The 72,089-nt window shown below is 39.1% G+C and overlaps 3 protein-coding genes and 1 long non-coding RNA gene across 6 annotated transcripts; 3 read left to right on the top strand and 1 right to left on the bottom strand.

Annotated features, from left to right (window-relative positions):
- Nucleotides 1-15,404: 15,404 nt before the first annotated feature.
- Nucleotides 15,405-40,632, bottom strand: LOC122644262 (DNA-directed RNA polymerase I subunit 1-like). The gene is made up of 2 exons (XM_043837903.1): nucleotides 39,776-40,632; nucleotides 15,405-16,186 (listed from the first exon to the last, which is right to left on the bottom strand). The coding sequence occupies exons 1-2, from the start codon at nucleotides 39,899-39,901 to the stop codon at nucleotides 15,653-15,655; spliced, it is 660 nt and encodes a 219-aa protein (XP_043693838.1). The 5' UTR covers nucleotides 39,902-40,632; the 3' UTR covers nucleotides 15,405-15,652.
- On the top strand, nucleotides 28,743-52,060 carry LOC122644263. Of its 2 annotated transcripts, none has more exons than XR_006330263.1 (3): nucleotides 28,743-28,755; nucleotides 43,112-43,119; nucleotides 51,740-52,060. It is a non-coding gene; the product is annotated as an uncharacterized LOC122644263 (long non-coding RNA). The 2 variants fall into 2 exon arrangements; XR_006330262.1 differs by lacking the exon at nucleotides 43,112-43,119 and adding an exon at nucleotides 30,344-30,349 and having other exon boundaries at nucleotides 28,745-28,755.
- A 3,439-nt stretch (nucleotides 52,061-55,499) lies between these two features.
- On the top strand, nucleotides 55,500-65,064 carry LOC122644229 (peroxisomal (S)-2-hydroxy-acid oxidase GLO4-like). 2 transcript variants are annotated; one of them, XM_043837850.1, is made up of 12 exons: nucleotides 55,500-55,597; nucleotides 56,389-56,536; nucleotides 56,616-56,740; nucleotides 56,819-56,865; nucleotides 56,947-57,024; nucleotides 57,171-57,295; nucleotides 57,456-57,513; nucleotides 57,660-57,722; nucleotides 58,764-58,833; nucleotides 59,680-59,780; nucleotides 61,215-61,319; nucleotides 64,816-65,064. In XM_043837850.1, the coding sequence occupies exons 2-12, from the start codon at nucleotides 56,394-56,396 to the stop codon at nucleotides 64,993-64,995; spliced, it is 1,095 nt and encodes a 364-aa protein (XP_043693785.1). In that variant the 5' UTR covers nucleotides 55,500-55,597; nucleotides 56,389-56,393; the 3' UTR covers nucleotides 64,996-65,064. The 2 variants fall into 2 exon arrangements, with proteins under 2 accessions (XP_043693785.1, XP_043693786.1); XM_043837851.1 differs by having other exon boundaries at nucleotides 61,215-61,322; nucleotides 64,819-65,064.
- Nucleotides 65,065-67,801: 2,737 nt separating this feature from the next.
- LOC122643560 (DEAD-box ATP-dependent RNA helicase 17-like) lies at nucleotides 67,802-69,749 on the top strand. The gene is made up of 5 exons (XM_043837175.1): nucleotides 67,802-67,886; nucleotides 68,074-68,154; nucleotides 68,359-68,431; nucleotides 68,576-68,685; nucleotides 69,520-69,749. Exons 1-5 carry the CDS (start codon nucleotides 67,802-67,804, stop codon nucleotides 69,747-69,749), a joined length of 579 nt encoding a protein of 192 aa, XP_043693110.1.
- Nucleotides 69,750-72,089: the final 2,340 nt, after the last annotated feature.

Here is a 72,089-nt window from a genome sequence, read left to right as displayed (position 1 = left end):
CACCTTGCAACTGGTCAAACAGGTCATCTATCCTTGGCAGCGGATACCGATTCTTGATGGTTAGCTTATTAAGCTCTCGGTAGTCTATACACATCCTCATGCTGCTGTCCTTCTTCTTAACAAAAAGGACCGGTGCACCCCAAGGGGACACGCTGGGTCGGATAAAACCCTTCTTTAAAAAGTCCTGCAACTGGGTTTGAGGCTCCTTCAACTCCGTAGGGGCCATCCTGTATGGAGCCCTAGACACTGGTGCTGCCCCCGGGGTTAGATCTATCATGAACTTTGTTTCTCGATCGGGAGGTAGCTCTGTCAGATCCTCTGGGAACACATCTAGATACTCCCTTACCACCGCAATTTCGGTCAAAGGCCTGATCTTTGCTTCTGTATCCAATATTGAGGCAAGGTAGCCCTGACAGCCCAAATTCATCAATTTCCATGCTTGGAGAGTGGAAATTATTGTTTTCTTATGCCTCCCTTGGTGCCCGACAAATGTGAATTTCTTCTCTCCTTTGGGTTTGAAAACTATATGCTTCTTGGCACATACCACATTTGCTTGGTACTCCGCCAACCAATCCATACCGAGGATAACATCAAAGTCGGTCATGTCAAGTTCGATGAGACATGCCATTATTTTTCGACCACATACTTCCATCGTACAGGGCTCGTAAACTATGTCTAGTTGCACAACACTGCCTGTAGGTGTACTGACTGCTAGCCCCTGAGTTAAGTTCTTTGGGGAGACGTGCATCTCTTTTGCAAAAGCAGGGGATACGAACGAGTGGGATGCCCCCGAATCAACCAACACATGTGCCGGTGAATTAGAAATTGTTAAAGTACCTGACACATGATACGATTTACTTCATGGCATGCATGCATGGTTAGAGAAAAGACAAGTAAAAGCTATTATTGACGAGATAGCTGTCATACCTATCACTACTCCTGGTGCGATTTCCTCATCTTCCTTGGTGACAACATACACCTGTCCGGGCAACCTATTGCCAGTGTAAGGCTAAATTACACGGCTGACATGACGGGGCATAGGTGGTCGAGCTGGAGGACGTGATAACTTTGATTTCTTGCCCGGACAAGACTTAGAGAAATGACCATACTGGTTGCAGTTGTAACAACGAGCACCAGGTATAGATGACTAGGCCCTTGAGTGCTCTGCGAAGATGCAGACTGCTTTCCGATACTGGACTGCGGGTGAGAAGTTTCAATCTGTCGATCCTCGATGGACTTCGCCATTTGAACCACTGCGGCGTACCGCTGGAGGTTATGACTCAACACTATGGCCCCAATAGTGTTTCTCAGGCCTCTCTCAAATCTGCTTGCCTTCCCTTGGTCATCTCTAAGGTAAGGAGGAGCAAAGTGGTGTAATTCCTCATATTTCTATCGGTACTCTTGTACTGACTTCGACCCCTGAACAAGTGACATAAACTTAGATTCTTTCTTTTCTTGGAAGTTCCTAGGGAAGTAGTTCTCGTAAAAGGCGGTCTTGAATTGGTCCCAAGTGAGGTTGGGATGAAGAGCCATCAGATTGGGTCGAGTGCTTTTCCACCAAGCCTCGACGTCTCCCTCAAGTTAAAAGTTGCACAAGCTATTCTTTGCTCGTCCGTGTAGCCCAGGAAATTAAAGATCTTTTCCATTTGTTGAACCCACTTAGAGGGAAGGAACAAATCATCGTTGAGTCTAGAGAAGGTGCGAGGTTTGAGCTTTTGGAATCACTCAATTATTGGAATCGTCGAATTCACAAAAGGTAGAGCCTGCTGCCCAAGGGGAGGTGGGTGACATACTAAGGGCGGTGGTATAGCGACCCCTGCGTGAACCAAAGGTGATGGAGGAGCAGCTCGGACTTGAGGTGTTTGATCGGTAGCGGCAGTCTAAAATTGGGTCCCAATTCAGGCCAAGAGACGCTCTTGACACTGCTCTGATTGCGTCATCATGGCCTCCATATATTGCCTTTGTTCCTCCCGAAAGTCTCTACGAATGTCACCCACAAGTGTGGTGACCTCGTGAACCGAGACTCCTGGCCATGGAGGAGGAGGAATGGAAGTGCCTGAAGTTCCAATAGCAGCATGACTGACAGCTAGAGGCGGAGGAGGGGGTGGGTCACTCAAGTTGGGGGTCACGACAATCTCATTGCCCGACGCAGCGGGATCCCCGGGTTGTTGTTGTCGAGTTTGAACCATCTCGAATCCCTAAGCATAGTCATAATTTTTTTCAAACTATTAGAATAATACATAAATCAATTAAAACCATCGTATTACACGCATAAATCACACATGATTAAAATACAAGGCATACATTCATGTCATGGTATGGCGGTGGGTCCCACAAGGGTATAACTAACAAAACAAGGCCAAATAAAAGTAATAAATAAAATAAAATAAAATAAGAACAACAATTAAACTAATAATAAAATAAAATGAAACTTTTTTTTTTTTACATTTGCTTTATTTTACTTTATGTTATTACTATTATTATTTTATAAGTACATATTTATTTTATTTATTTATTTACTATTTATTATATTATATTTTATTTGACATCATCTTATCTCATACGTATTTTTTTTTTCCTGACTGGCAGATGGGTCATGGCCATGATCGGCAGAAGGTGTGTGTTGCTGTCGGTCACAGGTGTCGGTCAGTCTCGGGATTCTCCACCCGGCATGAATAGGTTCTCAGGGACAGGCACTTGCATGTGCCAGTCCTGTTGAGCCTGTTCCTGCCAGTCCCACCTTTTAAATTAATACCCATACAGGTCTTTATTCTTCCCACTTCAAAACTCAAACATCTTCGAGAGGGCAACTCCCCAAGCACCAAGAGATGATTTCCTGCCAATCCCAAGTTCTCTAGGGTCTTGGCACTACAAATCTACCTCCCACATTCATCTTGAGGTAAGTTCCCTTCAAAATTTTCGAACCTCTTGGTTGTTCTTGCTTAGGTTGAACAAAATTCTGGGTTTTCTTTCTTTCTTTTGAGTGAGATATTTTGAATCTACCTAATCCTTCTCCTTTGGTGTTTTCATACTGTTTTATGGGCTCTAATCAAGATTCACACACCAACACAACCAATGCAAACACCAAAACCTGAAATCCCCAATTTCAGTTTAGTGTCCTTGAGTTCTACGATCTCTATTCTTCATCCTCTCCTTCTATGGTTTAATCATACCTAAAGTACATACCCCTTCATTCCCATCTAGCCACTATGCATAGTAATTGCATCTTTACATCACACATACTCGCATCAGACTTTTGGATATTCTCAATAGCCACTTCGATTTCATCTTGATAGGCTTTGGGATTTGGGATTTTTTTGGATTGTGTGATGAGCATACTCTACCATTGCTTGCTGTTTTGTTTGTTTCCATCATAAACTTACATTAGATAGACAATATATTTATTTTATTTCTCTATATTTCTAGGTCTTAGAAAATTGGGTTTTTTTTTTTTTTTGAAATGTGAAGGATGGGCTTAGTGGTTGTTTGGTGTCTTGTGAAATTTTCTCATAGATTTATATTCATCACTTCCAACGATTCCTAAGCAAAGTGGGTACATTCAACACCACACCCAGGAATTACATTTGAAATCCTCCCTATGCCCCCATCGATTTGTTCATTATGGGGTTTAGAATTTGGGGGTTTTTGTGCTAAGTGATGCACATGCTCCATCCATGCTTGCTGTTTTGTATGATTCTTTCATATACTTACAATAGGTAGACCATATATTTTGATTCGTGTTGATTATCATACACCCAAAACCTCACCTATTTGATTTTGAACACAATAGCCCTAAATTATGCATGTAAGGTGTGTGTAAAAATTTCTTAAATGAGGCCTTCTTATAATGGAAGTCTTTATAATGCACATTGAATATGCCCTCTAAATGATTGTTTGTTTATAAGTTATATATGGATTTTCATTGTTTAATCCTAGTGCATTGTGTTCTCATGTTTTTTTTTTTTTGGGCATGTACTTTGTTCTCTTTATTTCAATCAATTTATGTTCTATGGAAACTCTCCATCTCTTTTGTACACGCCATCGACGTTTCAACACTATTAACTAAGTTCTGCCTTTTCATTTGGTTTCTTACATCTTATGTGCTGATAAGGTTTTTATTACACAATCCTAATAAAGAGTAAATCAGGTCGTGTGAATCTCAGTTAGTCCCATGGTAGAGCATCACGCTCTGATACCAAGCTGTTACACCCTCATTCCTGAACCACGGGGATGCAACCAGAGCATACTAATACGCTCCAAAACCGCCAAGATCACAGATGCAGTATACAGGATTAACTCATACACACGACCACAGAAGATCAAAATAGGTTAAAATAGTAATATCAGAGTTTACAGAATCTATGTGATAACTTATACACTGTTTGTTTAAGTTTACCCTCCCATTACAGATCATTCCAATCAGGACTTATGTATTACCTACTATATAAATAATACATCTATCATGAAAGGAATCAAAAGAATACACCTGTAAATAAAAATAGAATAAATCAAGTGTATCAAAAGATGACCACCGACCATAAATCACTGTCCCACCAAGGAACACACACCACAGCAACACTCCGGACCATGCTCCACAATCTCCGGAGTCCACCAATTAACATAACTAGCATCAGGAGTCTCGTACTCCACGTCACCCTGCTCGAATGTACCTGCATTATCTAAAAATATGTTTCCTCGAGGAGTGAGCTCCACTGAGCCCAATGAGTAGCTAAACCACACAAGCATACACAGATAGTAGTAAATGGGGTTCACTGCAAACTGTACATGATGGATGGATACCAAGATGTCCCATACCACCAAGGTAGTCCATACATCACATACAATTTACAATCATGCTGCATGAATTAATGGTAATGCACAATTTATTGTTATCCACCTAACAACACAACTAAGTCAGATATAGTACTATAGCAACACCTTAGGCAGCATCTCCAACATTGGTACCATAAACGGATGGTATACCGGCGATGACAAACCCGAGTTGTGCTGGAAACCTACCGTACCAGTCTCCACCAAGAAATATACATAAAGCCCCAAGTCAAATCCTGTCCTGGCATTCGGCCCGAAATACGATCGGTGCCCAAACTTCCCGGGTGGGTATACCCGAATAACGGTCGGAACTCACGGATTTGACAGACACCTAACGCCCTGTCGGTAAGGGTCATAGTACCGGGTAAACATTTATCCTAGCCAGCATTCATCTATTGTCTGAGTGAGGTACGTATGTGCATAGGCCAGAGGCCGAGTCCATAGATACCAAAATATGGTTGGCCGGCTATCCTCTCGCCCCTCTAACCTATATGTACACATACAAGTACGAGATGTGAATACCGAAGGCAGTCGACCAGTCACCATCCCGTTTCTACCTAATGTAATGGACAACTCTAATGCAACTACAAGTACGACAATCCCAAGCTCAGCACCCACTGGCACTTAGATCCCGCTTTCGAAGCCCTAAATCTACATGCCAGCACCAACCAGCACCCGAGTCCCATAATAAATCCGATACCATTTGCACCATAGTGCAATAGAATAAATAATATCGCAAGACAAGAATGTAAAGTTCTATCAACATCTAAACATGTATATCGTCCTACATCTTAACGATAATTATACAACATAGCACACATGCATGAATGGCATTCGTAAGACACGACACACAAACATTCCATGAATTAAGACGTTTGCTTAATTCACTCACCTTGATCCTCGGTCAGTCATCAATACCGAGTTCTTCAAATCGGCGATCGATGCCAAGCACACCGTCCCACGTACTAATACGCCCCCGAGCCGAGTGAGTCAACCTAAAGAGGGTGTACAATGTGGGGCGAGGTAGTGTCTTAGGGCCAGAAGAGTTGGGCCCCATAAGTTATCAGACAAGGCTGAAAATAGGGGATCAACACATACAGCAAGGCCAGGATCGGTAGATGTCATCTGCCTATCCCTCTCGAGACTTTCCACCCGCAGAAATAGTTTCTCAGGGACCGACACTTGCATGTGCCTGTCCCCTGGCAGTAGCCACGACAACATTTCAGGGACCGACACATACAGCATGTGCCTGTCCATGTGCCAGTCTTACTATTCATGCCATTCCGAGAATGGTTTTGCAGTCCCAAAGTCTTGGGCTAAAATGGGGTATCCTTAGGGTTGTTTAGGGCTTCTTGCTATGGTGTACATTTCATTAAAGGGTTAAGATCCCAACCCTATAATGGGTTGTGATTCAAGGGTGCTTCTAGGGTTTTGGCATCAAGACTTGGAGGGTCCAAAGGGGAGGGTCATTAGATTTGTGGAAACAAACATAAGGCTCTCCATGAGCCTCAATCCAAGTTCTATGTACATCACCCCCTTCTAGCTAGGTAGATCCTCAAACCATTGCTCTCAAATTTAGGGTTTACACATAGAAGTTGGGGTTTCAAGCAAGGAGGAGTAGAGTGAAGTTTTAGGGGTTTATATAATCTCCACTTGCTGTCATAAATTTCCTTCTTTTAATGGTTCCACCCTAAGGTTGGTGAGACCATTAATGGTAGGAGATTCATAATCAAACCCCCCATTAATGAGTGAACAAGGGAAGGAAGTAATAGGGTTTAGAGAGAGAGAGAGTATGCTCACCAAGGATGTAGGTTGGCTTCACCTCCCCCTTCCTTCTCCTTCCTTCTTCTTCTTCTTTCTTTCTTTCTTTCTCTCTACTCCTCTCCACGATTTGAGTTGTATTGTGAGGTGAATAGTGATTTAGGTTTTCTAATAACCCATCTAGGCATTAGGTTTTGTTTGGTTGGTCTTAGGTCTTTAGGTCCAATTTTGCTAGGACATGTTTGGGGTAGAGGTTATCCTTAGGTCAAGTCTTAAGTTATTGGGCCCATTATACTACTAGGCCTAGGGCTGCAACAGGGTCGGGTTGGGTCGGGCTTTTTGAAACCCCAGCCCAACCCTGAGTCCCCTTATCTAGGCCCAAACCCGCTCTGACCCTGACTCAGGGTCTTAAAACCCTGACCCTAACCCTGACCCTGATAGGGCCAAGCCCAACCCAAACCTGCCCTGATTAGCCCTGATTGGGCAGGGTCGGGCCGGGTTGGCCCTTACCCTGACCCTGACCTTGACCTCTATATTATCATATAAAAACAAATAATAAAGAGATTTTTATATGATAGTCAAGAAGAGGGAGAAAAAATGAATAAAAAATTCTGATTCACAGACTACGTTCCCCATCTAAGCTGTCACAACTCACAAGCAACACAAGAGCTGAAAAGAGAAGATATACAAGGGGGTTTCGGCTATTCCTTCCAATCGAGAGAACCAAGCCTGTTAGGCTATTAGAGTAGTAGCAGGCTAGCAGCAGATCTACACTGCAAAAAAAAAATAATAATAAAGAGATTTTTATATGAAAGTCAAGAAGAGGGAGAAAAACGAATAAAAAATTCTGATTCACAGACCACATTCCCCATCTTAGAGAACCAAATATAAATTAAATGCACAATTTGAATGAAATGAAAGAGATTCTTACAGGAATGTAATTCCTGCAAGAGAAAGTTGGCAAGGGAGGGATCCTTAAGGAAACTGCCACTGCAATTGAACAGAAATGGAGAAGAAGAAGAGGAACCGAGTCATTGCTGCTGCAACCGAACGGAGATGGAGAAGAAGAGGAGGAACCGAGTCGTCACCGTCGCCGTCACCGTTGAGGAGTTGAGGCTTTGAGTCTTATAAGAAGATTCGCCGGCGATCATAGATCGGAGATGGAGAAGAATAAGAAGATGATTGGGGTTTGGGGGAGGCTGCGGCTGCTACTCTGCTAGGGTTCAAATAAAATGGGAAAAGAAGAGGTTAAGAGAATGAGATTTGTTTTAACTTTTAACTTTTAAGATTTCTTTGTTTTTTGTTAGAATTTTAACTTTTAAGACTTTTCACTTGCTTAGTTGCTTAAGCCCAAAAAAAAAAAAAAAAAAAAAAAAAAAGATTTCACTTGCTTTGGGGTTTTTTAAATAAACTATTATTAACTTTGAGTTTTGGACTGGTTTCTAAAAAAAGAGAGTTTTTGATCAGTCTGGTCATTTTAAAATTTGACATTTAAATCATACATGGACAATTGAACCAGGTTTTGACTCGATCAAGACGAGTCACCTAAGTTGATTAAAAAATTATAAAATCTGATCAAGTGTCATGGACTCATGGACATTCGTCAGTTGTCAATCTTAGAAAATGACCAGACCCGGTGTTGGTCAGTTTAATTTTCCCTTGAATAGGTGATTTTGTTCTAATCCAAAAAATAAATAAAATTACTGAGTTAGGTCATTTATGATTAGTTCTCTCTTACTCTTGCTCTTTGCTTGTGTGACATACTAACATCAGTAAGTACTACGTAGTAACATCTATGTCTTACTTTCCTCGATTTCCCCTGATGCTATGGAGGTTGATGCCTTGATGGGTATAGACTATAGAGTATAGAGTATAGACGTATAGTACTATAGTAAAGCACTAAAGATCTAGAGCTAAACCAAATATGGTTCTGAATCGACCTAAGTCGCAATTTTATTAATTCAATTCTCTATTGACATGGTTTGATTTTAGTATTTTACTGTGGATAAGTTCTGATTCTTCACCGACGACATTGTTGTCTAGGCTGTAGATCAAGGTTCTCGACTTCTCACCTTTCTTATGTGTTTTCTTCTTTTTTTTTTTATTTTTATAAATATAGTAGGAAAATCATGTCTTATTTGACATGACTCGTCTTTCAAGGAAAAAAAAAAACCTAGTGAGTCAGCCTTGTAAAACTCGGTCAAGATGAGTCACATTTTTTTATTTTTTAATGTTATAAATATGACTATATATGATTATATTTATAGCATTATATGACTTGAACAATTTATGACCCTCGTTGGCTCGTTGTTGTTGGTAGTTTATCGAGTTTATGACTTAGGTAAAATACCGAGTCTTATTTAACTCGACTTGGGTGACTCGCCCCAAGTCAAAACCCGATTTTCCAGCCATGCTTTAAATTTAAAGTTTAAATAATTACTATTTTTTTATAAGGTTTATGTCCATTTGATGAAGTGTAGCCGTACAGATTTTTTGTGTGTGAGATTCATGGGATCATCCACTATTCCACTTTCCATTCTTTAATTGAAAAAAAAAAATCTTGAAACAAAAAAGGGCAACAAAATACAAAGGCTGGATAGCCCTAATTGCAGCCTTGAGGGAAGGTTTTTGGACAAAATATTTTGCATCGGAATAATTGTCTCCATCTAAGAATTAATTAATTTGGTTTTTCTTTTGCATTGTGATGTACTGATGTTGCTTTGCATTTGCATGTTGGAATAATTGTCTCCATATAATATATATATTATATTATTTATATAATATATATATGTAATGTACTTAAAAGTCTAATTTATGAACCCTTATTAGTTGTTATTTGTTACATTAATAATTTCTTATATAATAGAATATCATATTATCATTATACATAATCAGGGTCAAAATCAAGGTCTAGATCAGGGCCAAGTTCAGGGCCAAGATCAGGGTCAAAATCAGGGTCAAAATCAGGGCCAAAATCAGGGTCAAAATCAGGGCCAAAATCAGGGTCGGGCGGACCCTAGGCCTCAACCCTGACCCGACCCGACCCTGACTCAGGGTCAGGAATTTTTTACCCTAACCCGCCCTCAGGGCCAGAAATCTTAGCCCAGGCCCTGTTCGGGCTCAGGGAGGGCCAGGGCGGGTTCGGGCCGACAGGGCCAAACTTGCACCCCTAACTAGGCCCATAATATTATTAGAAGAATTATGAAGTCTTAAGCCCATTCTAGTATTTATACTTATGAGCTATTAGAATACTGACTCACTCCCAATCATCTATAAGTAGGAACGGGTACACCGGGGCGCGGGCCGCATGGATCCTCGGAATGAGAAAATTCTAGGAATGCACCCTCGAAGATAAATTTTCCCCTATCTCTGTCGATGTACCTATCCTTGACGATTTTTCCCGAGTCACGATCGACAATCTTGTGGGATGGCTTGAGTATTATGGCCCACAGTTCACGAGCGTACTCCGCTCCCGGTTCTACACAAAAGGTTCAAACCAGACCGGTGGTCAGACCAGGTTTTAAACCGGGTTTTGGTCACGAATTTAACATTTAAGGTATGTAATATCCTATGGCGGTGTAGAACGTAAGAAGATTTAAGTATGATGATCCTTTGAACCTATGGTTATGTAAATCTAAAAATTATTTTAGCTGTTAATTGGTGACAAAATTACTTAGAATAATTAGTAATTAGAAATATCTAATTACTACTATCGTTCAAGGGCCAACACCAATATCTCACCCGGATTTGGGGGCGCTACAACATGACAATAGAGAGATTTTTGAGGATTCAAAATTATATAGATTTGAGGATGGAGATCTAAAAGTGTCAAAAATAGTGAATAGAAATAGGGTAAGTGACCTAAATACCAGTCTATGGTATCAACATAGGGTTCAATGATGGGATATGACTATTGAGGATGGTCAATGATCTATGATGGAAAAGCAGAATTAGGAATCAAGATGTAGGGTCTAGGTCACTTGGCTTAGGATTATGAACTAAACAGAACAAGATGACACATAATAGAACATGACAAAATGGAACAGACAACAGTATAATGCATAGACAGTTAGAGAATTGAAAAATTGTATGTGAAATCATTTAACAAGATCCCCATAAATTAATGCATAAACGATTGATACAGTAAGGATTTTCCAAGGCTAGTTGAACTTTACCGAACATAATAAAAGAATGTCATAAGATATTGACACTACTAGTATCTTATACAGGGATGGATGACTTAAGAATAGAACAATATAGAGCAGTACAAAAATGATAGAGAGACATGAGCTGTACGTTGAATATTTCTTCTTATTCATTTATTTTTGTTTTTATATATGAACATGTACATTTACTTTTCCTCTACATTAGTTAGTTTTAAAGTGGGATTCAATATCCTTCCTGTTATTTTCATGTCATAAAATTTTAAAAAAATTAAAATGAACTGGAATCCCTCGTGGCATGCAACATCGATCAAATCAGACCGAGGTTGTGATGCAAGATTACCGTTATGCTACCAAAATTTTAATAGATTTTAGGGCATATGCGACGTTGTCGTAACCCTCAAATTGAAGTAGTGATATAGTTGTTTAGGGATTTTTTTTTTTGGGGTAGAAGTTTAGGGATATTTTATTGCAATATAGGATTGTTAATATTACGAAACTGCTATCAAATTTCATATTAGGAAATGATAGTAGGGAAATAATTAATCATTATCTGGTTATGGATACTAGAGAGATGGCACCCCAGTTTAGAGGAGTACGCAGAACTATTCCCTGGATCGGAGGATGCCCCTTATCGGGATACTATGACAGCCCATCAGGTTGTTGACGCAGTAGGGAGTGAGGAGGTGCCACCCTAGTAGTAGACAGAGTTCATAACACCAGATGGGAGTGCCCCACTTCCCCAGCATCATATAGAGGGTGTGGCATCGGGTGGGAGCACTCCACCCTAGATACCTAGAGAGGGTGACACGTTACCACCTCCTCCACTTGTAGCTGCATGGTCGCAGTATGATGTCATGACCATGATTGGTACTCTTATCAGTGTCATCCACGAGCAGTCAACACTAGTAGGGGTCAGCCGTCATGCTCCTCATGCCTAGGGGAATGAGACCGCTAGAGTTCACGGGGTCACTGGTCTTGGCTCAAAATGCATGGCTTGTCCATTGGAGTGTCTATGGGTTTTGAGTAGTTCATATGGAATCGCTCCAGGACCTTCTCTATGTAAGTCTCTTAAGACAAATTGAAAAAATCCTGACTTATAACATAACTATCCAAAGCTTATTTTCAACCCATTAGATTGCCAAGCCTCCACAAGGTATCATAATCAAATGCAACTGCATATATAGTTTTAGTGAGTTGTGTGATTTTGTTAAAGCCTCTACTTTGTGGTCTCCAAACATAGTTTGAGAAAATATTTAGGCTCTGTTTATCTCCAGGTAAAAACCATGTGAAAGAAAATTTTATAGCTAAAGTAAGCAAAAAATGTTGGGATTTTACATGAATTTTTCGCTCAAAGGGTGGACCTTAGTGCAACAGTAAGGTTGCTCCATTGTGACCATGTGGTCACGAGTTCGAGTGTCTAGAAACAACCTCTCCTGAAAGAGGGGGCAAGATTGCGTATATTATGACCCTGCCCAGACCCTGCAATGGTGGGAGCGCCTTGTGTACTGGATACGCCCTATTGGTACTCCGACCATTGCACTCTCTATGCTCTTGATTTTTCAAATCTCTATTTTGCTGCTTTGCAAACTTCGTTTGGGTTGAGTTGTGAGCAATTTCTCTCTCACTCTCCACAACAAAGGTAGCCTTTGTTATTCATTTTTGTTTTCTTGTTCTTTTATTAACTCAACGTATAGATGTTGGGAGTAAAAGAGTTACAATAATCCCATATCGATTGTCTAAAACCTAGAGTGTCTTCACATATTTGCTGATCCATGTATATAGAATTATTATCTAAAATAGATCCCCACTTTGGGAATCGGGTTTTGGAACAACACGGAGTCGGGAACAGACCCATGTCGATGGATTGGAATCAGCCAGAATTGATTCCCAAGAACCCTAGAGTTGCCCTTGGATCTAAAAACAGAGCACTTCTAAGGTTTTTGGGCATGAATCGGCCATATCGGATCAATTGGAATCGGGATCAGTCACTGTTGATCCTGATCTTAATTTGACGATTCACCAAACCGATCCCCGACCATTCTTCTGTTGGGTGTTCGATACAAATTTGGAGGTCATGTTCCCATCTTTCTCCTTTTTGTAAATTTGCTTTTGCTCTTTCTAAGCTCGTGGATTTGAGATACTTGAAGTGTGAGACGATCTTATTATTTCAAGGAAAAATATCTCCTCCAGTTCCACTGTCCCTCTAATAAGGGGGTGGGAGGTAGATCCCACCCAGGCAGGGTGTTTGGGGAAGGGCATGGTGGTCATTGTGCCCCCCTTATTAGGGGACTGGAGAACTGGGCCGGGGAGGGAACCGGAGGGGATAAAGATCCGTGGGTATAGGTGTTATAATTGTAAGATTTTAAAACCACGTGAAACTTTTTCTCAATCCTGGTCAACTTGGGATATGTGGGCATAATTTCTCTAAACAAAGGTTAGGATTCACATTTCCAAAGATCTTTGGGTACATATAAAATAGAAGGGAAATTTATGTTTACAACCCCTATGGTTTCAAAATATTACATCTACCACCCCTAAAAATTCCTAATTACATCTGTACCCCTGAATTAACTCTGTTAGTTTTAATATAGAGAGACAACTTTGCCCTTTCATATTTGTTCTTATTTAACTCAATCCACCCGAGTGCTAACTCTCTTCTTCTAATTACATCTGTACCCCTGAATTAACTCTGTTAGTTTTAATATAGAAAGACAACTTTGCCCTTTCATATTTGTTCTTATTTAACTCAATCCACCCGAGTGCTAACTCTCTTCTTCTGCTTCTTCTTATTGTCAATATTAAGGCTTCTTCTTCTTTTATTGTCAATATTAAGGCCAGTGAGACCTCTCCTTTCTTTTGATTTGCACCTACAACTTCAATAACATCAATTTTCAGAGGTTGCTGAACTTCTGGGTATTCATCATTAGTACCAGATGTAGAAGCAGTTGAGCTGCCATCTCTAAAAGGCTTAGGTGGATGTGATACAGATGCCCTATTTTTTTGGGGTCTGTCCTACTCAATGGCCCATAGGCCAACTACAAGCTAAGGGGAAGGCTAAGACAAACCCACAATCTACAACTAGTGGGGGGGGGGGGAGGGAATCGTTATCGTCTACGGTTCCCTGACCGGTGCGGTTCCCTAGTTCCTCTCAGGTGCCCCGGGTGGGGTCCACCCTCCTCTTGTGAGAGGCACTAGGGAACCGCACCGGTCAGGGAACCGCATAGGAAAAAAATTCAGGGAGGAGGGGGAGAAAGGTGCCTTTTTTTGGCACAGTATGCAATCTAGGATAATCGATCCCTTGACCTGGGGGGCATGCACCAACTTGCAATGCCACCAACCAACCGAGCTAGCAGTTGTTTGTTACAGATGCCCTATTTCCCATGCTGAACTTAGCCCCAGGAGACTCCCCAGAGTCTAGCAAAATCTCCTCCATTTCATGGGCAATTTGTCATAGAATTCATTTCTGTCACAGATGCAAGGAGCGATTGATTCCAACATTAAATATAAAAATAAGATTAATTAAAGATCTATAAAAAAATATGAGGTTAATACCAAAATCTAAAAGCAAAGATCCAAAATAACCAATGAATCGAATAAAAGGAAAGAGCTTTCAGGATTCACCAAAAAGAAGCAAACAAAATGCATCTGCAGCCCAAAAAACAATAAACAAAAAATCGAAAGACACCTTTACACTGTCGAATCCAGCAAGATGAAGCAGAGCATGTTGTAACATGCAACCAACCATGTCCAGCAGAGAGAACGAAGCGGTCACGGTTGAACCATTTGCAATTTTTAGGGTTGCATTTCATCTCATCACTTCATCGTACAAAATATTACACATGGGAGCACGCGCAGCCCATAGGCAAACCCGTGTGCCCAGAATTGACCTTGGCCTTCTCGACGGCATCGAATGCAAGGAACCCAAATTAAAAAGAAATCCCCAATTTTGTTGTTGTTTAGAGAGAGAGAAAATGGCTTGCAGGAAAGAGCTCTAGTGGTTTTGCCACAGGTTAAAAATCAAAAGGAATCAAGGGGAATTGCGATGGCAGTGCTCGGTGATGGTGATTTTCTACTTCGGCGATGGAGATTGCAGCAATGGAGATTTCCATTTTCTTCCCCAAGTTTTTGTTTTCTTCACTTGTGGCAAAATGAAGTTTCCTCTCTAGTGGGGGTAAAAATATAATTTTACTTCATCCCAAATGGAGGTAAATATGGAATGAATTGCTATTAAGGTATTATGGGCATTTTTGTTAAATTTGGGTGAGGACATCATCACTTAACTGTTCTAATCTAACGGTAGGATACGGTTGTAAGATTATTTCAAAATATAGGGGATGCTTTTGAAATACATCAAATTTCAGGGGTGGTAGACATAATACTTTAAAACCACAGGGGTGGGTGGTAAACTTAAATTTCCCAAAATTAAAAATATCGAAAAAGATAAAAAGAAAAAGAGGCCACCCGAAGGACTGATTTGGTAAATTAACAACTTGGCAGGACCAATTTGTACGCAGAGAGAAGAAAATGAAAAACAAAAACAATAGTTTCAATTCCATTTTGTAAAGGGATAAATAGAATAAAATAAAATAAAATAAAATAAATCAGAATCCGGCTTTAGAACTAAAAACTAGTTGCACTACTCAGAAGCTCTCATGGTAAGAAAACAACAAACAGAAAATGGCGGCAAAATTTTTTATATACATCCCTCATCCATGGAATATGGGGCACGAGACCTACCTTCATTGAGATAAATTGGAACTCCAAAGGCTTTCCAGACCTTGGTTGTATTGTCAAATAGGTAGATGGCTTCCACAAGTTCATGGTGTTGTTGGACATGGTTTTGAGACGGTTTGCAGAAAGTGAGAGGAGAAACCTGAACTGAACTGCTGTCATCGCTACACTTCGAGCTTCTGCATCAAGTCAAAACAGCCAGTGCCCATCTTCACTGGCAGCCCGAGGCAGATTCTTGCAGATGGAGCCTCCAAGTCATCCATCTCACCATGATAAGCAGCATCGACAATGAACTTAGATGCTGTCTCGAATGTCATCTTGCTGAGGGGAGATACAGATTCAACTATGCCATGTCTGCTCATTGGGCGGTAACGACCAGAATGGGTCATGAAATCAGCAATGAGGATCAGATGCCGGATATTGACAGATATTCCATAGGACCCAAATACACCTTTCACCTCATTTATGATGGTTGCCCTGGCAGCCTCTACTCCATATGTCTTCAGCACAGCGTGTATGTCATTGGAAACTAAATTCTCGATATTAAGGTCATCCTGCATATTCCAAAATGCATGGAAATCCACCCCAGCAGTCTGCAGTGCCGGAGTATCAGGATCTACATTCTGGCTAATCACTGTACATCGATCTATTTTCCCAGATTTCTTGATGTAAACATTCTTGGCAGTCTTCTGGGCAATCTGCAAAATCATCACACCAACAAGAAAATACACTCAGCTGTTTCACTATTAAAGCAAATTGAACATCAAATTGAGTAAATTGATCCAAATCTGTATGCTTTCCAAGTAGTTGGGTGACATGAGATTGAAAAATGATTCCCAAGCCACGTGTAAAGGAAGTTTAAAGCTTTCATTACAGGATTGTTATATTGTCAATATGCAACGTACACAAATGATCTAGCACCAATTATAAAAATAATCATGGGAGTGCTGAACTTAAAATAAACTTAGCTTCTGCTGTTGGTTCATGCTTTGATAAGGTGTCCTTGCGTTATATAAGAAAATGGTGCTTCACCCCTTTCTTTTCACAGAATAAAAAAATTTAACAATTTAAGATGAGCTACACAAGGGGAAAAAGGTATTTCCACATATTCCACAAATGAAACAGGGATACTCCATCTTCCAAAATCTGCCATTTCAGGATGTAGAGTCCATGTTGGATGCAGACATCAATTCTTCTTTTCATAAATACCAGAAGCTCAATGGCAAGGAAAGCAAATTTGTTTCTGTCTATAATTACGAGAAACTTAATGGCAAGGAAAGCAATTTTGTTTCACCCCGATGAATTTCTCCAAAAGTCTTGATCTACAACTAATAGATTATGTCAATAACATTGGGACCCATTAAAATACTCTGATAGTTTCTTATACAGGTTCCCCTGATTCAGGCTTCAGTTTGAGATTGAGTAGCAAGGCTCTTGAGTTCTAGTGCTTTAATTTGCATGTCATTAATGTGAGAGTGCACTGGTTGAGCAATTTATGTTTATAACTAATTTATATTGAGAAATGTATTTCTTTTCATCATGAGAACTTTCACAGTATCTGGATTTCATTCCCATTAAATGTATCATAAAAATTTGAATGTATTTCTTATACACTTTAAATTATTACAAATGAAGCTAAGAAGAGTGGGGGGATGGCACGGGTGAAGAAATATGAAGATCTCTATAACAACCTGAACACCAAGGGAAAAAGTTATCTATAAGATCGTTAAGATGAGGGAAAGGATGAGGAGAATGGAATATTTATTTTCTACAGCCTACTTAATGAAACCAATCCCAATTATAGTGGACCTCGGAGAAGACACTACTCATCAAGTCACCTGTCCGAGGTATATACGTGAAATTAGGTTTTCTAAAGTAAAGAAGAACTAAGAAAGATCAAAATAGCCTAGGCTACTAGCCTAGTTGGGGACCCAATAGTAGTGTGGAAGAGGTTAGGAATCTATGGGCTATCATTTCTAAGCTGTTTAACAAGATTATGTGAAGAAGCTTTGTGGTCCCGATTTACAAAAATAAAGGTGATATCCAAAGTTGCAACAGTTAAGAGGCATAAAAATAACGAGTCATACTGTAAATTATAGGAGAGGGTATTGAAACACACCTGAGAAAAGAGACCACTATTTTGGAGAACCAATATGATTTTATGCCAGGAAGATCCACAATAGAAATTATCTACCTACTTAGGAGACTCATGGAAAGATTTAGAGAGAGCAAAATGGATCTCCATATGGCCTTTACCGGTCTAGAGAAAGCTTATGATAAAGTTCTTAGGGATTTAATATGGCATGTACTAAAGACAAGAAATGTTTCAAATAAATATGTGGACATAATTAAAGATATGTATGATGGTGTGGTGACTAGCGTAAGGACAGTAAGGGGTCAAGGTAGTGAATTTTCAATTACAGTTGGTTTACATCAAGCATCAACTTCGAGCCCTTTTCTGTTTGCGCTTATCATTGATGAGTTAACCAGAGACATCCAAGGTGAGGTTCCTTGGTGCATGCTTTATGCTGATGACATCGTTTTGGTGGATGAGATAGACTAGAATTAATACTAAACTAGAGTTATCGAGATCAACCTCAGAATCAAAAGGTTTTAAGATAAGTAGAACGAAAATGGAGTATATGATCTGTAACAATAGCAACACTGAGATGGATAATGAGTGGGTAAAAGTTGATGACATGGGGATCCTGCAAAGTTACCATTTTAGGAATCTAGGATGAATCATCAATAAGGATAGGACAGTCATAAGTTCGGGTATGATGTATGGTGCGGAGGGTTGAGCTGTGAAGAAGTGTCACATAGATAAGTAGAGTCTAGTGGAGATGAGGACGTTAAGATGGATGAGTGGCAAAACCAGGAAAGATAAAATAGGAATGATAATATTAGATATGGTTTGGGAGTAACACCGATTCAAGATAAGCTACAAGAAAGTCGTCTAAGGTGGCCTGGCCATGTTCAACGGAGGCCTTCAGATGCTCCTATTAGGAGGAGTGACCTGATTTTGATTGAAGCTTCTAAAGGAGCTGGGGGCAGCCCTAAAATGACCCTAGGAGAAGTGGTGAGGAAAGTGATGCATAGTTTATGTCTTGTTTCAAGTATGTCGTCGAAAAGGCTGATTGGAGGGAAAGGATCCGCGTAGCCGACCCTAGTTAGCTTGTTTAAGTCCCTTTTTTTGTTGTTATGGTGGTGTTCCGTTTCTTTTCTTTTATCTTTTTATCTTGTCTTCACTTGGATCCATGTAGCCCATTTAGTTGGGATAAGGCTCAGTTGTTTAAATTATTATAAATATTAGGAGAACATTTCCCAATAGAAACAAGAGTGGAAGAAGGAGGCACATAAAAGAATAACTATCAACTTGATATAGATAATTTGGCATTCTGAAACAGGTGGTTCCACAAAAGGCCATGTGTCAACCATATGGCCCATTGTTTATGGTGCTTTTCCTCTTGTTTCTTCAACATTTTCTGCAGGTTCAGTCTGGTTGTAAGCATAGTTGTCAAGGTGATCCAAGGCATTGGAGAGGCACTTAAGCAACAATATGCTGCCTAGGCGCCCTAGGCATACATTAATGACTATATGTAATATAACAAATGATAGTATGTTCAAGGAAAATGATGTATACACCTGTCGGACGTGATTGGATCTTACACGCCAACACACTAACATCTTATTGATCATCAGATCCCTCCACATCTCAGTCATTCAACCCGTCTGTTGTTGTAACCCCATTTTTTCCATCGCCACTACACAACCGCTCTCTCTCACTCTCCCATACTGGCCGCTGCAGCCTATTGGTGGTACCGCTCATCACCCCTTCTCTCCCCCCCCCCCCCGCGCTGTCTACTCCATCTCTAGCTTTGCAACAACTTTGCCTGGAGCCCATCACTCTAGTCTCCACACGTCTCCACAAGCCATGCTCCACCACCTTGATTTCCATTTCCATGAGCGGGATTCCTTTCTCCAATAAGATTTCTTTATTTCCCTGCATCTGCAACATCTTCGTTCCCCTTGATTTCTCTCTTTGGTTGAAAAAACAATTATGTTTCAATTTAAAAAAATGAAAAACAAAGAAGCTAATCAAGCAAAGTTTCAGCCAGTCTTATAGATTGTTGACAATGGTGCTCTCATCTATCGTCCCACCCGCACAAAACGAGGCAAGAGAGCCATTCATTGAAATTGAGAGAGCTGTGAACCATCTATTCGTAGTTGGAGTGAGTATTGATATTGGGACTATACTGTTCTCATTTCTCAGACTCTGAACAGAACAACAAATTTAATTGTATGTGCAAGAATTCATAAGTGAAAGGGGAATATTGATATTCTTAATGTCAATAACGATTTAGCAGTCGATGTTTTTATTGAACTTTGGTTTGACCAGCTTATTCAAAATGTACGCTCTCAAACGATTCCATGATATCCAGTTTCAGATGCACTAGTGCCATTAGGTCCTCCGCGAACTGCTCAGACTTGCACCACCTTCATACGTAGTTATCTTGTTCTCGGGCACAACCAATGCCACCGTTATTTGGCTCTAGGGGCATGGGTTTGGGTTGGGCACAAGAGGGGAGCGGGGGTGGGGATGGGGCAAACGGGAGTGATGGAGTGAGGGAGATAAGGGAGTAGAGGGCAGGGATGGGAGTAGGGAAGGGGGGAGTTGCAAAGCACAGGCGATTAGGGGAGAGGAGGAGCCGACGATGGAGGCGGAATTGGAGACGAAGGTAGCGGGGGCTACTAGCGGCAGTGCCAGTGTGATTGGGGGAGAGGAGCCGACGATCAAGGGGGAATCGGAGACGGAAGTAGCAGTAGCGGAAGTGGGAGGGGGAGGTGGACTCCATGTAGTAGCAGCATAGTTGTCACGGTGGCATGGCGCTCCAAAGCAATGGAGGCCTGTCTAAGCGCTTAGGCGGTAAAGCGGCCGCCTAAGCTGAGCTTAAGCGGTAAAGGCAGTCTAGTGTTTGTTTTACCCCTCCCCCCCACCCCACAGAAAAAAAAAAAAAAAACACTCAATACTTGATGGCATGATGCATCATAGTATCATACCTTCTATCATTAAAAATTAAATTTACGCCACCTCTAGTCATCAAAATGAAAAATCATACATGATACATAAAAATGCAGAATAATCAGACATCATATTGTACATAAACTAATAAACTATAAAAAACCTCATTACGAAAAAAAAAAATTACAGATGTAGATGTACAATCCCATTAGTGATCATAATTCAGTGATTCATTCAGTGATTCACCATTATTCCATTGCAAATAAAACAGAGAAGAAGTAGCAGCAGCAGCAGCAGCAGGCAAAGAAGAAGAAGAAGAAGAAGAAGAAGTTAAAAAAAAAAAAGAGAAGAAGCAGCAGTTAAAAAAACAAAAAGAGAAGAAGCAGGCAGCATTAAGTCATTAACCAAGCAAAAAACAAAAAGAACAGAGAAGAAGCAGCAATTAAAAAAAAAAAAATAGAGAAGAGGCAGTGATTTTGTGCATTACAGAGAAGAAGCAGGCAGTAGTTAATCAAGCATGCAAGCAAAGCAAAAAAAAAAAACAGAGAAGCAGCAGCAGGTTAACGCGTTAAAGAGAAGAAGTAAAGCAACTATCCAAGCATAAAAGAAAAAGAGAAGTAGCAGGCAACAATAGAGAAGCAGCAGCAGGTTAGTGCGTTAAAGAGAAGAAAAAGCAGAAGAAGCAGAGCAGCTATCCAAGCAAAAAAGAAAAAAGAGAAGTAGCAGCAAGCGATACCAAAAAAAATAAAAAGACTAAGTAGAAGAAGATGACGACTATGGAGTAGGGGCTACTAACTACTTACCTTGCCGGAGATGGAAAGAGAGGAACTAGGAAGAAGCTTTGCGGCCTTCGTGACTTCGTCTGAGTCTATGCTATAGATTCATCATCGAAATGGGCTTATTTCTTTAGGAATAAGTTATAAGTCTAGGGTTGGGTTACATACCTGTTGGGCCTTTGATCCCATGGGTTTCTATGTAATAGGCCACTTTAATGAGCCTAAACTAGGGGTATATAGGTTACATACGGGATTAGCCCAATACTTAGTTTATTTTTATGTTTTTTGATTGAACTAATTCATATTGGTTGCATCCAATTGGTTCAATTTAAGTGATCATGTGACTTGGTTAAGTGATCATGTGATGTAAGTTGGGCTGGATTAGGACTCTATAAGTCCAACCATGTTTTGAGTCTATTTCTTTTAGTTTTTTAGTTTTCTAGTCAGTTTAAGTTACGTAATAGGTTTAGGATTGGGTTAGACCTTTCTTTTTTAGAGTAGAAGTCTATTTTTGTGTCTTTTACATAAGGTTGTAAGGGGGCAAAACATTGAATACGAATTTTGATTAATAAAAACTCAGCTTTATGCTTGCTGCCTTTGTTGCTGTTGTTGCTCCTTGTGAGTGTGCATCCTTGAGGATCTTAAGGTGGAAAGGGATCGGTGGACTCCGGTTGACTCCTTACGCTGTGACGGCTAGGAGGATCTCTCACTGAAGGTGGTTCCATCCTTCTTTGTTCAAGCTGCTGCCCGTGGATTCCTGCTGTAAGTTTGTACTTTTAAATTCTGTTTTCATTCTTTTTCCTTCCCCCCAATTGATCCCCCTTTATTTTTATTTGATTTTCCCTATAAACCCTAATTTGTCATTGTCTCTGTGAAACCCTAGAACCTGTCCAGCGTTCATCCTACATCTATTTTTCACCAAAATTAGATCACATCCTCCCTATACCAATCCCTCTACTCGACCAGACCTGCAGCCCATTCCGATCAGTCCAAACCCTAGTTTTCAGCCTAATTCTAAACCCTAAAACCCAAACCCTAACCCTAAAATTTTTGGAAATTGAATTTTGTTTCAAAACTTGTTAAAATATGTTTTAATAGCTTCTCCTAAGCCTGCCTATTAAAATCAGATATACATTACCTCATTCCCCCATATCTAACCCTAGAATTTAACCTAAAAACCCTAATTCTTCCCAATCAAACCAGCAGCCTTTTTTAAGATCCTATTGCTTGGCCTCTTGTGGGATTTTTCTCCTATCTAGAGCTACATTAGTCTAGTTGCCAGAATAGCAGTGCTGGAAAAGAGGAACTAGGAAGAAGCTTTGCCGCCTTTGTTTGCTCAGAGTCGCAGAGTCTTAGACTCCGTAGAGAGAGAAATTGGTGGAGGATTTTGTTAGAATATATGTACTCCAGAATACCGTGGGGGTATTCTGGTCCTTTGTGGGGTATTTTTATGTTATTAAGTGTATTTATCTTATGTCAGCTATGTGGGTTTTAGTCCCACATCGCCTAGTTAGACTATTTGTAGTTTCCCCTCTATTATAAACAGAGGGGCTTACCTATCAATACAACAAGCCATTCCATTCTTCTATTTCCTCTTTCTGACCCATGGTTCTACCAACATGGTATCAGAGTTGGTCTGATCTAGGTTAGAGAGAGGAAGAAAACCCTAATTCTCCCTACTTCTCCTCAATCGATCTCCTCCTTCTTCTCCTTTTCTCGATTTTCTCCTTCTTCTGTTCTTCTTCCTCTCAGCCTGTAAGGGGCAACACTAATGAGGTAGACATAGAATATCGATGATTTATTTGCTGCCCCCCTACCTTTCTACTTTTTTTATTAAAAAAATCTGCTTGAAATCTACTGGAGCCATATCTGCGATTTGGAGTTTCCCTCTTCTTTGGAGATCAGATCTCTATCACCTAATGAAGACTGATCCCCCAATTTTAGAGCAGCCTATGCAGTCTTTTCCAGCCCTATTCTACCCTATTCCAAAGCCTTACTTCCCATTTTTCTTTCTCTCCATCTTTTATTAAGTTTTCCAGCCACCATACCCAAATCGATCTCACCTTGTCAGGGTTTTGAAAAAAACCCTGATTCCAATCGATTTTGGGGCTTCCCTTGTCAGATGAAGATAATTTTTCAGGGATAATTTCCTACTACTACCAGCCTTAATTGACCTCAGTTTGGACACTATCTGATGGCTGGATTTGTCCCTACAAATAAACCTTCTCAATCTGCTATTTTTAGTTACCAGTTAAAACCCTGACTCAAATCGACATTAGGGTTATAGGTTTCAGTTTTTGCTGCCTTTTGGAGGGATGATTGCTCCACTTACAAGGATCACTCAACCTCAGTTTTAGCCTCTTTCCAAGTGTTTCAAAACCCTGACAAATATCGATTTTAGGGTTAGGGTTGATTGCTGCTATTGGAGTTTTTTTGAGGTGTTTCTACCATCAAGAAGGACATTCTACTTCAACTATTCCTGGCTTGAAGAAGGTCTATCGCACATGATAGCTGCTGCCCTACTTTTTCTACAGTTTTTTGGTGTTTCTCCCACTTGAAGCATCAAGTCTCAATTACTAAGGAGATTGGTTATTCGAACTGGAGATCCATTACAGCAGTTGTGGTCAGCATCTATTCCCAAAAGACATAACTTTTGACAAGTCATCATCGCTTTTGTTGAAGTCCCCTTCCCTACAATCGATCTTCCCTTTTAGGGTTTTTTACAAAACCCTGACTATAATCGATCTAAGGATTAGGGCAGTCCACTATTGCTGATTTTTTGAGGAGAGTTTAATAACCATCAAAAGGGTATTCAGTCCATATTTTAGCATCATTCATCAGTTCTTTTGGACAAATTCAGGTTCAATTTTATGGCTCGGTTTCTCCAATTATGAACCTATTTTTCTTACTTGTTCCTATATGGCTGACTGCTTCAACTACCTATGGATCTGTCTGGTTATTTAACTTATATTTGCTGGTTCTTTTGAGCATTACTACCTACTTGGCTGGTATTTTTGATTGGCTTCTGTAAGCATGACTGGTTGATATGTTACTACTGCCTTTATGTGGAATACTGTTGCCCTATTATTGTGACTGAGTTTCCTACTATTGGAGATCGAATTTCTTTCATTATTGAAGATGTGAATCTGCTACCCTAGAGATCAGTTTATTTGGGATTACAACAGTGTGTTCCACGGTTATTGGTTGCAACTACGAACCTATTCAGTTATGTGAAGCTATTCTGGTTCATATCCGACACACTTTGCAGCTTGAATCCTAGCATTGTTCCCTAATTCAGATCTGATCCAATTTTTGTTGAAGCTTCTTACATCCATTGCTGTCCAGATATCTTCGTCAGTTATATTTAGCATGTGGGAGTTTATACTTTGGAGTTTTTTGCACACTTGTTCCTCCTTGTTTGAAGATTGATCAAGCCTTGAAGATTGGAGCCTTTCCTTACTTCAACTCAGATCTGTATACCTATCAGATTTGAATATTAGAGTTAGGAGTTTCTCCCCTGCAGGAGTTTCCATCAAAAGTGTTTGTTTGATCGGTTGAAGATGGTTGGAGATTTATCTGTTGCATTATTTACTCTGAACTTCATTATCCCACTGTTTTTTTTCCATTCACCACCTCCCAAAACATACCTTTGGCATAGCCCATAACCACCTTGGAAGTTAATGGTATTCTCTTCTTTGCCATTTCGTCTTTTTCCATTACCCTTGGCAGCTCTTGGAAAATTATGAAATATTATGTTTTGCACTATATCTTACATAGTCCCTGTTATGTTCACGTGTACTACACGTGAGGGGGGGATTATATACAGTATACTTGCAGCCAATGCAGAAAGCAGAACTTGCAGGAACACTTGGTGCAAAACATAGAAGGTCAGAGGTTTCACCATTGCCAATGGGTATCTACTTTGTTATTGGGTTAAGTTTTCCGCAAGGGGAAAGTTGGCCTTAAAATTTTGAAGATGTTTGGTTATTGCCTGCCTATATGAGGTTCTACAGTTGGGTTGTTTTTTTTCGCTGCTTGATCTTTACTGTTGCTTGATTCATCTGCTCACTACCCTAGTTACTTATCTTCAAGATTATCAGTCCGAGATTCATCATTGGACAGCTGCTGAAGATTGGTGAAAGTTTATTGCTCAAGTCTGCCCAAGTTTTGAAGATTCAAAAATTTCAAGTTCTTGAAGGTTTATTTGGGAACTGCATTCATCTTGAAGTTGGATTCTGCTACAACTTATCTTTTCCAATTTTATTCAAGTTGGGCATTAGTACCTTGTATGCATCAACTTGAGGGGGAGTGTTAGCATTGTTATGGAGTTTTTTTTTTCTTCAGTCCATGCTGTATCTTCTTTCTTTAATATTAGTATAATCCAGCTTGAGCGGGAGTGTTAGAATATATGTACTCCGACAGTATTCTGGTCATTTTTGGGGTAGTTTTTATGTTATTAAGTGTATTTAGCTTATGTCGGCTATGTGGGTTTTAGTCCCACATCGCCTAGCTTAGACTATTAGTAATTTCCCCCACCTATCAATACAACAAGCCATTCCATTCTTCTATTTCCTCTTTCTGACCCATGGTTCTACCAACAGATTTTTTACTTTTTAAGAAGTCTTAGGTTTTTAGTTTTTTAGGGATTTTAGTTTTGTATGATCCCATGTAACAGCATTACACGAAATACTTGTACATCAACAAATAAAAAGTAAAGAAACCGAATAAAGGAATAATGCATGAAAAAAAAACAACACAAGAGAGGCGGCCGACTTGACCATATGGCGCACCAAGGCGTCGCTTTAACAGCCTTTGCGACGCCTAGTTGGTCAAGACTCCCGCCTTTCGTGACTCTTATTAAGCGTACCATCGCTTATCACATGGATTCCTGCTTAGATGGCGACGCCTTGACAACTATGAGTAGCAATGGATAATGGGTGTTGCATTGACAACGGAAACTTACGGATGAAATGTATTCCATTTGACGGTCAATATGATGCTATTGTGTAATATTCCATTACACAATGTTACTGTGTAGATTCCCTCCCTTATGTTTATATGCAACATATAAAGCTATATCAATGCAATATGATATAATTATACTAGTAACGGTCTAATATGAGAAAATCAAAGTCTAATAAACAACACACAATATATAATTTCAAAGTTCAAGGTTTCGCCGAAATTTCACAAAATATTTTGGTTTCGACATATATCGAAACAAAACCTTCTACACAAAAAGATTACATTTTTATGGCCCATATTTCGCTGATTCGACAAAATTTTGATGTAATGTACCGTTTTGACCAAAATTCGTTTAACATAAAAGGTCAGGTTTCGAATGAAATTGGGTCAAAATTTTGACTCATTCGTTGACTTCGCTGGTTTCAACAAAAAGTATTGTCCGAACTTGATTCTTTGTGATTTTGAGAAAATCACTCCAATACAAGAGTGGAACAACTCGTTGGCCTGTAGTGAAACACATTGGAAGCAAAGATTTGCTACATTTGTGGAAGATTTGCGCAAGATTCAAAGTTGAAGGTATATCACTTTCAAAAATGAATATTTGCAAAATATAGGGTAAAATAGTGTACAACATATATCGATAACCTAGGGTACGAAGTCAAACTACCATTTTGGATGTTCATTTAAAATATGAAGGTGCTACAATGTTTAGAGGGCCTAAAATAGGGTTTCATAGAAGTGTTGAGATCTAATTTGGCCATTTGGCCCTTGAAACCCTCACTCAAAACAAACCACCAAAATCTTCAAGGTTTCGACCAAAATTTCGTGTTTTGCAAAATTTTTTGGTCTTAAGCCTAGTCAAAACAAAGCTCGAAATGGACACCTGAAACTCTGGACATAATATAAGCATATTCATACAAAAACAAAGCAATAAATATAAATCAATATAAACTCGTGAAGTGTCAACAATGTGTGTTGTCACCTTGGACCCAAGAAAGAGCCTGGGCGATAGCAACGCCTAATAAAGAAAATTTTACTTTTGTAATCATGATTATGTAACAACTTAATCTTTTACAGTAATTAAACTGGGATCTGAAGGTCGTGCTTGGCGCGTTGGTGAAGTGCTCACTTGGTCACGGGTTCAAGTCCTGGAAACAGCCTCTTTGGAAACAAGGGTAAGGCTGCGTACATTTGACCCTCCCTAGACCCTGCTAAACGTGGCTGCCTTGTGCACTGGGTACGGCCTTTTTTTTAAAAAAAACTGGGATCTCCGTTTTCCTTTTCAACTCCAAGGAATTTGGTTGCAAAATATAGCAATATTTAAGAACCACATTTGGAGAAATAAGGGGTTAATTACACAATCATTGTTGGTATAATGCAAAAAAAAAAAGAAGATCCATTTTAGTTTTGATTTAATTTTATTTGCCTTTCATTTCCCAAGTAGTCAGACCGAGGCATCCTATTCTTCAAAAAGTCCCAAACATACTTACATTTTCAAACAAACTTCAACACTGATACATGGAGAAGTCAAAAAATCAGACTGGTCTGAAGATTCAGTCAAGGCTCGTGAAGTGGACATGTCCTCTACTATTGAGAGGTAACCTACTTCCTTTATCCATATAATTTATAACAGGGTCTTCACTTCTGCTGGTATTTCACCACGCACATCCATTGATTTACTTAGCCCACATCTTCTAACTCCTTGTTAGGAAACATCAAGTTGGGTTCCTAAACTCTCGTGGTTAGCATCAGAAATAGTAGAAGGATTAAAATCTTAGAGAAACTATTCACTTCTCTTGAGTTCGGAATCCCAAAGCCCACAACTCTGAGCTGGAGGAATTGGGTGTGGGTATTTTAAAGTGGACTCTGGAATTTACGACAAAGTTTTCATTAATTTCTAGTTTAGGAGATTAACTGTTAATCAGTGGGCACACAAGGAGTATTAATAGTACTGTGTCGAATAACTGTGTGCACTCTCCTTGAGGTCTGAGGACCATTTGGGAGGGCCCTCCTGTCACAAACAAATTTTTAGCGGAATCAACTCAGCAGTCTTTGGTTCACAAAAAGCAAAAAAATATATCAATTCGTTGAGGCAACTAGTCAAGGTTTACCACTGAACGAGAAAGGCCCCTAAGTAGATAGAATGTATGATCATTTCCAGGTGTTTTAAGGCATGTTTGTCGCCGTCCAATGTCCCCATGTGTGATACATGTACAAGGGACAACAAGACAGTGAGGATTCTTTGTGACGGGGAAGAGTTGTGCATTAATTTGGAATATTTAAGAGCTTCTCCCTGACATCCACCCAAAGGAATACTGCCCGTGCAGCACTTTAGCCAATGCTTGACCAAGACAAGCCTAAGGCCATTCAAGACATCTAAACATTCACCCAGACTTATTTCATAACAATCAGCAGAACATGGATTCCGCACAAGCCAAACATGCTATGCCGAAGCTTGCTTGACCTAGCCACTGATGCTCCATTGCTAACACAACATTCCCTTGTAGTGGAAGCCCATTATTAGTGCTACTCCAACTCAAGGCTGCTACACCAGCATGTCTTTGCCCAAGGTGTAAAAACAGCCCCACTTGAATGGCACAATGGCTACTGAAGATTTCTTAGACTAACGGCACACTCGCCCATTTAGATTGTCACTGCCGTACAGTGCGTGCTAGTAACTGACACCAACACAAACACATCCTAAGCACGCTAATCCTAAAGCAATGCCCAAGGCAGACACACCCACACACGAGAAACGAGATATCCCATTTGCCCAAGTTTGTGTGCCACTGGTGCATAGTTGGTGCTAATAGAATAAACAATCCCAAGCCTTTGCCTCCGCGGAGTTGGCCATTCTAGCACCTTCCGCTACACGTAGTCCATACCAGTAACCAAACCTACACAGGAAACACTCGCCCACATCGACTCTGAGTGCCCGCCATGGGATCTGCTCATGGAATACCTGTGCTCTGATGCATACATGACCAAACACAATACCTTTCTGTGACAGTCACTATGCCCAAAAAGCCTTGCATGTGGCATGCCATGATGCCTTGCCCGATGCAATGGCGGCAAAGAGGGTGAGACACACCACCCATAGTTCGAAATCTTGCCGAAATCTCGTAAAACTCGAGCTGGCCGAGACAAGATATGATACAAAATAGGAATATGTCAATTCTCGAAAATCTCGGTCGAGATTTCGACCGATATTTTATGAGTTCCGAAAATCCGGCGAGTCATCAGTAGATTCCTTAAATCCACTTCATAAAACAGTCATAACTCGACGTGTGGTTCGAAAATCGAACTGTCTCAGTCGAAAAATAAGTCTTTTGCGCTGGAGGAGGAAAACTTAAGAAAACCTACTTTCTTCAATTTTTTTGGCAAATCTTCTCCATTTGCTACTAAGATTTACTACAAAGAGATTTGGGAGCTGCCATTCCTCCATATTTGGCTACATTCTTCCATTTTTTGTAAATTTACTATTTACAAAAGCTTTTTTCTGGAAAAAAAAATGAGTAATACTTGTTGTATGGTGTAGATTATACATATGTAACACACCGGAGGCCGATCTACAACCTCACAGGGTTGAACAAAATTTTCTGTTTATAATTATTTCTTAATTTTTCTGATAAAAAAATTGATTTTCCTACAATAAAAATCAGAAAAAAAAAAATAAGGTTAATATATATTGGATGGAGCTCAGTTATAAATATGTTAAACACTGTAGGCCAATCTACGACCTCTTGGTGTTGAATTTATTTTTCAGCAAGTAAATAATTTTTTTAATTTCGAAAATTATGAAAAATATTTAAAATATTCAAAAAACAAATAGGGGAAAATAAGAAAAATATTCTGTTTTGTTTAGAAAATAAGGGAAATTTATGGTACAGCAATTGAAGCTCATATGCTTCAAATGCTGTACCATTCTTGTTTTTTGAGTATTAAGCCAATATTTTATTGAAAGAATAGGGAGAAATAAGAAAAAATATTCTGTTTTGATTAGAAAAATAAAGGAATTTTATGGTACAGCAATTGAAGCACATATGAGGCTTCAAATTGGACCACGGTGGACATCCCACAATCTACGAGAGGAAATCGTAACCGGTTTGGAGCAAATAGGCCGAGGCAGATTGATTTTATGGACATTGATAGCTTGTCAGCACTATGGGTGGGATGAGTATAGGAGAAAGCAAAGGAAGTGGGCATTGGTGTGCCCATCTTTTACCGAAGAGAACCCCCATCTCAGAGAACAGTTCATATGAGCATTCCATTGGCGCTAAGGAGCATGGATCTTCTTCATCCGTTCTGAGTTATGATTATGATGTCTACTCACAGTCACAAGGACATACTGGATCAGCCTCTGTCGACAGTTTCTTCGCCTACCCAACCCACCAGCCGTACATGCATCCATATAGATCTTATGAGAGTGGCTCAATGACTGGTTCTTCACATTACGGTGAACTATACCCTAGGATAGGTTATATGTAGTATGTAGATGAGACCATTTATAATGCAGCTACGGAGGACTACTGTCGTTTCTTCATGAACACTATGACATGGCATTCATATGTCATGCAAATACAGGACAATGCATGTCGTCTCCATCGGACCATAAGTGGACTCGATCCAGTCATAGTTCATATCAGTAGGCAGTCACTTGTTGGGACTTGAGACTTGGGAGACTTATGTATTATTGTTCACTATACGTGGTAGTTGGTATTATTGACTTATTATTGGGAGTTGGTACTTATGTTATGCATTATTGACTTATTGTTTACTGTAGTAACTAGTAAGTATTGTAGTTTGTAGTAGAAACCTTAACTCTTTAACTAAATCTTTTCAATATTATGTGTCTTCATCCATTATTGCAAAATTTACTTGTTTTACTTTCAAACAATGTGTAGAATAGGCAATATAACATTAAGGGTCCGTCCTTTACAGCAAACCATGAGTGCAAATCCAAAACACCAAATTGGGCGTTTTTCTTCTTCAATTTAAACCTTTAAATATATTTATTAAGCCTCAAACAAGTTTCCCATAAAGTTCAGAGCAAATATGGCCATTTGCCCACCGAAACATTATTCCAAAAAAGGAAAAAAAAAAATACACAGTCTCGCCGAGATCTCGAAAAACTCGACCTGGTCAAGACCGAGTTTTCGAACCTTGACATCACCTTCCCTCAAGGTAGCTCTTATGACTTTAGCACTTTTCAAAGAAGTAGACATCGCGCGTCCCCCTAAAATTACCGTATTATTGTATTTTGGAATCACTAGGCAATAACTTCTCCTCAATGTACTCGCATGTCCTACCTCATGCCACACTAAAGATCATCATTAAGCTACCAAGCACGCACATGCATGCCTCCTCAAGTGTCACGACTGTGCCAACAGAATGGCCATGACATTCTCCCCAACTTAATATCGTTGACGCCCTTGTCAACACTACCACGCTCAACTCCAATGTCTTCAATTGGTAACCCCCATCAAGCAACTACTCCTTGTAATGACATGATCTTGTTCCCCAACATATCCAACTGTTCTCAAAGGACTCTTGCGGCTTCAAATAAGATGCAACACCTCGCCTGTATAACAGATTTACCAGTATCTCTATCTGCACCACAATGCCTCTTCCTTCATTCTTCCCTAATTCAGTTTCACCATGTAACACAACTATTGTAGAAGGACCCTATAGCTTCAAACAAGATGCACCACCCTGCCTGAATAATGCCTGCTTCGACACCACAACGACTCTTCCTTCAGCCATTTGTGCCTCATTACATAGAAGTTTCCCTCTTGGATTGGTACCCCATCAATGCTCCAAGCTCAGAAACTCCATATAATTCGACTCAATGTCCCAAGTCACTCCTCTACTAATCAAAGTTCCCAAGTCCTGCACCACTTTGGGTGCCAAAGTGAGCCACACCTTCCCAAGTGTGTCTAGCCCCAGATCAACAACATTATATCTGAACACAATTAAGTCAGATGTGATGTCTCATACCACCACGTTTCTGTTGTGCCCAAACATCGTTGTTTTTAAGTGTCTACCCTACGATTCAACTATTTGTTGATACTCAGACTGGTCGACACTAAATCTGTAACACAAGATTGACATGATGTCCCATACCACCACACCTCTGCAGTATGCAAATCATGTTGTCCCCTTAATTCCCATTTTCCAGAACCACACATGGTGCCCGAAACGTGAGCCATGCTTTCGTTATGCACGAACTCAGTTTTACATGACATCCCGTAACATCACTTGCACCCACATCCCAAACCTAGCCATCTCTTGAGCCCATCTCCATGAGACCTTGATTGTCACGGTACGTCACACTTGAAGTCTTTTGTTGAGCTTCCCTTAAGAGACCTTTCTCCATCCTATTTTGATCTCACTCAGATTTACTTGCTAAACGCCCCAAGAATGACCGATCATTGGTCGTGGCATGGATCCACTGATCCAACTTTCCCAGTCAAAGCTTTATTCATGAGCATGAGTTATCGCTACTAGGCTTAAACACACCAGTTATGACTCACACCTATGCAGTTGAGGATGCGCTACTTTGGCTCAATCTGCCTCCACTTCTGAGGACTTTTAGTGCCTCGCTTCTCGAGAACTTACGATGCTAGCAGTCTCCCACACATGCAGCTGGTGACTCCATCCAGTGTTAGGACAAATGCTCGCAGTTGGGGACTACACAGGATCTCAATTCTTGAGGGGCCTCTATTGTAGAGGCATCACACTGTAGGACGGCCCATTGACCGCTCTTGCCTGTCCTACGAGCATGGTCCCTTTGATGTCATTCGGATCAGATTGTTTATATGGTGCCAGCAAATGAATGACCACTCTTCTCAGCTAATCGTTGGCATGGATCCGGATGATCCAACTACTTCCACGCCAAAGTTTCTGTGCCCTGAGTTGTCCCCCAGTAAAGTGCAAAATCTATTTCAATTTTTATATGTATCTATTTTTCCCATTCCCTTTTTTTTTTTTTTTTAAATAATTAACAAGTTATTCATAGGCTGAGAATATTAGTAGGTAGGAGCAAATAGTGATGCATATTATATAAAAGGATAGAGAGGCTCACCAAAAACAAATATGGTCTCACAATCCCTTGCTTTGCCAAATCCATAAAGGAATAGTATCACCAAAACAACTGCTCAGCCCTAATGAGCTGAGCATATCATATCCTCAGAGTTCCTCCATATTGTCCTCCGTCCACCTGATAACATTAGCTGAATATCCTTCAGATATAACTTAGGTTGCGACTGTAACAACCCTGCAAACTAGTTTATTTGTTATTTTTTGGCCAAATCACTCCCACAACTTGGGACTTTCACTTCATTAGCATGTAGGAATTGACTGTCAAAATAGAGTTTCCTAGAAGTTTCAGGACCTAATTTGGCCGCCATTTGGGTCTCGAAACAAACCTTCAAAACCTTCCAGATTCTGATTGCCAAAATTTTGCGGTTTCACAAAATATTTCAGTTTTTGAGCCTGGTCGAAACTAGGCTCAAAACCAAAACTTGAAACCATGATAGAGAGCACCCACCCACATTTTGCTTAGATATTACCTCTAGAAGAGGTTGCCATTTAACTACTATTCTGTAAACCATCTCCCATAGGACCCATACATAGATCAAGGGTCCCGAATCCCAAAAACAACCGATCTGCTGGGATGCATTCGAAAATATTGCATGCTTCTGCTCATTGTGCCACCCGACATTTGACTCTATCAACAACTCCCATAACCTCAAAATAGTGATCCCCAATAATGCCTGGCATTTTTCTCCTTCCGTAGACACCCAAATGAAATAGGTAACACTGCTTTCTTTTGAATCTCGCCTTCTTACAGTATCTTTTCTTCCCTATATCCAAATTCTAAATTTGTCATTTATGTTTCTACGCACTACCTCCAATCTAAACCTAAGACCAGCCGCTATTCCCAGTCCTAACCCAAAGGCATGCACTTCTTTTCACCCTTTCTAATTGTGTCCTGCGTTCTTCTTATCCTTATATCTGTTACATCATCCCATCTGCAGACCCTAGTTCCCCCCTCTTCTATCTCTTAATACCATGGAACGAGGTTTCGCCGAGATCTTAGCGAGATCTAGCTTTTTTGAGAGGAGGAAAAAGCATAGACATGGAGAGGGGGAGATTCCTCCTTATAGGAGAGCCCAAGAGTGTGAGGCATGCGCTTCTTTTCACCCTTTCTAATTGTGTCCTGCGTTCTTCTTATCCTTATATCTGTTACATCATCCCATCTGCAGACCCTAGTTCCCCCCTCTTCTATCTCTTAATACCACGGAACGAGGTTTCGCCGAGATCTCAGCGAGATCTAGCTTTTTTGAGAGGAAAAAGCATAGACATGGAGAGGGGGAGATTCCTCCTTATAGGAGTGCCCAAGAGTGTGAGGGAACCCCAATGGCCCCCACCCCGACCACGAGTAGCTTCCCCAGAGCATGTTCTTCAGCAAGATCCCAATACATATAGGCAACAGGATGCTTATCAACCAACCATCCAACAAATGTTAGGTAGTAAAGAGGATGCAGCACGAGATTCCCTTAGCAAGTTTGTGTTCTATAATAGCATACCACTTAATGTAGCTTAGGGAACATACTATGAAGCTTTCCTTGACGCTGCAGGGAGGGTTAGCCCATGAATGAAGGGGTCCACCGCATGGGAATTCAAGAATGTTTATTTGCCAAAGGAGAAGGAGTTGAAAGACTATATAGAAACATTAAAGCTAAGGTGGGATACATATGGAGTTACAATTATGGCTGATGGTTGGACTGGACCTAATAAATAGATCATCAACTTCATGGTTAGCTGTAATGGTAAAGTAATCTTCTTGCAGTGTTTGGATGCATCAAAGGACATTAAAGATTGTTGTACTTTTATATAAGGAATTGAAGAAAGTTGTGGAGGTGGAGCCAAAGAACGCTATCGAAATTGTGAAAGATAATGGTTCTAACTTCAAAAAAGTTGGAGAGAAATTGATGAATAAGAAAAGCAAAAGGATCCACCTCTTTTGGACACCATGTGCAGCGCATTCCATTAACCTAATGCATAAGGACATGAGGAAAAAAACTTTGGTAGCAAGTGTGGTCAGCAAGGCAAGACAAGTGACCACTTTTGTATACAATGATGGATATGCGTTACAAATGTTGAGGGAGAAATGCAATGGTGATTTAGTGAGGCATAATGTGACTCGATTTGCCACAAACTACATTGCATAGAAGAGCTTTCAGACGAAGGTTGTCGGTTTGAGGTTTTTGTTTGCTAGTGAATTGTGGTTTGGTTGGCGGGGGTGAAATACTAATGAAGGGAAGGGGTAGCATAAGAGACCATCGCTAGAGATAAATTCTAGCATGACTTGAATAAAAAGAAGAAGCCTACCTTGGCCCATATTTATGCTGCCATGCAATAGATGAAAGAATTTGTAAGAGCTGTGATATCCTGAAGTGTAAAGGCATACCTTAAGATTATTGATGATCGATGGGAAAAGCACTTGAGTCATCAATTGCATAAAGTTGGTGAGTTTTAAATGTTTGGTTCAACATACTTTACACTTTCCAGTAATATTTACATTTACATATTCAAAAGCACTAACAAGTTATTTATGTCATTACCAGAATACTATCTCAATCCCAAATATCATTGCAAGCATAATATTGTACTTGAACCAGAATTGATAGAAGCAGTTGAAAATGTCATTGAGAAGTTGGAGCCAAATACAAAGATTCAGGCTGACGCAAATAGCATAGTTGTCAAGGCGCTAGGCGATCAAAGGCGTTTGACGTCCTCCCTAAGCGACTAACCGCTTAGGTGACGCCTAAGTAGTGCCTAGGCGGCCTAAATTGCGTTCCCATATTATTTTTTTAAATATATCAGTTTTATGTGTGAAACAATCAAAACACACATTTGGTTTATATGTTCTTGAAATTGGTGCTTTTCAAGTATACCTAGTCTCACATTTGGTGTATACTGTTCTTAGAAAATATGATGTTATCAATAAGTAATTAACTTGCTCTCAATTTAGAAAAGTGTTCTTGTTCTCTAAGAAATTTGATTGATCAAACAATTTTATTTTTACATGAGACTTTTGTATTAGGAAGAGTACAAATCAGCTTTCCAACAAATCCAAGATTGCTTAAATCTGATTTGTATTGAAGGAGTTATGTTCCGGTCAAACCTTATTTGGTGTGCACGAATGCTGTTAAAATCGCCCTAAATGAAAATATCTTTTTAGATATCAAAACAAATGAATATTTTACCGCAAATTTTTTTTTAGCAATGTTTTACCATATTAAGATTTATGGAATTTTTGAGAAAAACCCCAGCATTAGAAAGTTGTAAATTTCACCTACCGCCCAAAATCCAGTTTTTGTTCTTGAACTGGGGGGGTTGACTTTTTACCCTTTTGGAATTTGATTTTTTAACTACTTTTATTGGATTCAAATAGGGGGTATTTGCTTATTTATGAATAATATCTTAAGTAAATGAAATATTAAATATAAAAATATTTACTTAAATGGTATTTGGCATAAATAAGTGTCAGAACCTGGTTCGATACCAATTAAACTAATGCAAGACACCCTGCAATAAGGCGGCAGCCGCCTAGGCACCTATAAATCCGCCTGGACGCCTAAGTAGCGCCTAGGTGACGCCTTGACAACTTTGGCAAATAGTGAGGTGAGAGTATGAGACATGGTAGCAAATTAATGTAATTAGTTTTATTGTGCTATGTACTAAATAGGAAATACTATTGCAAGGCATATTTGAACTTTGAAATGAAAACGGATCAAATACTTAAGAGATACTTCCTTGAGTTTAAGTCGAAAGCTACAGTGGAAGCTAGACAAAAGTTAGACCCTTGTAGGCCACTACTGGCTACTGGCATTACATTAATAATTTTTTTATATACTTATATATATTCATAATATTGCATATTTGTAATGCAACCAATTGGTGGGTGCATGGCTCAGGTGCACCTACACTGAGAAAGAGAGCAATCAGAGTGCTCTCATAGACTTTTTTGTTTATCCTCTGGATACGAGCGCAACTGGAGTACATTTTCACTCATACACATTAAGAGGGAGAACCAATTCTGTCACAAACGATTGGATCAGCTGGTGTATATGCACTATAATATGAGACTAAGGATGCAGCACATACGTGAAGAAATGGACAACAATGATAAAGAACTGATCGAGCTTGGAGACATTTTCCAAGAGGACTAGGGTGATAAAGAGGATCCCCTATTCCAATGCTTAAAGGATCAAAGTGAACCAAAATCGGATCAGGTTGGGATAGGCCCGACCCCCCCACCATAGCTAGTTCTATGGGTACCGATGTGGATGATGATATGTAGGAAGAGGGGAGTATAAGTGTACATTCAGAGTCAACTCACCAATTGACCAAGATGATGAGGAGGAACACAAGTTAGATGGGTCGCCATCTGACGACGATGGGGGTAGTGGTGGTGAGGGGATGCACGAGTAATACCAGTACAAACTGGAGACGGAGCCGGTGGATTTCACAGGTGAGTCAGTTCACTCATGCTACACAAAATCCAGACCATGGTACCCGCTACATACAAGAGACACCCACGTCGCACACAGTGGCAAGCACATGATGAGACCGAAGAGTTACAGTCGATGGACATGATTATGAAGACCATGCTTAAAAGTTTTGGAAGCATGAGTATAGATACTACCAGTGAGTATAAGTTGTGGTGTGCATCTCAGCCTCAATATGACCATGATTATAGCCAGGAGCGCATTGGTTCCGAATATAGTGACTATGGTCAATTTGGGCAGCTGTAGTTGCAGTCACACTTTGGCTATCCATCATCAGTACACTCCGCATCTGAGTTTGACTATGGAGGTAATCAGAGCACTGGGTTAGGTTTTGTGGACGACATATTCACAGTCCCAACCCAGCCATACATGCGGATGGTAGTTCGACAACCTAGTGGCAGTAGTAGTGGATCGATCTCATCGCAACCGCCTCTTCCATACCCTAAGATAGGGTACCCTTTAGTTTATTAATAACTCCACTTTTATGTATTGTGTGGAAGAGTATGTGTGATTCTTTAGCACCAGCACTATGACACGGGAAGCCTGTGTGTCACAAACAGAGCCTAACGTGCTTCAGCAGAGTCAAACGATGTCTCAAGGTTTTGGTCCAGCACAACACTCGTTTGCATAATAGAATTGGAATATGTATTAGTATTTGATGTAGAACTGTATAAGTGAGAAGTGATTCAAGTGAGATTGAAAGAGGAGTTGATAGAAGTCTAAGTTAAGATTGATGCATTTTACAGTTTTACATCTCTAATGCTTATTTAAGTTGTTTTACATTTATTGTATGCTTTGATTGCTTTCTATTACTAAATTATGTGTAGAATAGGGCCTGTTAGTAATTAGCACCAAGGTTTGCCTCCCAACCTAGGGTCTGAAGTGAAACTCCTATTTGGACTTTGATTTTGGAAAACCTGATAGTAACAGTATATTTAAATAGCCAAAAATAGGCTGTCTACCAAGTTTCATGACCAAACTAGGTCAAAAACCCACCAAAACCATCAAACGAGTTTTTTTTTTTAAAAAAAGTGCACCGACTCGGTTTTTGGCCTAAGCAAAACCAGGTCCAAAACCGAGTTCTCGAACCACCCTGGCCTTTGAAACCCGTAAACAAAAGTATCAGTACACCCAAATAGCCCTTAGAACAGAAATATCTCATACTAAACCTCTAGCTAGTGCATGTCCTCACCCAAACTCTACCCCGAATCCTAACAAAATAGTATCCAATTTCCTTATAATTCCCAATTAATACACTGATGATAAAGCAATTTCTGAAAAAAATAAATCACACCAATGTCTGAAAAGTCCCAGCCCACATGTAGAACTAATTTATCTTACCCATCCTATATTAACAAGGAATAGTACACCCAAGATTTATCTAAGAATTTTGAATTACAATACCTGGTAGCTGTAAAAAAAAATAAGAAATTATAAACAATTATTAAGCCCTCTATTTCAAATAGAAAAAGAAAGGTTAAGTAATGGGAACTTTGATTTCTACATTAATATTTAGTGCATAGAGTCTAAATTAATTTCAATTAGCATGTGAAGAATTTATCAAACACAAGTTATAACTCAATTTGGTTTAGAAATTTGTTGCAGAAAGTGCAATCCGAGCAACAGTTAGAATATAGCAAGAATCCAAGATTCCAAATTTGAAGATAAATCAGTGTGGATAGCAGCAAATATGAAAGAAATCAGGTAATGATTTTAGCTGGGGGTTCTGAGGACTTGCACTAGTGCTCCACAATACGATATTATACAGTGACAGGAACCACGGAGATCCAGTCAAAAAAAGCAATATGTTAAGCTTCCAAAGAGGAAAGGAACCAAATGCAGAGTTTGGAGAAGTTACTCTTGCACTTAATTGTGAGGAAGACAGAAAAGCTAATCTGAGTTAAACCATGCATTATGTCTTTGAGTGACAAGTTGGAAAAGTACCTGGGCCAATAAAATATGAGGTTCGTTGGTAAATCTAAAATGGACCTCAACGTCCAATCCCTTAGCTTTCACATGGAATGCTGTCAGTGTCTTTTCTTCTTCGTTTTGAACTGGCATTCTTTCCATCAATTACTGATTTTGCCTTTTTCGCACTTGATTTTGACTTGGAGACAGATCCAGCTTTTGATGGGGTTTCATCATCAGCATCAAATACCTGAATTTCACCAGTTGTAGTATTCCCTTCTTCAGCTTCAACTTGATCAACTTCGCTTTCAAAGCCAGTGGTTGGATCCCCTTCATCATGTTCAGTAATGTGGGAGATATCATTTTCCATATCATCCTCGTAATCCATCTCATCTGTAGCTTGACGTTTTCTTTTCTGTGCATCAACGCCTAGATCCTCACCACCACCATCATCATCTTCATCATCATCAGCATCACCCCCGCCAACATTGTTTTCTTCTACTTCCTGAGATGTACTGCCCAGATCATCCTCACCTGCTTCCTTTGCAGAAGTGGATTGTGCAGTCTGCATAATGTTTTTTTATGCCACTGATCTTAGATAGCATGTCCAGATGATTTTGAATGGCATCCTCCAATTCCCGGAGAAATTTATTTTTTATGGTTTTCATGCAGTCTTTTACTGTAATATCCATGTAAGGAGGATAAATTAGAGGTGGATATAGCTTCAACTTCAGCTTATAAATACTGGAGATTTGGTGTTTTTCGACAGCAAATGGCATAACAGAGACCTCCATGCTCTCAATTACATCTGCTACAGATACCTTTTTGAACTTTGCAGCTAGACGCTCAGCTTCATCCCTGCACCAACAAAAATATTAACACTGTGAATCACTACCTATTTCTCTATGATGCATGGACGCCTGTAAGATAAAAAATGATTGGAAATGACGGCCACATTGCAAACTTCTCGGATTACGGACCCAGTTGTTAATTTTGACACAGCAATTTTACCCGCAACAAGGGAGAGGTTGAAGAGGATATTGCCAGTAGAATTTTAGAAGGATGGATAAGCATGTGGCTAATAAACTCAAGGGGGAAATTTTATAAAATCTAATAAAAAACTCATACTTTATTAAATAAAAACTGATGAGAAATCAGGAAAAATCGCATGGATATAAGATGAGCTTTGCAGAGATTAGAATGTTTTGAGATAGACTGCGACAAAATAAGGAGGAATTAGGAATGGATGCATCTAGAACTTGGGGGCAGCACAAATAAGCAACAAATATAAGATAAACCTTCCTGACATGATTCAGTCATGTTCATTGATGATCAACTGTAGCAGCATCGAGTGACATACCCCAATTTGTTTTTTTAAAAAAACAAAGGGAAAAGCCATAAAGGAAATGTGTTGGCCAAAATTTTCAGGAACATGAAAATATACAAAGTTAAGAGGCCAAAACAGAGGGAAAAAAGGGGGGGGGGGGAAATGCGAATTTAGAAGTACAGCACAACAGAAACAAATAAACCCATTTACACAATGCTTGATGAAGAAAGAAAGATATCAAGAGAGTGATGAAGGGGATGAAAGAAAGAGTGTGGAGAACTGAACCAAGATAGATTCAGTATGAACTCTATCGAGGCTATAAGCCTATAACCGTTTATTTATAACTTGTAGCTTATAGCTGATTGTCTTCGTAGGACCCTACTAAGGCACCGTTTGATAACGTTATGTTTCTGGTGTTTCTGTGCTATTTGTGTTCCCAGCACACAAATAGCACAGAAAAACCGTTTGATAAACCTGTTTTGTTTCATGTGTTTCTGTAACCATAAATCAAAATTTATAACAATTTATGCCAACAATAACGTTTTTGTAGAAACAAGTATTGTTGTTTTTACCAATTTGTGTACCAATGTTAAAAAATGTTGCCCAATAATTGAAGGAAAACACCTATCTCTCAGCCATCTCCCTTCTCTTCTATGTTCAGCTAGCGTGAGAGCTCCAGAAAATCCATGGCGAAACACAGGGAAGGAGACAAACGCTGTGGAAGAGAGATCAGACGGTACCAATGTCCATAACTGGCAGAATTTCAAGCTCTCACAAGCTCCAGCACCAGTGCTGATTCCTCCAACCTCAAGCTCACCATCTCGACTCCAAAAGAACCTTAAGCTCTCAAGTTCCAATGTTGATTCCTCCAACCTCAAGCTCGCCCGCTCGAGATCTCCTACCGCCTACAACTCGCCGTCGCCATCTAGGATTAGTTCTATTGCTTTCTTCTGCTTCTTCTTCTTTTTTTCACTGCACAATCCCTTAAATTTGTTTTTTTTTTTTTTTTTGATAATTAAACCCGTTCTCGTGTTCTATTCATGAAAACAAAAACCGATTAGAGTCAGAATTAGGCGAGGGGTTTTTGTAGAATTGCGTAGAGTCATCTTCCAAATCCCTTCTTTGTTTTTTTTAAACCAGTCCTGGTGTTCTTAAATTTTTTTAGTAGTTGTTGTTCCCTCAATTTCTGCCTTACTTTTACTGTGTGATGTGAATGTGGTCCATTTTCTCTTTGCAAAAATTCTCTCTCCTCATGGTACAAAACTCGCCAGATAAATTAGAGCCAGGTGAATAAGGAGGAAAAGGGAGAGAGAGAGAGTCATTAGAATGGCAAGAATAAGCCCGAGTTGTGATTCCTATTTTACCTATTGAGAGATATTCAGGGATCCCCTTTCCTTTCTCAGTCAGCCACATGTGATAATAGAATCTTGCCATAGAGAGTGCAATCTCCACATATGATAATGAAATCTTACCTTATATGACACAATCCCTTGGATAGGGAAACCCAATATTTGATTGTAAATTCTGTGTAACTATTTCCTAGTTTAGAATAGCTAGGATCTTCTCCTTGTACTATGTATATAAACTCTCTATTGAGAGGAATGAAAATCAGGGAATAATATTCACATTATTATGGTATCAAGAGCCAAGCAAAGCTCCAACAAGCTCTCTCTCTGAGTTTTTTTTTTTTTTTTTCTGTCTCTCTACCCATTCTTCCCCTCATGGTGGACGAACATTCCAGCCCTCTCTCTGTGGCTGAGAACAGTCCTTCTGTCACACCCGCAACCGCTCCATCTTTCCATAATGCGCACCATTACATATCCATCAAGCTTACCTCGAAGAATTTTCTGTTTTGGAAGACTCAAGTAAAGCCCTTTCTCGATGGGCAGGCCCTATTTGCATATTTGGATGGCACAAAGCCATGTCTAGCTGATGTTACTGAAGCTCAAGCCTGGTGTCACCAGGATTCCATGATCAAGAGTTTCCTGATTGCCTCCTTATCTGAGGAGGTTTTCCCACTTATTCTTGACAAGGATACTAGTCAGGAAATATGGTAGACCCCCTCAACGGCATTCTCTTCACCATCTAAAAGCCATATAATGTCTCTCACTATGGCACTTCAAGAGATCCACCAGAAACCCAGGAGTCTGTGTCTCAGTTCCTTCAACGTGCCAAATCAATAGCCGCCGAACTCAGTGCGGCTGGTCATTCTCTTCGGGCCAGTGCTTTTAATCTCCATATTTACAAGGGCCTCAAGACCGAGTTTCAGTCCATGGTCTCCTCTCTATTGACCAGGACTGACCCTATCTCATATGATGATCTTCATTCCATGTTGCTTAGCCATGAGTTCCTTCATGGTACTGCTCTAAACAAGCTGTCCGTGACCGATGCTACACCAACCGGATCTTCTCCAACAGCTCATACAGTTCAGCGTTCCTCTTCCCCTGTTCCCAATGGATCTCTCTCTTCCCAACGTGGAGGTCGTGGGGGTAGGGGGGGAGGGGCCGTGGTGGTCGTGGCCGTGGCTTCCCCTATCAACAGCCTGGGCATTTCTGGTGCTCTATTTGCCGGCGAACAAATCACTCTACCGATCGTTGCTATTACCGTCAACAGGCTGGTTACCCCAATCCACTTGCCTTTCCTTCTCAACCCATACTTGCTGCCCATTACACCTATCACACACACCCGGCCTATAATGCATACCCAACAACCTATAATAGCCCAAGCCTACCTCTTCTACCTAATCCGCCACATCCCTCCCCTCTCCCTTGGTATCCCGACACTGGTGTGAGTCATCACATAACTCCTGATTTACATTCTTTGTCACATTATGATGAATATAATGGTCCGGATCAGGTACATGTTGGTAATGGTAAGGGCCTATCAATTGCTCATATTGGTTCCACTTCATTCCCTTCTACTACTTCTTGTTTATTTTCTTTGAGCAATATATTGCATGTTCCCTCAATGTCTAAATCGCTCCTTTCTGTTAAAAAATTCAGTCGGGACAACAATGTTTATTTTGAGTTTCACCCTTCTCATTTTCTTGTGAAGGATCAGGTCACCAAGGCAACCCTTCTTTCCGGACCGAGTAAAGGTGGTCTCTACGAACTGCTTCCAACGACATCTCCTACTGCCTATTCTGCTATTCGCAGCACTTCTGATATTTGGCACTATCGCCTAGGGCACCCACATGAGCAACTTCTCCGTCATATGTTAGAATTAAATGATTTGCCTATTTCTTCTTCTCGCATTGGTAGTATTTGTCAGGCCTGTCAGTTGGGCAAGGCTAGTAGATTGCATTTAAATATTACGAACCATAAAAGTTTATTTCCATTAGATTTAATTTTTAGTGATGTGTGGGGTCCCTCCCCTACTGTTTCGACTGACTGACACAGATTTTGTGGTTTTTGTGGATGACAAAACTAAGTTCATGTGGTTTTATCCTCTTGCGCGAAAATCTAAGGTTTTTGATGTATTTCTTAAATTCCAATCACATGTTGAACGTTTATTTGATCGAAAAATAAAGGCCATTCAAACTGATTGGGGTGGGGAGTATCGCACATTACCCACCTATTTTTCAAAAATTGGTATTTCTCATTGGTTGTCTGCACCCCACACCCATTAGCAGCTAGGCTCTGTTGAATGACGTCATAGACATATCGTTGAGACAGGGCTCTCCCTATTAGCTCATGGGTCAATTCCCCACCGTTATTGGCATTATGCTTTTGAAATCGCTGTCTATTTGATTAATCGCATGCCAACATCGGTGTCCTTTGGGGTGTCACCTTATCAACTTGTTTTTCATCGAACACCGGATTACTCTTTCCTAAAGGTTTTTGGATCATTATGTTTTCCACTTTTGCGACCATTTAATAAACATAAGATGGATTATCGCTCAGCCTCGTGTGTGTTCCTAGGTTACAGTCCTTCCCATTTTGGCTACCGTTGTCTTAATCTTTCATCCAATCGCATTGTCATTGCTCGACATGTGCGATTCAATGAGCATTCCTTTCCCTTTGCAAGCTCTATCTTGGGACCACCACCTTCCCAACCCACATCTCCTTCATCGTGGGCTTCTGCTCCATTGCAGGTACCTATGGCTTCAACGCTTTCACCATTACCGGCTATATACCCTTCCCCTATGGCTTCACTAGTGCGGGAAACCATTACCCCTCAGCCATCGCCCTTACCCACTCCTACACCAGCCGAACCTCCTTCACCTTCTCTATCACCAAATAGGCCGTCCCTGAACTCACCACCACTTAAGACCCGAGATCTCCATGAGATCCACCCAACACCATACCCAACCCTGGCCCAGTCCACCCTCCCCACTCCATGACCCTAAGGTCGAGACCACAGGCTTTCAGTGCAGTACCCGTTACTACTGAACCTACCTATTTTTCATAGGCAAATAAAGTCCAGGAATGGCGAGTTACGATGGCGGATGAATTCAATGCTCTCATACGGAACGACACCTAGTCTCTTGTGCCACGTACACCCCGGATGAATGTTATTGGTTGCAAGTGGGTGTACCGTATCAAATGGAAGGCGGACGGCTCTTTGGAGCGCTATAAAGCACGTTTGGTGGCCAAAGGATTTCATCAGCAATATGGGCTCGATTATGGCGAAACTCTTAGCCCAGTTATTAAGCCCACCACGATTCGACTGGTTCTCTCTCTGGCTGTTTCCCATGGGTGGTCCATTAGGTAGCTAGACGTCAGTAATGCTTTCTTGCACGGAGCTCTAACAGAGGAGGTTTATATGACTCAGCCTCCGGGATTCGTGGATTCTTCTCATCCTAATGCTGTTTGTAGGTTACATAAGTCTCTCTATGGCCTGAAGTAGGCACCCCGTGCTTGGTTTGCACGGCTATCTACCTTTCTCTGCAGTATTGGTTTTCATGGGTCCAAAACTGACACTTCCCTCTTTATTCGACACACAGGTCGGCAGATTTGCTATATCCTTATTTATGTTGACGACATCATAGTCATAGGCAGTGACCCGGCCATGATCTCCTCCCTTTTGACTCAGTTATCCGTTGAATTCTTGGTTAAGGACCTTAGGCCGTTGAGTTTCTTTTTAGGCATTGAGGTCGTACAGCAGATCCGTGGGCTTGTGTTGACTCAGTCCAGGTATATCTCTGATTTAATGAAGCGGACCGGCATGGTTGACTGCAAACCGGTCAAAACATCATTGGCCACAACGACCAAATCAGACTCAGGGGGTGCTTTGATGTCCGACCCTACCCTATATCGGTCTGTTGTGGGAGCTCTTCAATACGTTACTCTTACACGACCGGATGTGAGCTTCTCGGTTAACAGAGCGTGTCAGTATATGCACGCTCCAACGGAGGAGCACTGGCAACTTGTTAAAAGGATATTACGTTATCTTCGGAGCACCCACTCACATGGACTTTTTATTGAGCGTTCCCCTCTACGCTCTCTTTAGGCTTTCTCGGATGCTGATTGGGCAGGTGACAGTATAGATCGTAAGTCTACAGGCAGGTATGCAACTTTTCTAGGTCCAAATCTCATTTCCTGGACCTCTAGGAAGCAGCGTATGGTCGCGCGCTCTTCTACTGAAGCCGAATATAAAGCTTTGGCCAATGCCTTGGCTGATGCATCGGCTGAACTAGTCTGGTTGGAATCAATCATGCGCGAATTGGGTTGTCCATTGGCCGAACCACCAATCTTATGGTGTGATAATATAAGGGCGACCTATTTGTCAGCAAATCCAGTTTTTCACGCCTGTACCAAACATGTGGAAATCGATTTCCACTTTGTTTGCGATCATGTATCCAAAAGGCAGCTGCAGGTTCAGTTTATTTCTACAAATGATCAACTTGCTGATACACTTACCAAGCCACTTGGAACCACACGATTTACTTTCTTGAGGGACAAGCTGAAGATTCGCCCAACCGACTCTCCACCTTGAGGGGGTGTATTGAGAGATATTCAGGGATCCCCTTTCCTTTCTCAGTCAGCCACATGTGATAATAGAATCTTGCCATATAGAGTGCAATCTCCACATATGATAATGAAATCTTACCTTATATGACACAATCCCTTGGATAGGGAAACCCAATATTTGATTGTAAATTCTGTGTAACTATTTCCTAGTTTAGAATAGCTAGGATCTGCTCCTTGTACTATGTATATAAACTCTCTATTGAGAGGAATGAAAATCAGGGAATAATATTCACATTATTATTACCTAATTTATTGGTTTTGTTTTCCTGTCTCAAATAGATATTTGTTATTCTCTTGCAGCCAATGAGTTTTCATGGCAGTCATTGTTATTGTTCTTAACTGAAAACAGAACCATCTACAACATGTGCACTCAGAAGCCCCCTCATAATTATGCCCAACAGCTCTATGGCAAGTATAGAGAGTGCTTCTGCTATATTGTTTATATTCTTACCCTTGAATTCTGCTATATTGTTTATATTCTTGCGTATCCTCATCTAGCGTGTAGTGTAAATCTAACTACAGCATGAGTACATTTGCTCTAAATGAAAGCTCAAAATAAATAGTATTCAGATAAAAGGTCTATATATAATTCTAAAATACTAGTATAATTTGGTACAAATTGATGATGAGCTACAATACATGCTGAGCAGGAAGAACTCTGTTCTTGAATGTGCTTGATATCTCATCTCCTATTCCCTAGTTTATTTCAGTTTATTCTGATATCTGTGTTTAGTTTTACGTATCTGTTTATGTTTTCCTGGACTCCTTCCAGCAGATCGGATTCTCATAAGTTCCTAATTCTAGGATTGGGATTATCAACCTGCGTTAGGTCTGCTTCACAAATCATGCTTGTGTGTTTGTGTTTGTTCATATGGGGATTAACCATTCTTGGTCTCCCAATTCCATCATCATGTCCTTGTTGAAGGGATGATATACTTTATATTCACTGGAGTATTGCACATCAGTGGTGAATTTGTTCTGTGTGTCACACTGATCTTGATTTAGTACTTGAGTATACTTGATATTCACTGGAGTATAAGCTGAGATCTTGATTTAGTACTTTGATTATAATAACTTTTTTGGGTTTCTAGCAGTGTATACAATGCCTGGAATAACACTGCACCCTTTCATCCATTATTTTTTATAGTCCCCCCCCCCCCTCAAAGCCTGTTTTGGCAGCCAAACCAATAGACCCACGCTTAGAATTACTGTATAATTTATGATATATGGGTCCAGAACTGTGTAGAGAATCTTAGAAACCCAAGAAACTTGATTTTGAATGAACCAACACCCAAGCACCAAGATTTCATTTTCAAGAATTTTTTCAACTCTTTTTTTTCTGTGTTTCTTAGTTTGTCTATTGGCCTTTTTAAGTGGATCAGTTGATAAGATGAGATTCTCTTTTTAAGTTCTAAATTACTATGGTAGAAAGTTATAAATTAAAGAGCAAAATCCATTCTTTGATGGGGTCCCACATGCCGAAGGTTCTGATTCCATGATTATGATTTTTCCATCAAACCTCATTCTTTAGCTTCTGGTCAAAGGTTTTAATGAGGATCATTCTTTCAATAGCCATCAGAGCTTTTGACTCTTCTGCGTCATTAAGAAATCATCCAGACCGGACCTTGGTGGCATTGAATAAAATTATAGAAAGCTGTGTTAAGAGACCAAACCATTTTTTGAGAAATTCTAGTTTAATTTGGTTTTTGAGGCAAAAATATCATACAAGAGGAAAATAAATCAAATCTACAGTGGGTTTTACTTTTCTTAGGCTACTTGTGTTGAAAAGAAAGTTACCTTCTTTACTAATGCTTGAACTTATTGTTGGACTATATAAATCTTGGGTTGGCTGTATAGCTTCAACCATACTGAGCCCTTTTGTATATGTAATCTGTCTTTTAAGTTTGTGGGTTTCTCTCAATTGAGAGTTTCTGCTATGTCTTCTCCATCCAAGAGTGGATCCAGTTATGGTGAAGATGATACTGAGCTACGAAGAGGGCCATGGACCCTTGAAGAAGACACTCTTCTCATCCATTACATTACTCATCATGGTGAACGTCGTTGGAATCTGTTAGCTAGATGTTCAGGTAAACAAACAAACAAACAGTTGTTATGCTACACAATTGTTTTGATTCATAATTCATAATATGAGTGATTTAATATCAATTCATTTTTCTGTTTTCTTTTGGATTGAAGAAAATTGGCAAGAGTTGCAGATTAAGATGGTTGAATTATTTGAAACCAGATGTGAAGCGTGGGAAGCTTACTCCAGAAGAGCAGCCTGTGATTCTTGAACTCCATTCCAAGTGGGGTACAGGTGCTTATTCAATTATCCATAGCATTACTATATGATCTCCTCAACATCAATTAGTTTGTATCTCCATTACTGATCTTGGCAATCTAATCACAGCTTCATCTTCCATGCTGTTTTGTCTATTTGACAATTCTACATGGTCTAAGAATGCACAACATGTACCAGGAAGAACTGATAATGAAATCAAGAACTACATGAGAACAAGTGTACAGAAACAAGCAAGGCATCTTACGATTGATGAGAATAGCACAAGGTTTCGTGATGCCATCAGTTGCACTAGCTAGCTCAATCCCAAGACAAATAAAAAAGGCAAAAAATTAGAACCATAGCCTCCTGATTCAGCATGGATTTGAAGGTAAGGTAATTGGAAAATCTTCATAGATGCATTAAGACCCTTTTTATTCATAAGCATGTTCAAAACTCTATTTGATAGATCTTTAGCTCAAGTTGTTAGAGCACTTGGAACATAAGTATGTTCCAAGCGATAGTGGTTTAAATCCACTAAGACCCTTTTTATTCAACCGTTTAAAGCATAGTTAGTTAAAGTAATTTGAGAATGACAACTCTCAGCCTTTTGTTTGACATCTCATAGCAAATTGATTGCTTTTGTAGTAGGTGCAGCCAAGGATCACATCTGTGTCCTCTATACATTATTAGAATTTAGAGATTGTGTTATCCACTAGAAAAGTAGGAAGTGGTGTTAGTTCTTGTTATTGATAGTTACTAGTTTCATCTTGATTAATCATCTGTTCCAATTGCTTACAGATATATACACTTTATATGGATTTGTAATAATTTTTGATGTCCTAAAATCATTGATTTTATATGGATTATAGTATTAATGGCATTTCTGTAATTCATAGTAAACATTACAAAACTGTTGCAAAAACAGGTTTTATCAAACACCTTTACAATACTAAAAGTATTCTGGATACGTTCCTGTAACAGGTTTATCAAACACCATTTTGCAACCCAGAAAAGTTATTCTACAAACAAAAACACCAAAATACGTTTTTGGTGAGAAACGGAACAGAAATACGCGTAACGTTATCAAATGGTGCCCAAGTACACAACACGAATTACAAACCACAAAGAAAACTGAAGGAACCACAAACACATCACGATAGGGGCACTTTCCTTATCGTGATCAACCAACTAAACCCAATAGCAATGAAGTACCACATGGGATTTGACAACCATACCCCTACAGTATGTGTACAAAACTTACCATTCTCTCTCAAGTTGGAGCATATTAATCACACATGCCCAGCTTGGAACAGTATTTCCGGAAAGCATAACTACATGAGTTGGTAAACATATCACCCAAATGATCAGTAGAAGAAACAAATGGAGTAACAATCAACTTCTTCTTAACTGCATTCCTCACAAAGTGATAGTCGACTTCAATATGTTTGGTCCTTTTATTGAACACCAGGTTACTGGCAACGTAGATATAGCTTGATTATCACAAAACATCTTAGTTTTAATAACCGCAAAACCCAATTCTTGAAGCAGTGACTTCAACCACGTCAACCCGGTTGCAGTATGAGCCATAGTCCTATACTCAGCCTCAGTACTGCAACTAGTAACAATCGTTTCCTTCTTGCTTCTCCACGTGACAAGATTGCTAACAATAAATGTATAATACTATGTGGTAGATCTCCTATTACCACCAGAACCAACCAAGTCAGCATCAAAATATCCGAATCAAGGTACAAAAACTCAGGTCTCGGTGCCATCTTGATTCCTCAAAAACAGAGTCAAGTCGAGATCTCGGTGAGTTGGTGCATTTTTATTTTTCGACTCGAAGCCTCAACTCAGTGGGTTTTAGACCTATTTTGGGTTTAAAACTTGGTATTCTGCCTATTTTAGGCCATTTAAACACAGTAGCCTTATCAGATTTTGCAAAAACAAAGTCAAACTAGGACTTTTACATCAGACCCTAAGTTGGTAGGCGACGACGTACTAAAATACCCTGCTCAACACATAAATGACATAATTTGGTGATAGAAAGCTAGCAAAACATTCAATTAACAGTAAAACAACTTAATAAGCATTAAAAATGTTAAAGTGATACATCAAATTGTTTAACAATGTTATAACTATCATCACATAAACTGAGATTGAATCATGTATTCAGTTCCCACTCGTGCCACATAGTCTTCCCATGACATAATGTTGCTGCCCTGTTGCATATAGTGCTCCACAACATTCATATAAGAGTTGTCATCAGAATATGCCAAGTCCCCTATCCTAGGGTATAGTTGTTGCCATGAGGCGTGAGACGGTTGCCATGTAGCGTGAGATCCACTGCTACTGTCATATTGAGGCATGTATGGGACAGGGAATATGGGCCTAAAACCAAACCTAGTGCTCTAATTGTCAAGCGCTCTGTCTGCAAGAAAGTTAGAACTCGTGTTTTGCAGATATTCATGCTCCCACCTATAAATGACATTGACAATGGTCTCTCACATGCTGAATCCTTGGGATCCTCATTACTTACATTGGAAAGAGAAAATGAAAGCTGCTGAGTTGAATACACCATGGGTTTCTTTACTGCAGGGTGGTCATCCACCTTATTCTTTTTGCAGCCAAGTTGATGCCTGGAAGGTCAATCCAACTTTAAGGATGAAACAAATGGCGTTGCAAAAAGTTTTAGGTTTTCGACAAAAAAATTCAAGGCAAGGATGAGTGAATGGAACAAATACATCTAGATGGTCCATATGAATGCCAGGCTTGGGTTCTCGAATTGCCCATCCAGATTGGGCCTTGTTAAGCCAAATGGGCTCACAAAAGCATTATTAAAAGGCCCAAAGAATTTAATAAGGCATTATCTTTTATGGTGCAACGCAACGCATAATCATTTTAGACGAAGTAGGCCCTTAAAATATTAGATAGACCCATAACAATTATTAAGGCCCAAACCCAAATACTATTTAAACTAAACATTATTACAACTTGTCCGTGGGCTAAAACTATAGTTTACAATAGAATGTCACCTTATATGTAAGAATAAACCTAATGGAAAGATCCCAAAGAAATAGTGTTTGATAAGCATAGAGACTCTTTTTGTATAGCTATAATCATGAACCTTGTTAAATATGCTCAATCCAAGAATACATTATATTTACCTTTGCTTTAGTAATATATCTTCTGTTTTTCAATAAAAAATAAAAAAAAAAACTTACGGAAAAATCCCAAAGAATCGATCTTTCTTTTAGCTGTTGCCCACATTTCCTGCAGAACTAAGACCATATATATATATATAGGCTGAACCACTATTATGAATTATCCCCTTCCAGCAAAGAAGAGGCAATGGGGTTACTCCTACCACTTGTCTGTTATACAAGCCATTAAATTCGACATAACAAACGGTAGACTGACATGTGCCATGTCGACCAACATCCCATAGTCCCATTATTTCAACCCCCACGAATAATTATCACCTTCAATTTGCGGGCGCCTCCAATTCCTCTAATTCTTCTAATAGGGGGGAATGGATCCCATCTTAGGCAGTGTTTTCGGGCATGGGGTAGGGTGGTCATTTCCACCCCCATGTGAGGAATTGGACTCCCAACCATACACAAACGTATTAGACAATCCTACAATTTTTATTTTTATAAGAAATCCATAAATGTCATATAGATCTCCTCATGTAGACAATATAGTATGGACATAATTGGATTATCCAAGTGCCAATCGATATGTTTAGAAACAGGCATAGGGCAGCCACATTGGAGATATTTTTAGAACTGCACAAACAAGCTTATCTTCAATTGTGATGTGCTAACATGTAGCTCCTATGGGCTTTGCAATGAGAAGTTCACAGAGCACTTAAATCATACAATTGGTAGGCATTTCATCCTGTCAAAGACTAATAAGCAACCGATAGTCGTCTACTCAACAAAGAAGAAGAATATGAGGGGGGAGGGGGGAGAGGGGAGGGGGGAGGTGGGGGGGGAGAATGAGCCTTACCCTAATAAATGTAAACCTATTAATATATACATAGTAAGTTTGAATAAAATAGTGTAAATCGAATCATTTAAATCGACTAAGTAAGTCGATTAATATATACATAGTAAGTTAAGTTATTCATGGTTAGAATAAGCGATTATGATAAGAATATATAAAATCCCACTAAAAAATTAACACATTCAAACTTTTTGAATAAAAGTTTAATAAATATAAACAACTATAACATTACAATTAATTGCTAAAAGAAAACATATATATAACAGTACCAAATTTAATTCAATGTTAACTTTACGTTTATTTCAATAAAAAATTAAAAGAGAAAGAAATCATTTGAATAAAAAATTAAAAACCTAGTAAAATCGTTTAAAACCATTTAAAATCAAGATAGTTGAAATCGTTTATTAAATGATTTGATTTTGATTTTGCTTAAAAATTCTTGCACCGAATCGAACCGAACCATTTAAACTGAAATCAAATTGTTTAACACCTTTAAAAAGAACAAGAATATTTATAGAAGAGAACATGCACAAGAATCTGTACTGAAGTCGCACTCGCACACTTCTTTTTCCTTTGAGTGATTAGGATTGACAGAACAACTTCAATCAGAAAATTGAATAATATTGTTTGCCACTTATATTTTGACTAAGTGAAAAAAAAACAATTACAAATCTTATAATTCATTACATTATTAAAATAAGAGAAAAAGCTGAAGCTTAAAAAGGTGTGAAATTTAGCATGGCTTCCCCCCTCTCCCCACACCCAAAAACCAAACTACCTTTTATTGGTTGAGTGGTTGAGCCTCTAGGGACAGATAAAGGGACAGATTAACCAATCCAAGTCCAAGAAAGTCAACATTAAAAGGAAAGAAGATTAACCACGGCTCAATTGCGGCATTTGGCATGATATTTGTCAATAATGCATAGGCCATAGATCTTTCCCTTTCATTCTTATTTATTTCTATGAGGAAATAATGAAGGTAAATAGATGTGTTATGAATTATGAGAGAGAGATGACCGTTGGATTAAATGTACATTTTATTGTTTAGCTATAGATATAGATATTAAATTAAAGATTCAAGTTCAATCAAATACCCTTCCATGTATATAAATGCACTCTTTTAAGTTTCAGTTGTCTGCTTATGTCCACCCACCCTCCCTAGTCCTTATATTTCCAAAATTTGTTTTTTTGCTATATTGCTAACTCCTTTAAGATCGACTCTTAATACTTAAACAGGGGAACTTGAGCTCTATCTATCCACAAAATTTGGGTTTCGTTCGATCTATAACGTGACAGATTGCTAGGCTTTTCATAAGCTTGAAACTTTTGATTGGACTGATAAAAAATGACAGGTTTAATATGAACTAAACCTGTATCAGTTTGGTTTTGGTTTGGAGTTTTACGAACTTTGTAAAAACTGAAACCAAATCAAGTTGGCCAAAATAAAATTCGAACCGAAATCAATAAAAAAAAATTGATAAAGAATCATTATATAATTCACCTTTTTTTGATGTATACACACGAACCAATAGAAGCCTGATATGACCCATAAGAACCCGTTAAATCAACCCGATAAAAAGTGATCTAAATCATACCGACATCGACTTTTAACTCAACCACTTGGTTTCAGGTTTGGGCCATTTACCAAAGCGAAATTGGCTCAGCCTAATCAAAAATCCGACTAAACTGACCAATTGACCCCTAATTTAAACCACTTTCCATACTCATTTTGAAATAAAATTTTACCGTTGAGATGCAAAATTTTCCATCACATATGGAGTAAAAAAAATCTCCTCACTAGTCAACACTGAAAACTTACGAAAATACGGGAGAAAAAAAAACAAATCGCTGTTCGCATGCAAGCCGCAGTGAGCAGTGAGCAGTGAGCCATGGCGTCCCAAACACTGCATGCAGCATAGCATGGGCTCTCGGATGAATTGTGTTGATTGCTTTTTGGATTTTAAAACTTTAAATATCAGTCAGAAGCTCTCCAATTGCTTTTAGAAAGTTACCAAAAAAATTACCAAAATATGGAAAAGAGTAAAAAACTCGTTGTTCGTTTGCAAGTCGTCATGAGACTTCACACCATTATGCACTGCCTGCATCATGGCCCAGTGATTGTCGTTACGCGCGATTTCTTTTGTTTCGTGGAGTTTATATATTTTTATATATATATATATATCTGGCTTTCCTTTTTACATTTGTCTCGCAACACTAACTGGGAGTCTCAGTGTTTTCTCTTCTGAGTTGATCTTACTAGTTATTCTAGTCAGGTATGCTTCTTCTTCTTCTTCTCCTTCGTCTTCGTTGAGTTATCAGAAATTTTTTTTTTTGATAGAATCAACTATAATCGCTTTTGAAACGCTTCGATTTGTAATGGATTTTAAGGTTTTATGTTTGTTGCAAAGTCATACATACCTGCCTGTGCCCTTAAGCGCACTAGAGCTTTTGACGTAGTTCTTGTCAAACCATTGGGATTTTAACAACGATTAATATCAATATTTTGAAGGTATTGTCATTTCTATAATGTGCGTGACACTATGAAAAATTAATAAGTAACCGGAATGGACATTCTCAAAGATTTAAGAGTTCAAATAAGTATATATTTTTATACCTGAGCATGGCCTAAAGATGCTGATATCTTGGATTATAGTAAATTTTTCAAGGAATTCAATTTTTTCTAAGCTTAGGCTTTTATAATTATCCTCTTTTTTTTCCCCATTAATTTCTAGTTACTAACAGGAAGAGCAACTAATTGATTTGATAATGGAGGTGGTTTTTGTTAGTTTTTATATTTGCTTTAGTTAGGATAAGGCTGAGTTGTTGTTGTTGTTGTTGGAGAATTTTATTGTTGAAATCACATCATTATATTTTTCCTAATTCAAATTAAATTTATTGTTGGAAGGAGGAAGCAGAATAATATATTTCATTTTAATTCAATTATGGGGTTCTAAATTATATTACTGAAAACCTTGCTTAGTTGAAAGTTGTGCGACCTATATCACTACAATAGTTGGATGGACATACTCCCACTCTCATATTTCCATTAATGGTCATGTTCTAGGAGAAATGGCCGCTGAACCTGTTAATGTGAATGAGTTCCAAGAATTGGCCAGGAAAGCTCTTCCAATGATGTACTATGATTTCTATACTTCAGGAGCTGAGGATGAGTATACACTGAAGGAGAATTTGGAAGCATATCGTAGAATTACGTAATGTATCTGACCTATTACTGCTAATGTAGCCAATGGGTTTCACCATTTTAATTGCTCTCAGATTTTATGTTCTTAGGATCCTGCCAAGGGCTCTTGTGGATGTGAGCAGAATAAACCTTTCAACTACAGTATTGGGTTACAAGATCGCAGCACCCATCATCGTTGCCCCGACGGCAAAGCATAAATTAGCTCATCCTGAAGGTTTAAATCCCCTTTTTAGTTATTACATGAGGTGCTTTTGTAACTCTGAATCCATTTGACATTTTATGTTCATTTCAGGAGAGGTTGCAACAGCAAGAGCTACTGCAGCAAGTAACACTATCATGGTATTAAAACAACCTATCCTTCAGCCTCAGTTGTCAGTTTCTTATTTCAAGTACTTGAATGCTGAAGCTGTATGGTTGTAGGTGCTATCCTTTATGTCTACCTGCAGTATGGAGGAGGTTGCAGCCAGCTGTAGTGCTATTCGGTTCTTTCAGTTATATGTATGCTATCCTTCAGAAGATTTGTTATTTGGATTATGCCAGTTGTATCCTCCATATTTTTACTATCAATTTTCTAATATTTTTGGAGATGTCAGTTAAGGACTTCCTTAATAGTTTGAATTTTTTTTTTTTTTAATTGTGAATAGGTAACTAAAAGACGAGATATCACAGTTCAGCTATTGCAGAGAGCTGAAAGAAATGGATACAAAGCTATTGTCCTGACAGCTGACACACCCAAGATTGGTCGACGGGAGGCAGATATAAAAAACAAGTGGGAGTTCTATCTCTTTGTTTCCATTTTTTTCTATTGATTCATCTTCTTATCTATTTGAGAACAATAAGGTAATTTTCATACTATGAGAGTTTGTGGTCATATGTATTGAACCTAAAATGCTGCACTCATATGGACCATATGGTAACACTTTCTGCAGAATGATCTCACTTCAAGCGAAGAATCTTGAAGGTCTCTTATCTACTGCATCTTCAAATGTGAGTATAATGCTTTTGTAGAAATGCTTGCTTACAACAGATCAAAGATGGAAGAAAATAAAGCAGATATTAGTTTGTTTTATCATAGAAATGAAAAAATAAAAGATTTTTCTTTCCGCTAATAATTTCTTTTGCTTTCTTTGCAGAAAGAGGGTTCTAATCTTCAAGCTGTTTCTGCTGAAATTTTTGATCAATCTCTGAATTGGAAGGTAAGAACCAATCAATTCTTGGGAAGCCTGAACCTTTACCTTCTATTGGGAATCACTGGGAAGAAAAACAACACCAAAGAAATAGCAAGCAGGGGGGAGGGGGGAGAGGGAGAGAGAGAGAGAGGACACTATCTCGACCATATTTGGTGTAATGTGATTCCTAAGAGATTACAGTATTGTCTCATTCTGATAAGCTTCCAATACTTAAATATATATTTTAGTTGTTTAGATACTAATTTAAATGGCTATAAGCATGTAAGGCATTTGGAAGTGACAGAAGAAACAGGGAAAGCACTACGTCAATGTTTATCTTATTCATTATCATAGTTTCAGGAAAACTGTTACTTCAAAAGAGATGTTTTGTTGATCGTGTTTACATGAATAGGATCATCATTTTTCTAAACTTCTGCCTCGGAATACACCGATACAGCTATATCCATGGAAATTTTCAGCAATTCAAGAAGAAATTTTTCTTGTTTTCTTTTCTTTTTGGCAATCAGGAAAGATGTTTTGTTGGGGAACAACTTGGCTGACTCATGACAAACTTCATAAACAATGAGTCAGCGAAATTGTACCACAGTAGTGCAAGTATTTTAATTTTGGCTTTGGCTGTTTTGGACATTGATGCTCGATAAAGCTTTGTTGTTTGAACTCTGTCAAGTAGTGGAAACTAAATCCAGAGGCTCCTTACCTTAATCAATAGACTGGCCGCATAATGCATCTTCATTTCTTGTAGCAGCATAGCCAAAATAAAAAAACTTGGTTTTTAGCTTTTAAATCATAGTTCTAGAATATGCTGTAGAAGTTACTTAAGAATCTTGTTCCTACAGACTAATGTTACTAAAAGTCTGCTAAGATTACCTTTTGTATTGTTTAATTTATGCAGTCAGTAATTTCTCTTCTTTTGGATGTAGACATTTTATTGTGGTATGAAACATTAAGTAAATATATTTTCAAAATCAATGTAATAAACATAACATCATCACATGAAATTCTGTTTTTGTGTTCCGGTTAACTTATAAGACATCATGATCATTGTAGGACATTGCCTGGTTGAAATCTGTTACAACCTTGCCAATTTTGGTCAAGGGGTTGCTCACTGCAGAAGATGGTAAGCTCGTGGCTCCTGTGATCTGTGTTTATCTAATGCTTTTCTCTATAAATGCATGAACTGGAAAGGTGGAGAAGGGTTGTGCTAAAACATGCTGTTGGGAAGAACTGATTAAGAATGTTTTGCTACACAACTTTGATGTATAGCTGAAGTAGTAGCCCAGAATGGGCCCTCTTCCTTAATTTAAATTCAGCCCAACAGCTCTATGCCACCAGGCAAAAAGGGTCATTTTATTTCACTTGTTTCTATTCAAAACTTTCAAGAAAACTGAGGACTATTATCTAAAATAGCACAGTACGATACTTATCCTCCAATGATAGACAACCTTCAGTCTCTGTCAAACTGTTACTTTTAGGTTATTTCGGTAGATACGTTGGCAATAACTTAATACTCCTCTCAGTTTGAAATTTATTGTTTTCTGAGCATTGTACAAGTCGTGTTGAGTAAATATACTTTTATGTTCTTAGTCAAACCATAACCTTAATCTGAGTCACTTGTTCTTATTGGATAAGCACTTTACTATGACCATTTTGTTCCCTATAATTTTTCTTAGATGGTTCTGTTTTTCCCTTCCAAATCTTTTAGATTTCAAAAGCCACACCAAACAGTTATTCCTCTTTTATATGTGGCCTTTCCTTTATTTTCCTTTTTCTTTTTCTGTTGATCTATTCCCCCTTGTTCAAGACGTTTGGAATGGAGATGATTTACTCTCCATTGAATTCCTGGTCTTATTAAATGCAGAACATTTGATAAATATTTGAGATGTTTTTATCGCAGGATAGGATTCTTTTCTTTGTTTCGTGTTATTGATGGATTGTTGATAACTTGATGTGCTAATATTTGCAGCCGTGAAAGCTGTGGAAGCAGGAGTTGCTGGGGTGATTGTGTCCAACCACGGAGCACGCCAGCTTGATTATGTCCCCGCTACTATTAATGTTCTGGAAACGGTAATGCTTAGATCCTACTCATAAACTCTACCCTACTGAACTAAGCCTTACTCCAATTTAATGCAGTTGGCTACATGAATTCTGTTAGGCAACTTGACTCTATAGTTTATTCAGGGCCATAGTTATTGTTAATAAATCCTTATGTTTTTTAAGGTATAATTGCATTTGCACTTGTAAAAAGTTTAGAAAAATATGTGATGAGTCCAGAAAACAATGAAAGTACTCGGCACAAAACATCTTCTTCACATTTTCCTTACTGAAATCTTATGGGTTGTATGATTCTACTTCAAAAATAAAACTTGTGTGATTCTACTCCAAAATAAAAAAAAGTTGTGTTGTTTCTGTTTTTGTTCGTTTTTCTTCCACTTCATATCAAACAAAAATTAAGCTCTTGTTATGATTGAAATTTTGTAGTTTAGCTAGACTTCTAATTACTGGTGGACTCTTATATTTAACCAAGAGGTCCATTTGCTTCTGGTTAACAAGAGAGATTGTCATTTTTTGTGACAAGGTTCTGAAACAGGAAGGAGTTTGCAACCTAACAAGGTATCACTTTGTTCCTCATAGCATCCAGTCCAAAATATCCCTTATTAAATGGCAAAGATAGCTAATTTTGTAAAGGAAATTTAAGAAAATTCAAGGGTTATTACCAGTAAGTCAAAGTGCAATGCACTGTGGGACATGGGGCTGACATGGACAAGGGAACTCTGTATGTGACTTTGCTACACTATCTCCCATATGGTGGCCGTTCTGGATCTTTCATGTCAGATGACTCAGATCTTGTGGCTGAAAAAAAAGATGTAACTGGAGGCATCAAAGCCAGAGATGAACTCATGACATATGATACAGCCAATAAATAGCATTAGAACTTTGTGCATGCAATGTGGATAGGTAAATGCACAAGAAAACACATGTTGTTTTAAATTACATATAAAGTGTTGAAAAAGTTGTCTGTTTGTCCAACAGTGCACGGAAAAGAATTATTTAGTTTCTCTACTACTTATGTGCTGTACAAATTTATTAATAATCATGCTCATTATCAAGAAAGTTCTTAAAATACTTATAAAGTATCACCTTCTATGAAAAAAAAAACACCCTAAAGCTGTAACTGGAGGTGTCAAGGCTTGAAATGAATTCTTCATTTATAATACAACCAGTGAATAGCATTGGAAGTTTGTACATATAATGTGAATATTTAAATACAGACGATAACACATTTTATAGTTTATAAATTACAGATGAAAGGTTGAACAAAAAGTTGTTGTGTTTAAGAGTGCACAAGCGAAAGCTTCATTTTCATTTCTCAACCATTCATGTTGTGTAGGAGCATATAAAAAGTTATGCTCACTATCAAGAGAAATTCTTAATATGATTATAAGTAAACCATCCATGGAAACAAATAATCCTTTTTTCTTTCTGATGCTGGATTTGTAGGTTGTTGGAGCTGTTGGAGGAAAAGTTCCTGTTTTCTTTGATGGCGGAATCCGGCGTGGAACAGATATTTTTAAAGCCTTAGCTCTTGGTGCTCAAGCAGTCCTTGTAAGCTTCTTTCTGTTAACTATTCAGTCGTTTCAAAAAAAATTTATAAGAAGCATTTTTTATGAGCACTTTTTGTGCATTTTATGAGTAAAGAAGGATGCTTAGTGTTCCTCCATCCCCAATTGTGTGAACTTAAAGAGTAGGGAAGTTTTCAGCCTCAACCTCTGCATGATTCCACATCTGATTGAAAGTGGTAGATAAGACTTGAATTGAAATCTAGTCTTCTTTCAGTTGCTATGCTGAAATAGGAGAGACCTGTTTGGTCTTGTACTGTGCATATTCATTGAACTTCCTCCTTCCCAAATCATTACCCGTTAATCTGGAACCTTTTCCTTTGGTTGCTTTTAAGGTTTAATACACAATCATGAAAACATGAGACCTCATCTTGAAGTTTGGAACTGTTACATATCTCTTGTATATATATATATATAAGTAAACGAATAAATTTATCTTTGTAAAACAAAAGTAGTTGGTACTATGGCCAGGATCTGATCTGTTTCATGTGTCTCATTGATTCGGGAGAATCATAGAATTGGGTTTATTTGCACGAATCATAGAATTGAACTTATTTTAGTGCAAATAAACTTTGGATTGGATTAGGGCCTTTGGGTAATCCATTTATAGGAATACTATATTTACTTTCTAAGTTAAGTTAGAGTGATGTTCCTAGTGTTTAAATGTTAGTCCTAGAGTTAATAGTAGTACTTAGAAAAGTTTTTTACTATTCAGAGTATCCGATGAGATTTAGAGTCCTAAGTTAATTGGAGTGTCAAGTTCATGTCTGATTTTACTATTCCAAGTCAGTTTACAAGTATTAGAGGGTCAGTGTATGAATTCTATATATAGATCTAATGGCCTATGGCCTAACCCACACTTTTATGATTAATTAAAGTTCAATTTCTGAGTATAATGACTGTTGTGTATTCAGTAGTTACTTGAGAGGGATTCTCAAGGCCATGGTGGATTCCAGGGATCAGTAAGTTGGATTCCTTATGTGCTCTCTTATTCAACTTTTCTATTTTCTAGTTTCTCTTCTTATTCTTCCAATCCAGCTTTTCTAAATTATTGTTGGTGATACCCTGTTTTTATAGCTGTTTTCCCTATTCTAGTTTATATCAGAGCTCTCTCAAATCTTCTGAGATTGATCAGAAATTTTGTGGATTATTTCTTTTTATCGTAATCTCTTAATTTCAGATCTAAAACCTTAGTTTATTTGGTTAGATTCTCTTTTCTAATCCATCTGCCCAGTTTTCCTAGGAGAGGTAGAATTGTGCAATTGCCCACTGATTTCAACTTCAGAATTCTGTGGGAATTTTTCATCTGATAACCTGATCGATAAGGTCACTCGACTTGAAAATCAGGACCATCTGAACAGTACCCTTTGGGTTATTGATTTTCTCCCATAGGTCTTCCATTCTGATTTTTTTCTGGTTCTCTGATTTTATTCTGCAAGGTTCTATTTGTTCTCTATTGTTTAATCCATCTAGCAGATCCAATCCCTTGATTCCTTTGTTTATGACTGAATCTATTAGATTTGCCATCAAATTGGTGTCAAGGCTATAGCCAACGAGGGAGGTAATCCAAAAGGGAATAGAATCAATAATTCAAAGGTATCGCCTATACGAGCTAAGAACTAGAATTGGGAGAGCAGGAATGGAAGAGTAAGAAGAGAAACTAGAAAATAGAAAAGTTGAATACGAAGAGATAGTTAGGAGTACTCCACCTTGCCTACCGTGGAATTCACCAAGGACTTGAGAATCCCTCTCAAGCAGCTACTGAATCCACAACAGTCGTTATGCTCAGAAAACTGAACTTTTGATAAATCATAAAAACGTGGGTTAGGCCATAAACCATTGCATCTATATATAGAATCCATAAATTGACCCCCATCAGTTATTCAATCTAGGGGGAAAAAAAGGCTATTTAGCTGTGTGGCATCTGCACCCAGACACAGGAAGAGCAAAATGACCACCCCGCCCCCGTGAAATGGATGCCCCCCGTGCTGGTGTAGGGGACACGCAGCCTAGCAGCGATCCCCCTCCTTCAATCTATTAAGACTTTTCATACATGGGCTGTCTTGATGGGCCATGTATTGCACTGACCTAGTTATTCAAATCTTCCATTCTATTGATTCTTTCTCAAATTCTTTTGTCCCAAGTTCCACTGCCAAGATCGAATTGAATGACTTATATTGCTCAACTAAATCCTGTCCAAACCCAACCTACCCACTGAATGGAAAGTAGGTGATGCAATTCAGCATGCCAAAACCAAAGCCAAAGCCAAACCCACTAAAACATTTTTCTGCATGATCAGGAAAATCTCATCCAATCTATGCTGAGCCCACAGGGTCTTCAAGGGTCCATAAAGTGTAGCATCTAAGGACAAGGATCTGCTATTATTGTTGGATGGATATTATGGATAGCGAGTCTTAATAATTTATTCAGACAGGATCAACTATTTGATATGCATTATGGGTTATAAAAATCTCTTGTACCTGCAAGTTATGGGCTCCAGTTGCCAACAACCAATAAAGTCTTCCTTCCCTTCCGCATTGGCTTGACTGGACTTCCAGGCAAGTAGAATTAGGCTGTGGATGACCCTGGGTTAACCCTTTTGAGTTCAAATGGCTTGCATGAAATTGAAGAGCCAAATGGTCGTCAAAAAGAGTAGTGGGGTTTAACTAATTGGTCTAGATACGGTAAAGGGTTGAGAAAATAGAAATTTAAAAGGAAAAAATCACAAAAAGAATGTCAAGACAGTTCTTTTGGGTTCTATCAAATCAAGATCGGTTAGGCAGATTTTTCGTCTTATAATATTCCTTGAAAATGGTCCTTTAAGCTTTTCATGTGATTCTTAGAAACAACTTTTTACTCAGTAAAAACAGCTGCAGATGAAGTACGTAGTGCTGGTTAATGTTGACTTAGTGTTGTGCTTATTCCATCAAACTCTTGTTCAGTGTTGGAACTGATCCCAATTCTTTATCAAGGATTGTAGTGAGATGAGGCTGGCTCAGGTTCTCGTACAAGAACCATTCTCGCACGCCCTTAGGCGCAGAGATGGAATCCACTTCAAAGTTGGATTCCATATGTGTACCCAAGGGTGTACAAGAACCTGAGCTGCACTCGAGATGAGATCCCCCTATGAGCCAAACATCTCAAAGTCCTAGTCATCTTTTCTATGATTCAAGATAAATCAAGCTGCCACAACCCTGTGTCAATTTGCTGGGCCCATAACCTGCTGACTAAATCCCTTTGGATATGATGTACATCAAACATCTTGATTCGTGGCTTGACTACCTGCACTGATATGGTTGCCCAGCATCACTAGAACTAAAAGGATGTTAGAGAAATGGTTATAGTGGTTTTCCAAACCATGTAGAAAGACAAGTTATATCAAATTGGAAGCTTAATCCATTTTATGCCCTGCCTTCTTTCTCTCATTCTCAACCCACAGTTTCTCTAACATTGTTGGTTGTTTGCTTGTATTTGTTGTATAGATTGGGAGGCCTATACTTTATGGACTGGCGGCAAAGGGGGAACAAGGGGTCAAACGGGTCTTAGACATGCTGAAGGAGGAGCTAGAACTTACCATGACCCTAGCTGGGTGCTGTGATGTGAAGGATATTACAAGGAGCCGTGTAACCACGGAACGCGACCGGTTCCGAGCCATGCTCTAAATGCTATACATGACTGAATAAAACAATGTAGCCCGATCACTGAACATGTTCTGTACGCATATTTAATATCGAATAAAATAAATCGTGCAAGTGTTTTGGAGTGGGTAGGGGAGAGATGCTGAGAATATGAGATGTAATGTAGAGGTATAGTTATTGTTTACTATAATGATATTGTGGAGATGTCATTTGTAACTTATCAAAAAAATATACAAAAATGGAGATGTCATTTGTATTGCTGTCGGGGTTATACTCCAGTTGATTTTGAATAGAAGAAAGAAACAATATAGTCTGTGGACACCGGGCTTAGGCCATCTCGACCAGCCTCATTGTTGGGATTAATCAAACCCACTTGTCTAGTGTGTATTGAGAAAACAATAATCCAATGTAAAAATTATCAAGCAAATATAACCAAGCATATAATAGAAATAAAATTGTAAGAAAGCAATCACACAATCAACACCAAGAATTTTACGTGGAAAAACCCTCCATTGTAGAGGGAAAAAACCACGGGACAAATATTGCACCAATCCACTATGAGAAAAATAAGAGCACAATGGTTCTCTCAAGTTTTTACCAAAACTTGAGATGTACAAAAAATTGGAGACAATACAAAAGGAATTGCCTCACAAGAAGCCAAACCAAGTTCTCACCATAAACACCACCTCTTACAAAGTCTCCTTGCCTTGAAGAGATCTTCAAGTTGTAGTAGAAACACTAAGGCTCCAAAAACCAATCTCAAGCTCCCTGCTCCTTTCCTTCTCCTTCTTCTTTCTTTCTTCTTCTTTTTCTTTTTCTCTCTTTCTCTCTGGTTTTCGTTTCTGTTGTTAGTTCTTCTCTAGAGAACGACACACACACCCAAACCTAAAAAACCAAAAGTCAAAAGCCAAAAGAAAAATATGAATAAAAACAAAGCCAAAATTGGCTTTTAAAAATCCATGCCTTAAGCCCTCTTTAGAGCAGAACTTGAACCATGGACTGAAAATTAGTGGGCATGGGCCCTGCCAATAGTTGTTGGGCTATCCACGTATAAGGTAAAAAGAATAGTTCCACATCAGATATGATAGGGGATGTGGATGAGTTAATATAAACTTGGACACCCTCCCCTTAAAAGCTAACTTTTGAGGATGAGACCTAAGTCCCTAACAAGATTAACTTTTGGGACTTGAGACCACTGGTCGTAGCGGTGCTTGGGATATGTTTTTTTTTTTGTGCTTGGGATATGGTTTTTTTTTTTTTTTTTTTTTTTTTTGTGTGGTTATTAGGAGCTTTACATATATAATTGATAGAAGGGGGGGGGGGGAGATTGAACCGGGGAGGGGATAAGATACCAGCCAAGAGACTCGAACTCGAGACCTCTTGGTGAGCATGGGCATGAAGCGCACCACGGCTCACCAACTGAGCTAAGCAATTGTTGGTTGCTTGGGGTATGTTGTTTTCGAGTTTGAGACCACTCTTCTCCTGTTGTGCACAACAAGGTAGGTCTTTTCAGGAATAAGTGTTGGTCCTTCATAGGTCCGTCTTGCCCTTTTGTGGATTTATCCCTGGTAAGAGTGTCAAAATCAAACCGAAACCGTGAAAACGTTTAATATATGATTTAGTATAGTGTCAAATTTGAGGACATTTAGTCAAACGGTTTGAACCGAACCGAATCGATTAGCCGAATAAATCATGTAACATTCTTAAATGTACATAAATGTGCCAATATCAAACAGAAATCGGCTACCAAACTGAACCGTTTAAAATCGAATCCGTAAAACCGTTTAATAAATGGTTCGATTATAGTTTAAAAATGAGAACTTTTAAATAAACGTTTTGTACCGAATCAAACCATTTAACACCCTTAATCCACAGTGGGCCTCTTATGGATCACCTCTAATGTGCTAAATTCTTAAAAAAATAATAAAAAAAAATCAATCGATTAGTAAATGATCTAGTATCAGGCCTAGATCCAGATATTCACAGTCCTTCATTTAATAGCTTGATCAACTTCTTCATGGCACATTCATCCAAAAAAAAAAACTTCTTCATGGCATGATGTTTACAGCTAGTATATAATTCAATTAACCTGTTTAAAGATTGATTATAACTTGATTTTTGTTTTTTGGGTGGAAATAAATTTTACCCTCGCGGATCATTCAACAGAATATAAATGATATGGTAAAGATGTGGAGCCTTAAATTGGTGAGGATCGAATAGGCCAGACTGAAACCAACCGGACTGACCTACTAACAACCCTGCATATGACCATTACTTATTTGATAACCTAAGGTTCTATTTTATTGCAAGGGAATTAAAAAAAAGGGAAGTTAAACCTAACAAAAAAAAATTATAATCATCACCCCATGTGATTATATCACTAACTCCAAATCGATTGTTCCATGTTTGGTTATTAAATTTTTCTTTATTTTGCATCCAATTCTCTTTGGTTTAAAAAGTAAAATAAATTTTAGTGAAAAAGATCTTTGTCCGAGAGTGTGGCCTACGCCAACACTCCCATGTGTCTATCTCTCTCCTCCCCATGTGAAAAGACACCTCTGCCCCCTTGTTTTAAGGAGGAGAGAGATAGACACGTGGGAGTGTAGGCCATACTCCCAGACAGAAAACTGTTTCCCTAAATTTTACATGTAAAATGTATCATTATTAAATATGATAAGAAATTTAGGTAGTTTATACAATCAGGTTTAAAAAGTTTCAAGTATCTTCCCTTTAATTCCTCGTGCAACCAAACGTAGTTTGAGGAATTTTATCCTCTATGCCAAAAGATAAAAAGACTTCATAGCCCATGTTTTAACGGTTGGATTCTAACATGAGTGAGAGGATACTGAGTGAGAGGGAGTTCACCGTGCACTCAGTGTTCCAACGTCACCTATCAACAGTTGAGACCGCGACTGGTGTTTCCAAACACTATCACGAGAACTTTGGCAGTAGAGCCACCAACCCATAAGGAGGTAACGGCCAAATTGTATATTTCGCGCGCAAGTTCTAAAACCCTAATAAGGAGCTGTATTCGGGTTAAGCAGAAACCCTAAAATCAATTTTGAGTTTTGATTCATGGAAGAATACGAAGAAATGACGCAGAATCAGGGAAGAACGAAATCTTTGCTTCTTGCTCCTTCTCCTCTACCGGACTTCAGTCATCTTTATGCGAACAGCTCCGAGGTTTTGCTCTCTCTCTGTAATGTAAAACCGTGAACTCATTATTCTATCCAGTTAGTGGGGAGAGTGCGGCATGAATTAAATAAAACCGACTGAAATCCGTCTCTCATTCCCTGTAAAATTTTGTTACTGTAATTCATCTAAATGGTCTTACTGACTTCTGACAGAAGTTCAAATTTTGTGTTTCCTCACTGTAATTCTTTATAGAGAGGTTGGGATTTGAAGTTCCGACGCTCGTCCAGGCTCAAGCGATTCCTGTTATTCTTTCTGGTCGACATGTGTATCCTCTTTGCTTCTTTTATTTCCCTTCGGGGTTTTGAAGTTAGTTATCGTTTTCAATTTGCTAACGTTCGCTTACTTTGTGTAATCTCTTTTTCCTTGTACATTTGACGGTCTGGTTTATACTTTGACGGAATTTTATTAGACTTGTTAATGCGGCTACTGGCACTGGCAAGACTATTGCTTATCTGGCTCCTATCATTCATCACCTTCAAATGTATGATCCTCGCATTGAAAGAGCCGATGGAACTTTTGGTAAGTGTGGTCTTTCGAAGAAAAGCATCTCTTTCCAACCCCTCCCCTCCCCCTCCCCCTCCCCCTCCCTTTGTTTCTTTTCTTCTGTTGGAAGACAGAATCTTTATGGATGAGGTTGTTGGTATGGGCTTATGCAGTATGCTCCCATCTGGGTCAGCAAGAACTTAAGTCTTCAAGTTTTTGGTTGTGGGGTTAACTTTTGCTTCTGTTGCAAGTCCCTAACTTCGATGTATTGGCCATTTATCTCACTTGGTTTGCGCTTAACCATAGTTGTTAAGGCGCCTAGGCAACCCAAGGTGTTGTAGGGGGCTTGGACGCAATTTAAAACCAACAAGGTGACCAAAGCATCCAAGGGGACTCCTTGACAACTACGCGCTTAACTATTGGGGCAACATGACCACTTCTTTTATAAATTTACAATAGATGTCAGTTCCATATGGATGGAAAGGGGAAGAGAAATAAAAGGATAATAGAAGGCCTTCCATAATGTATAAGATCAGATGAATAGGCAGCATTCATTGTTCTTTGGTTTATTGCTTTTTCTTTGTTTTTCTCTGATAAATAAGCAAAGCTGTATGTGAGTTTCCTTTCAAGACATTTAAGTTTAATGTTCTTATCTTCTTTCTTTTGAACATATCCCTTCCTTCAACTGAATCATCCAGTGTAACGCATCCCAACAAACAAAGAAAGGCCCTTGAAAGCATTCTTTTGAATACAAATTTGCTTTTTTTTTTTGGGTGCTAACATATTGAATTGCCATTTTTTTTTCAACTAGCATATTACATTTGAACTAAAATTATATATGGTTTAATTAAATTGACAAATTGGGAACAGCGTTGGTGCTTGTACCAACGCGTGAGTTGTGTATGCAGGTTTATGAAATCTTGCAAAAGTTATTGCACCGTTTTCACTGGATTGTCCCGGGTTACATAATGGGTGGCGAGAACAGGTCAAAGGAGAAAGCCAGGTTGCGCAAAGGTATAAAATATCAAGTTTTCTATTCTTTTGACTTCAAATTTCTATGTTTCATGGGGTTTAATTCTTGTGGTTTCTTCCTTTGCTGAAGCATAGGGGCCGTTTCTTGGTTTGATGGTAAAAGCTTGGCTGCGATTGTGAAAATGTTGGTTCAAGTCAGAATGTTGTTCATGGAAAAATGCCAAATTTTAGGACTGACTCTCAGTCCAACCCTCTTGGGACCCAGAAAAAGTGGGACTCATACACTGGGTTAAGGCTTCTTTTTCTTTTTTTGTTTTCCCCCTTTGCTTATGCATGCTATTCTCTAACTTCATCATAAATCTCACTCACTGAAAAAACTGGACTTTGTAATTATATGAAACTTCAGTTTCACGAATTAAGGCTGTAAGATGTGTTATGTCGTATCCATACCTTCCAGAGTAAAGAAAACATGGATTAGCTTGCAACCAACCTGATAATAAACAGCCAAATACATAAATGCATGTACGTGGCTCATGTTGATCAACAGGATCTGCTATGAACTGATAATCCGATTTGGGCGGAAAATGGTTTTATGTCAAAATTAGGGTTAGGGTTTGAGGTGTTGGTTATGCTAGGCAGGTGTAGGGGAGTCTATTAATGAAGGTCCTGAGATGGTTTGATGAGCGGAAGTGTGTAAACTAGAGTGACAGCAGGTTAGGGTTTTGGGTTTTCAGAAAGTGTAAAGTGAGGGGATCTAGGTTTTAGAGAGGGTGTATAGGGAATTCCTTTGGGTCGAGTTCTCCTCTAGGGCAGAGGGTTAGTTGATCCAAAATTGGGACAGAGAAAAATTGGCTGGTTTGGTCTGTGGGAAAATTAGGGTTTTGGGTTTTAGTAGGGTGATGGTGGATCTAGGGTTTGGCTGGATGAAAGGGGGCAGAAGTGTGGATCGAGTGTTGGGGCTATGCTGGTGGTGTTGTGGTTTAAGTTTGGAGTAATTTTGATGGAGGAATAGGTCTGGACAGAACTAAGAGTCTGGAAAAGGTAAAAAAATAAAAGGGGGGGAATGTTAGGGTTCGGGCTTAGGAGAAGAAGTATGGGTTGGGGAAGTCTCAAACTTACTTGCAGTTGCAGAGAATAATCGGCAGCAATAGTAACTTGGATAAAAATAGAAGCTTGAACAGAAAAACCTGAAGGAGAGCTGAACGAACCACCCCGTCTTCACACCACAAGGTGTCAATTGGATCACACACCAATCCCTCTAGCTTTGATCAGACACAAACAAGGAACTAAAACTCATCTTGAGTATAGGTTTTGAGCTTGCCAAATAGCAAGCTGGGTCTCGACCTCGGCGAGATCTCGACGAGTTGGGGTAATTTTTTTTTTTTTGAACTTGATGGCTGGTTTTAGACCTTTGTTGAGGCTGAAACTTTGTACTCAGCCTATTTTAGTCCATTTAAACACAATGACACTATCACATTTTGCAAAAAACAAAGTCCAAATAGGAGTTTCACTTCGGATCTTAGGTTCGTAGGCGACGACATACTAATAGGCCCTATTCTATACATAATTTATTAATTAAAAGCAATCAAATTATACAATTAATTGTAAAATGTACACCTCTCGGTCGAAACCCTATTGAAATGAGACAAAGTTTCAATGGAGATGAGGTATTTTAAAACCTTAATTCAACTAGTTTTGGTTGAAATTTGTCGAAACTAGGACCGATACTGTATCGCCTAGGGGTTTCGTCTCAGAAACATGTGGAATCGAGATCTTGAACCATGGTTACAGTGCATTTGAATGGCACAATGCATACTGAAGGTTTGCGAGATCTATGGCACACTCACCCATGTCAGTCATCAATGTCGTACAATGCGTGCTTGTAAGTGACAGCAACATGTACTCGTCCTAGGTACGCCAAACCTAAGTGCTACCTAAGACAAGCACACTTGTACACATGACACGGGATAGCCTATTCACCCAAGCTTGTGTGCCATTGACGCATAGTTGGTGCTAGTAGCATCCACAACCCTGAACCTTTGCCTCCCCGGTAGTGCGCCATAGTAGCACTTTCCACCGAGTATGGTCCCCGTCAGTAACCAAAACTATAAGGGAAACACTCAACCCGCATCAACTAGTGAGTATCTGCCCATGGGATCCACCAATAGAATATCTTGTTGTTTATGCATGCATGGCCAGGCCAACCCTACAGACAATGCCTTGTTGTGGCAAGCCACGATGCCATGTTAGGATGCAATAGCACCAAGAAGGGTAAGACACACCGCCCTTCCTCAAGGTAGCTCTTAAACCTTTTGCACTTTTCTAGAAGTAGACATCTACTAGCTTGAAAAATCATACTAACATACTTTGAATTGTCACGACTCATTGGTTTTCCATATCACCCCCGCTCTTCTTCAATATTGCCAACATGATGCCACGGTGCTACGACATGCCCCGTGCCAAGAAAA

Source organism: Telopea speciosissima, chromosome 10 (assembly GCF_018873765.1).
Source record: "Telopea speciosissima isolate NSW1024214 ecotype Mountain lineage chromosome 10, Tspe_v1, whole genome shotgun sequence".
NCBI lineage: Eukaryota > Viridiplantae > Streptophyta > Magnoliopsida > Proteales > Proteaceae > Telopea > Telopea speciosissima.
Note: the sequence above shows the minus strand (reverse complement) of the source record. Positions and strands in the feature narration are given on the sequence as shown.

Coding starts and splice junctions, on each gene's coding strand:
- LOC122644262 (XM_043837903.1), bottom strand. CDS start 39,901: ATGGAAAGAATGCCAGTTCAAAACGAAGAAGAAAAGACACTGACAGCA. Junction 16,187..39,775: donor CTCATATTTTATTGGCCCAG/GTACTTTTCCAA, acceptor ATGATTTTGCAG/ATTGCCCAGAAGACTGCCAA.
- LOC122644229 (XM_043837850.1), top strand. CDS start 56,394: ATGGCCGCTGAACCTGTTAATGTGAATGAGTTCCAAGAATTGGCCAGG. Junction 57,514..57,659: donor TATCTACTGCATCTTCAAAT/GTGAGTATAATG, acceptor CTTTCTTTGCAG/AAAGAGGGTTCTAATCTTCA. Junction 58,834..59,679: donor GTTGCTCACTGCAGAAGATG/GTAAGCTCGTGG, acceptor TAATATTTGCAG/CCGTGAAAGCTGTGGAAGCA.
- LOC122643560 (XM_043837175.1), top strand. CDS start 67,802: ATGAGTGAGAGGATACTGAGTGAGAGGGAGTTCACCGTGCACTCAGTG. Junction 68,155..68,358: donor TTTATGCGAACAGCTCCGAG/GTTTTGCTCTCT, acceptor AATTCTTTATAG/AGAGGTTGGGATTTGAAGTT. Junction 68,432..68,575: donor ATTCTTTCTGGTCGACATGT/GTATCCTCTTTG, acceptor GAATTTTATTAG/ACTTGTTAATGCGGCTACTG.